Source organism: Neoarius graeffei, chromosome 23 (genome assembly GCF_027579695.1).
Source record: "Neoarius graeffei isolate fNeoGra1 chromosome 23, fNeoGra1.pri, whole genome shotgun sequence".
Classification (NCBI taxonomy): domain Eukaryota; kingdom Metazoa; phylum Chordata; class Actinopteri; order Siluriformes; family Ariidae; genus Neoarius; species Neoarius graeffei.
This window is the reverse complement of record NC_083591.1, coordinates 17,551,251-17,623,339: the sequence shown is the minus strand read 5'-3', so window position 1 is coordinate 17,623,339 and position 72,089 is coordinate 17,551,251. Positions and strand designations below refer to the sequence as shown.

The window sequence follows — 72,089 nt, the reverse complement described above, 5'->3', positions numbered from 1 at the left end:
CTCAGCTTCCCAAACCATTTCTAATGAAGAAACACTGTAGGTTTTGACACAGGACTTTGAAGGGTTTGCTCAAAGGAGCAACCAAAAAACCATTACACTCCATCTTGAATCATATTAAATATGTTTATATTGAAAAATGTGTTTAACACATGCTTAGTGATTCTGGTACTAATTTGTTGAGCAACATTTCAAGCGAAGTTACAGTTATAATTGTGTTTCCTAAAAGAAGAAAAATCATCTCATTATCTCTAGCCGCTTTATCCTGTTCTACAGGGTCGCAGGCAAGCTGGAGCCTGTCCCAGCTGACTACGGGCAAAAGGCAGGGTACACCCTGGACAAGTCGCCAGGTCATCACAGGGCTAACACATAGACAACCATTCACACCTACGGTCAATTTAGAGTCATCAGTTAACCTAACCTGCACGTCTTTGGACTGTGGGGGAAACCGGAGCAAACCCATGCGGACACGGGGAGAACATGCAAACTCCACAAAGAAAGGCCCCCACCGGCCACGAACCCAGACCTTCTTGCTGTGAGGCGACAGCGCTAACCACTACACCACCATGCCGCCCAAGAAAAATCATTTCAAGCATAATTGATAACGGTCAGGGTTTGTTGGTCACTCCTAAAGACAAAAGAACGACAGCTTCTTTTCTCACTCACCATTTTTTGCCAATGTTTAATGGCATATTCATGAGAAATCCAGTATGGTTGGAGTAGCTGGAGTAGACGAGATGTTGGTGCAAACATTTTGACTCAAATTTCAAGACTGCGACAAAACTATGGAGAGGTGACTCATATATCGGCTCGGCTAATTAGCGGTATAGGAGCTAATAAGCGTGCTAAAAGACTAAAGCACTGCTGCATCGATGAAAGAAGTTTAAACTAAAAAAAAGAGAATTTCATTACTATTTAAATCTCAGATGTCATTGGAGATCATGTGTTAATTACAGAGTTGCTAAGAGTGGATCTTTCCTTTGAGGGTTCTAGACTTCACCTCATTTCGTAAAGCATGGAGAGAAGCAGCAGTTCTGAACATGACCCTGACAACCATTTACAGAGACCAGGACTGGTTTTGTAGCTGCTGCTTTATCTGGAATTAAAACTGGTTCAATTCCAGCACACAAATACTGCGGGTCTACCAAGGAAGCTGTAATGTTAAGAACTCGGGGCTCATGTTTCACTGCCATGACATCCACTTGAGTAGGTTATTTACATGAGATGTTAAATATCTAAATGAACCCTTTTGTGCATAAATCATTTATATGCATATCTAGATTCTTTGATTTTTTTATATATTTGATATATCAAAATATATATACTGTATATTAGATTTGAATTTGGATTCTGTCTAAATAATACTTATATTAAAAAAGTAAATTGATTGTGTGTTTAAAAAAATGCAAAAACAATACGGCTGAAATAATACAACTCAATCAATATCCATTTATTTATTTATTTTTTAATCTTCAGGTCCGAAAATATAGTACGGTGCAAAAATCTTAGGCACATGTAAAGAAGTGCTGTCAACCCAAAATAGCTTAAAAAATAATGAAATCAAATGTTTCAACAATAAAAAAAATAGAACCAGTAAAAAAGTAAGCCATAATAAATTAAACAAATGTCAGTATTTGGTGTGAGATGACCCTTTGCTTTTGGTACAGCGAGTGCAGTTTTATAAGGAAATGAGCTGTAGGTTTTACTGAGCATCTTGCAGAACCAGCTGCAGTTCTTCTAGACACTTTGACCGTCACACTCGCGTCTTAATTTTGCACCAAAACCCAGTAGCCTTCATTATGTTTACCTCACCCGCAACGGAGTCCACCAGGGGGCAAGGTATTGTTTTCAGTGGGGTTTCTTTCTTTCTTTCTTTTTTTTAGCAACATTACGGGAAAACGGCTTGACCAATCTTCATGAAACTTTCAGGATAGATGGGCATTAGTCTCAAATAGAACCACCGACATTTTGAGGGTTATCCAGTCAAGGTCACCAAAAAGGTCAAAATCAGATTTTTTTTTTGTGATATTTTCCATCATATTCATCATATTTACTTCAAACCAATTCCAAAATGTTCATCTTTCAATTTTGCTTCCATTGATATGCTACATGATAGGATATCTCTCAGTTTTCTTAGCAGTTGGGGGTCAAATGTCAGGGAGGGTCAAGGTCATTGCTAAAATTTGCATATTTTCCATTATAATCCGAAAACAGTTAGAGATAAAGAGATGTTTATCATTATCAACATATAGTTAGTCATGTATGGGCTTTCATTTGGCACCATGGCCTTTGACCTTTGTTTGTTTGTGTCTGTCTGTCTGTTAACAATCTAGCGTCTAGACGGCTGCACTGATTGACTTCAAATTTTCAGGGTAGGTGGGCAATGGTCAGTAGATTACCTGATTAAATTTTGGGGGTAATTGGGTCAAGGTGAAGGTCAAGGTCATCAGAAAGGTCAGACTTTCAATCAAAATAACATTTTCCATGATAACTCAAAAACAGTTGCTGATAGACAAATGTTTACTATTATGAGCATGTAGGAACTCCCATATGGCCTTTCATTTGGCACCATGATCTTTGACCTTGAGTGACCCTGAAAGATCAAACTCAAGGTCATGGATTTTCAGAGGGCTGTAACTTGAAAACGGTTGATGGAAGACAGATGTTTACAATTACCAATTTATAGGAAGGGCCATATGGGCTTTCATTTGGCACCATGACCTTTGACTTTGAACGATTCTGAAATGTCAAACTCAAGGTCATGGATTTTCATAGGACTACAACCTAGCAGCTAGACCGGCGAGTGGACTAGTGGTTAGCGTGTCTGCTTCTCGATTGGGAGATCATGAGTTCGACCCACAGTTGGGTCATACCAAAGACCATCATAAAAATGGTACCTACTGCCGTCTGGCAAGGCACGCTGCAATACAGATGTGAGTGGGGAGTCAAACTCTTGCGGTTACCAGAGGACTTGTAACCCTAGCTACATAAGAGGCCGAGGGCTACGGAAACAGAGATCAGTGCCGCCCTATGCGCCACTTGGCATGGGAAGGACTTTGGCTTTTTTTTTTTGGATAACCTGGCAGCTGATGATTGAGAAATATTACCATTATCAACATATAGGTATAAAATAAGTGCTGCCGGGTGAGGTTTGTTTTGTCTGGCAACAGTTGTTTCTTTTTTAATCTGAAAAGTGGGCTCTTATGGAATATGCTGCTCAGATACAAACTTTTGTTTGGAACTCTAAAATGATTTTGTAATGCTGTGACTCAATAATGTAGAAGTCATAAAATAGAACTCTACAACAAAGTCTGTATGAAAAAAAATAGGGTGCCGAAGACTTTTGCACAGTACTGTGCAAGTGTGTCATTATGAAGTTATTGGGACACATCCTAATCCACTGTAACGTGTTCCCGCTCTCATTTATGTTATCTAATATCTTTTAAAAAAGAATTTTTCACTTTACAAATAAACTTCTTCCAGGAATAACATCAGCAAAACAATCAACAAATGAGAATAAATGAGGCATTAAATGACACTAATGTAGGGTGAAGTTTCATACCACAGTGTAGCACAAATTTAAAGGAAAGAAGAAAAGTGCACTTCTTAGGACAAATTAGGACACAACTATCGATATAATTATGCACACATAAACTTACATCATCTTTCAAAACTGATATGTTGAATATCTGAATATAACATGCAAAATATCACTAAAACAGCATGAATTTTATTTTTATATTGATTTTATAGCTTATAAAGTTTAGAGGACTTGGGTGGGGAAACTGTGAAACAATTAAATAATTTCTATCTTTTACATTACATATTTTATTTTTGCAGTCTATATCTACCTTTAGTGATGATCAGAACCTATTATTATGATAATGATGATGATGGGAGTTTTGCTCATCTGCTTGCTTTTTTTTCTTCAATTCACACTGTTCTTTAATTCATTATGTGTTTTTAAGTTGTAATACAACAAAAGGTGTGTGAGAGCCTTTCTACCGAAATATATGTCATCTTTCTCTGCTCAGAAAAAAAAAACTATAAACAATAAAAAATATTGTTTGTAATCAGTGATACACAAGTGGAAATTCCTTTTAAATGAAAATATGCCAAGACACAAAATAGAATTAGTTAGTTAGTTAGTTAGTTAATTAATTAATTAATTAATTAATTAATTAATTAATGATATCAGTCTGTATTGTTTAGTGCCCCCTGGAGGAGAGAACCGGAAACATCATCAACTGTGAGCTACTGCTCACTTACGTATCCCCCCACTCTTGCATATATCAGAACGCAAGCAATTGAAGGAATAGGACACTTATTATGAATGTTGACGTCAACAAATAATTAACCCAGAAACAAGTAAGTAAAGAGCAGTGTTCTCCCCAGGTATTTCAAATAGCATCCTGGTAAACTGTCATTTTGAAATAGCGTCAAAATCCACCCTATATGTTTCGTAAATACATTCAATCAGTAAACAGGAAGTCGATGTGCAACAGTCCTGAAAACGGTATACATGGTATAGAACCCCAAGCTGAAGCTCAATACCAAATATCAAGCAGTTGTGATTTGTAGTTGCTGAAGCAGGGGTATAATAATTACAGCACAGCATCACAAACGTTTCCAAGCGACACTGTTTTCCCTAAACAGCAGGATACATTTAATTTAACATGCTATGTTAGTTTGGAAGTAGATACATGATGAGAAGTCGCAGAAGCCTTGAAAACACCTAATCAACTCATTCAATATTGTAATTTTTTTAGTGCACACTGTATTCCAAGGTAGCATGATCGCTAGGTAAAGATCTTTTCAACTACTGGATAAGAAGGCAGAAGTTCTTGCATATATGTGTTACTTTCAGTCATTAACTGTTTTAAGTATCATATAACAGCCATATACTGTATATCAGCTGCTTAACAAATGTTAATTTAATAATACTGGCTGGTGTTGAGTATCAGATCTGTATCAGATATATTCCATTCAGCTAGCATGATATTGAACGAGTCGAAGACGAGTAGCTGAATGGAACATATCTGATAGACCATGAAAAAAAGCCAGTCAATATTATTATTATACATACACATTCCTTTCAGGTGTTCAATGCGTCTTTCTCTTTCAAAATTCTCTCAAAATCTCCCATATTTAATGAAGCAAACCTGGTGGCCATGTTTGTTTACAAATCGTCACAGTCGCTTGCTAGCACAGAAGTTTTACGTCTCCAACATGCGATGTCATGTTGTCTTGACAACCATGCAATATCATAAACTATATTCAATGCTCATTCTCCATTGGGTAGAGTGGCATAATACACGTAGGATAAGCGATATGCTAACAATATTGCATGCTATCAAACCAAATGAATGAAACCCGATAGAAAGGAATCGAATACATGTTTTTCTTCTATCGAAAAAGTCTCCTGTATGGATAATAATTTCTTATAACAGCATGTCGCAAAGTGTTTTATCCCTCTTATACCACACCGATTTGCCAACAATTGAAATTTTAGAACACGTTTTTATTCCATCAAAAAAGTGGAATAATGGATCATAATATTCAATACACAACTCCATGTTCCTTCACAACTCTGTACACTTTAAATTCCATTGAAATACAAACTAATTCTTTTGAGCAAGCAATGATTTTAAAAATGTTTCTATCTGATAGATAATCTGATGTTCTGTTGATTTGCTCACTTTTCTAGATGTTACACAGCCATGACGATCCATGCTCACTGGCCTATTTAGTGCCAAAGCAGTGGCGGCTGGTAGTCTTTCAAACAGGGGAGGCTGGTCGGTTACGATATTTCCAGATTTTAAAAGAAAAAAGAAAAAACACATAAATTTTGCCCATACTCTTGCCTCTGATCTGGCTGATTGTTGGCAGGGTCACAAACTGTGAAATAACAGGTTCTTTTGGCCCATTAGCCTACTGTCCAATATACATGATGGTGGTGTTGGGGGGTATATTTTAACATTTTATATTTTAAAATTGTGGCATGTTGTTTAAAAATTGATCATTATTGAAAGCAGCTCTTCGTCAGGAACCTCAGCAGTAACAGCAGAGTGTTCTGGAATAGGCACAAGCACTGACCTTGGGGAGCCAAACATAGAGCTGGGTGCCACACATTTCATTCAATGACACTTTCCCTATATTTTACTTATTTGACTGAGGAATGTTTTATTAACAATTTTGATAACCCTTCACTTTTAATCCAGGTCTGTAGTGTGAAATGTTCTTGGCTGTGTTTTTGTTTAAAAATGTTTTCCAAATTGTAGCTGTGTTTAATTCATATCCAGAAAAATATATATTCCAATATAATATACTCAGCATAAACATTTTAAGTAGATTCTATATTTTTTGGTCCATCCATGACATATTACTAAAGTAGCCTATTTACTGTTGTTGATGTGGGTCACTTGCTGTTAGCCAATTCACTTTCTCGTACCAGGAGAGCTGAAAGGAACGAGTATTATTCCCTACCTTTTTCACCAAGTCAATTTGAGGCGTTGGTCTACCCTGCTCTTTAATTTTAATTTTTTCCTCAAAAGGAAGACTGGCAAATGGCTTCACCAAAATTAAATCAGCAATGCTTGGCATCCGTGCGCAGCTTTCTTGCTTAGCTGACTAGCCCCCTCAAGTTCAAGTTCAGTCACTCAAATAAACGAAATTTCTGGAACTAAGATAGCAAACTTGACAACACTATATTTACACTTTATTTACAATGAAAATATATACAAACTAAAAAAGCTGGTAGAAACCATATGTAATGAATGAAATCGAAATGTAAGCTGATCTCTTACAATACACCACAGCACTTGCGAATCCGCATGGGACTGAACTGAAATTCACCGCTGCCTGTCTATATTTGAAACGAGCTGTCAATCAAAGAAAATATCTGGCCGCTTTCACCAATCACCAGTCTTCTCGCGGAAAGCTTTGCCATGTCCCTCCCACTGTGAGGCTGGGAGTCCGTGGGGTGGGCGTTTTCGCAGTATTTGTCCAATAACCGTCTTGCATTTTGATATTGAAAAGCGCATAGCTCCCAAATGCCATTGAAGTCCACTGAGGCTGGGAGCCCGTGGGACTCCGTGGGCGGGTGTTTTCGCAGTATTTGTCCAATAATCGTCTTGCATTTTGATATTGAAAAACGCATAGCTCCCAAATGCCATTGAAGTCCACTGAGGCTGGGCTGCATCGCGTTGTCACGAGGGAGAAAAACTCATGCACACATTAGGCGAACTGGGGAAAGTTATAACGGAATGATTTCGCACTGTAGTTGGGTTGAGCACATATATTTCTATGATTCTGGAACTGAAATAGCAATGTTATAAGGTATAACATAAGCCTAGCGCAATTCATCCTACACGATGTTCATCATTTTTAGAGAAGGCTGAGCCTCCCTCGTTGTCTTAGAGCAATCGCCCGTGTGCCATAGGTTTATAATTGATTGAACCTAGTGGTCAAAAATGGGAACTGCAACAAGCGCTAATAGAGGCCCAATGGGAGAGGAATGACGCTGCCCCACGCTCATTGTATGAACATTCAGTGGAGGAAGAGAAATGACAGTAGAACATTATTTGTCGTTTATAACAAATAATCAGAATTTAATCAAATATTGTAATATTTCCACAAACAAATGCAACATGTAAGTGGATACAGTAAAGATTGGGAAGGATTTAAAAAAAAAAAAACTGGACGGTATATAGCAAAGATTGGAAGACGGAAAGGAAAGGAAAGATGGAGGATGGGGCAGAAAATGGATGTACATCAGAAATGCAAGTGCGCCATGGCGATTATGCAAAGGTTGGGGAAACAAAGAAGAAAAAAAAAACGTGTTTCCAATGTGTGAATTATTTAGGCTAGTTTCAAGTGTGTTGTACCCGGTAGAGGTGTGATGATTCAGTTTTTTCACGATTTGATTCAAATCACGATTTTGACCTTCCGATTCGATTCAAATCACGATTCACATTTTTTGTCCTCTATTCTATAACTGATGCAAATCATTGCCAATATTCTGTTAACTGTCAGAAATGTAGAGCAATAAAAAAAAAAAGTTGTGTTGCCTTTGGAGTCTTTATTCAGACTCCAGTCATTTCACTGACTTTGAATGTATCACAGCTCAGTCATTTTTGGCACATTTTAATTTTCAAACTGCAAAATACTAAGAAACAAAAAAAGCAATGAAAACTTCATGACTTTTCTCTCAATCTTTTAAAACACAAAAATATAGTCACTTGTGTTAAAGTGAATCCCACCTCTTGAGACACAACATTCATTGTCCAGAGAGTACATAAGGCACTGAGATCGTAAGAAATGCCGCCAAACTGGGCTTTTAAAAGCTGGTGGATTCAGGAATTCCGAGTTGTCCACCATGTTGTTCACAAAGGAACGTGTAATTTCGTGAGATTGCTATAGCAACCACAAACATGGCTGCGACCATATACAGCTCTGGATACCAAATCGAATTTTTAATATCAAAATTATGCTGTTTGTTGAAATTTCTTATGCATCGAGGGTTATCAGAAGAGGTGTACAAAGTACCCAACTTCATTACTTAAGTCAAAGTACAGATCCCGCTGGTCTTACTCCAATACAAGTGAAAGTTGTACAGTCAAATTTTTACTTAAGTTAAAATACTGAAGTATTTGCTTTTAAAAATACTTAAGTATTAAAAGTATATTTTCTGTCAATGCATTGTTGTATTATTGCCACAACGCTTACAAAACCTAATGCCTCTGAAGTAACCAACTGGAGCTACTGACTAGCTTGTAGAACCTGTAGAATAAACACCTGGTAGAATGTTACAAAATGAAACACAACTGAACTGAAAAAGAACCATTGTCATTTTTTAAAAATTGTAACACTCCTCCCCACCCCCACAAAGCAGCATGGTAGTGTTCTGACCCAGCTCTGGCAGTGTGTACACATGTATGTGTACGTTAATCAGGAAGACAGTGGAATCTCATCTCATTATCTCTAGCCGCTTTATCCTGTCCTACAGGGTCGCAGGCAAGCTGGAGCCTATCCCAGCTGACTACGGGCGAAAGGTGGGGTACACCCTGGACAAGTCACCAGGTCATCACAGGGCTGACACATAGACACAGACAACCATTTACACTCACATTCACACCTACGGTCAATTTAGAGTCACCAGTTAACCTAACCTGCATGTCTTTGGACTGTGGGGGAAACCGGATCACCCGGAGAAAACCCACGCGGACACAGGGAGAACATGCAAACTCCGCACAGAAAGGCCCTCACCGGCCACAGGGCTCGAACCCAGGACCTTCTTGCTGTGAGGCGACAGCGCTAACCACTACATCACCATGCCGCCCCTACAGTGGAATAGCTGTAAAATAAAACTGACAATCCAACCTGATTAATACCCAGGTCCACACCTCAAGCTTAATAACTGCCCAACAGCAACACTGCTTTAAGCAAGACAAAAAAAATGCAAGACCATCATCTGACATCAAAACAAAAAATTCCCGAAATTTGTTGAGACTGATTAGTACAATACTGTCCATCTCACAGGTCAAGCGTGTGCGCAAGTGTATGTATTCATGGACGTATGAATCTGCCTGTGGAATCATGGTGGTTTAATGTTAAGCTAGCTAGTCAGTGAAGCACCACCTGACATGCTAGCAAAATCTTTTCAAACTCGAAACCTTGTTGGGTAGCTAACATCACTAGAAAAGAAAGATTTCTACATTTTGTTTATTTGGCAAGATTATGCCAAAACATTTCTGAAAGCACTTCAGATAAGTTAATGTTATTAATGTTAGCATAACTCCATTTTTACATGCTAACTAACAGCGTCCAAGTTAACTAGCCATGTGTAAGCGTTAGCTGTGGACAAGGCTATGGCAAATTGACGGGCAAATCCATAGAAAGTCATTTGACTAACCAGACTGCATAGCTACATTTGCAACGTTATTGCTAGCTCTAAAAGCACAGACAACTTCATTGCAAGTTTTCTCTTGGAATAAAATGTTTATATACCTCAATATGCTTACGCAGGTTGGATGGTGAGTTTTTGTAGGCCGTGATGTGCTCAGTTTTAGGCAAACAAAGCAAATATTTAAAACAAAATGACTCTTTATTCCTTTCAGAAAACTGAAACATAGGTTCTAACTATACCCATGAGCACATGCATTCCCCAGAAGAACTGCCTCCTTTCATTCTGCCATCAACTGATCATGTTCAAATAACGCTGCTGAGAAATCACTGAACTTGATTTTATCCAGTCGATGGATGTGACATGACCCTAGTGATTACTGATAGGCTGTCTCAGTGTCTCATCTCATTATCTCTAGCCGCTTTATCCTGTTCTACAGGGTCGCAGGCAAGCTGGAGCCTATCCCAGCTGACTACGGGCGAAAGGCGGGGTACACCCTGGACAAGTCGCCAGGTCATCACAGGGCTGACACATAGACACAGACAACCATTCACACTCACATTCACACCTACGGTCAATTTAGAGTCACCAGTTAACCTAACCTGCATGTCTTTGGACTGTGGGGGAAACCGGAGCACCTGGAGGAAACCCACGCGGACACGGGGAGAACATGCAAACGCCGCACAGAAAGGCCCTCGCTGGCCATGGGGCTCGAACCCGGACCTTCTTGCTGTGAGGCGACAGCGCTAACCACTACGCCACCGTGCCGCCCCTGTCTCAGTGTCACCTGTGAAAAAAAAATCATGTTTTAGAAACGAAAAGAAAAAAACATCCACTTTCAAATCCGCTTCATAGTAACAAGGACCTTGATAGTAATGTAGTGGAGTGAAAAGTACGATATTTGTCTTTCAAATGTAGTGAAGTTAAAGTCATAAGTTCCCCCCCCCAAAAAAAAATACTCAAGTAAAGTACAGGTACTCAAAAACTGTACTTAAATACAGTACTCAAGTTAATGTACTTCGTTACTGTTCACCTCTGGTTTATCGGGATAAAATTAGGTATTGTTGGTAAATCGTAAGTGAATCATAATTCATTAAATTTTAATCAAATTTTGAATCGCGGATTGAAATGGATCGATAGATCCGGGATCAATTAATCGTCACACCTCTTGTGTGTTTTGTGGTTTTTAGGATGTATTTGTGCTGAAAATTTTAAGGCATATATGCAGAGCCATGGCTTCACGTTTGTTTATAAATGCCTTGAAACCTCTAGAATGGCATAGGAATAGTTTTAAGCGTTAACAATAAATCTAATGTAGTAATTTTTATGATTAAAGTGATTCATATAGGTAGCGGTTTGAGTGAATAACCTTGACGTCCGTAACGTCACAACAGGAAGTCTATCGGTCTCATCGCCATTTCCGCTATACTAAAACACAGAGCTGACTGCAACTCCGATCCTCCATTTTGAGCTAATTTATCGGCATGCCATGTAGACGTGTTGCTGGCGGGTGCAGCAACATGACAGAAGGTGGATTTACATTACATTCATAGCCCAAGAATGTTCAAACTGCAAAGATTTGGACGCGTTTTGCGAGAAGTTCACAGGCACACTGGGCGCCTATGAAGTGGTCTCTCCTCTGCTCTGCACATTTTACTAAAGACTCGTATGAAACCTCTGATCTGTTGAGGTGCGCTGGCTATAAGCTCGTATTGAAAAAGGGTGCAGTATCAACAATGAAATAAAACTACAAGAAAAGGAAAGTATTTATTTATTTTTAAAAGGAAAGTGAGTTTAGTTGCACCAATTCTCCTGGAGTGAGCCAAGGGTTGTTGGTAAAACCCGGGACGGAACGGGACGTGATGTATCGCTTGGGCAGTGACCTCCCCACGGTTGTTGCTAAAACCGGCCACGTTCCATTCTGTCCCGGGTTTTAGTAATTGCCTGAGCCAACCAGTAATGGTGGAGTACTCAGTAATGGAGAGATTGGAGAAAGAGTGGAGCAGCCGTCTTATTTCTAAACTGGATATTGTTGCCATCTCGCCCTTACATGGAAGAAGCGAATGAACGGAGAACTGAACGAACAACTGAAAGTCGGATTGTTTCAAAACAATCGGCCACAAGACTGGCCTTCAAGAAGCGAGAACACAGACGGGTAAGCTCCGACTCTCATTTGGATAAAAAAAACAAACACGTTGTTTACCTGCATTTAGATTAATACATGTACAGTTAGGTCCATATATATTTGGACACTGACACAAATTTTGTTTTTTTACCTGTTTACTGAAACATATTCAAGTTATAGTTATATAATGGACATGGACATAAAGTCCAGACTTTCAGCTTTCATTTGAGCATATCCACATTAAAATTGGATGAAGGGTTTAGGAGTTTCAGCTCCTTAACATGTGCCACCCTGTTTTTAAAGGGACCAAAAGTAATTGGACAATTGACTCAAAGGCTATTTCATGGGCAGGTGTGGGAAATTCCTTCGTTATGTCATTTTCAATTAAGCAGATAAAAGGCCTGGAGTTGATTTGAGATGTGGTGCTTGCATTTGGAAGATTTTGCTGTGAAGAAAACATGCGGTCAAAGGAGCTCTCCATGCAGGTGAAACAAGCCATCCTTAAGCTGCGAAAACAGAAAAAACCCATCCGAGAAATTGCTACAATATTAGGAGTGGCAAAATCTACAGTTTCGTACATCCTGAGAAAGAAAGAAAGCACTGGTGAACTCATCAATGCAAAAAGACCTGGACGCCCACAGAAGACAATAGTAGTGGATGATCGCAGAATAATTTCCATGGTGAAGAGAAACCCCTTCACAACAGCCAACCAAGTGAACAACACTCTCCAGGAGGTAGGCGTATCAATATCCAAATCTACCATGAAGAGAAGACTGCATGAAAGTAAATACAGAGGGTTCACTGCACAGTGCAAGCCACTCATAAGCCTCAAGAATAAAAAGGCTAGATTGGACTTTGCTAAAAAACATCTAAAAAAGCCAGCACAGTTCTGGAAGAACATTCTTTGGACAGATGAAACCAAGATCAACCTCTACCAGAATGATGGAAAGAAAAAAGTATGGCGAAGGCGTGGTACAGCTCATGATCCAAAGCATACCACATCATCTGTAAAACATGGCGGAGGCAGTGTGATGGCTTGGGCATGCATGGCTGCCAGTGGCACTGGGTTACTAGTGTTTATTGATGATGTGACACAGGACAGAAGCAGCCGGATGAATTCTGAGGCATTCAGAGACATACTGTGTGCTCAAATCCAGCCAAACTGATTGGTCGGCGTTTCATAATACAGATGGACAATGACCCAAAACATAAAGCCAAAGCAACCCAGGAGTTTATTAAAGCAAAGAAGTGGGATATTCTTGAATGGCCAAGTCAGTCACCTGATCTCAACCCAATTGAGCATGCATTTCACTTGTTAAAGAGTAAACTTCAGACAGAAAGGCCCACAAACAAACAGCAACTGAAAACCACTGCAGTAAAGGACTGGCAGAGCATTAAAAAGGAGGAAACACAGCATCTGGTGATGTCCATGAGTTCAAGACTTCAGGCAGTCATTGCCAACAAAGGGTTTTCAACCAAGTATTAGAAATGAACATTTTATTTACAATTATTTAATTTGTCCAATTACTTTTGAGCCCCTGAAATGAAGGGATTGTGTTTAAAAAATGCTTTAGTTCCTCACATTTTTATGCAATCATTTTGTTCAAGCCACTGAATTAAAGCTGAAAGTCTGAACTTCAACTGCATCTGAATTGTTTTGTTCACAATTCATTGTGGTAATGTACAGAACCAAAATTAGAAAAATGCTGCCTCTGTCCAAATATTTATGGACCTAACTGTAACTTGTATTGTGTGTTTAACTTACTGGTATAAGATTATTTAATTTGCTTCAGAATGTGATTGTCTCAGTTCATCTGATTATTTAATTAGCCTTTTACGTTTTATCAGTGAAAATGCATGCATGTACATGTATGTTGTATAAGTTATAACACCTATCCTGTTTTAATGAGAGTCAACCCACAATCAGTGAAGTCAAATCAGTCTTAGTTGAGCAAGTCGGTAATGGTATTTCTTACTTTGACCATAAATTTTTATTTATATGACTTTGGTCTATAGCTGTAAAAGGCCTTGGCCTTAAAACCGGTTACCACTGTGACGTCATGCACTCAGGGATGGCTAGCTCAGCTCAAATGCCAACTTTGCGGTAGATTTTAACTCGCAAAATGTTTTTTTTTTTTAAATTCCCATTTATGCAGCATACAAGAGTCAAGGATGGAGATACTATCCACTCAGAAATTTATTTAAAAATAAAAGGTTCTGCATATCTCCTTTAAGCTCTTGTTTAAAAAGAGAGAGTTCACTTTGTGACTAGACTGTACAGTATGTTTTCGACTTTCTAAACTGCTACTCTAAAAATTCACTTGATACTAGCCTATAGCACAAGTCAAATGGGATAGCCTGTCACATTTATTGCGTTTTAGGCTATGTCATTATTAATGTCATCCTGTGCCAAAGACCAAAGTCTATGGTCACAAACCGCTACTGCATCAGCACATGTAGCGGGTCATCAAAACATCATCTCTTCCCCTGGAGGAACTCGCCGTTACTATTATGAAACCATTTCGGTTGCGCCTTTTAGTAAGGGGTCTCATCAGAAAACTATTACACGTACACAAAGGAACACAAACACTGAAAAGACAGATAGGCACCGCTATTCATGATTGCTATTTTGTTTTGTTTGTTGTTTTTTTTAAAAAGACGATTTTTTCTAATCTGTCATCATGCTGTGTCTCTATGGCAAACAGAAAAGCTAGCTCTTTCATTTCACACAAAAGCTACGATTCTGTCATTTATCCTTTCGTGTAATTTGTATTTTGATTGCCCGGTTTGCTTAGTGTATCGACTTGAAGTTCGTCCGAAGGCATTTTGAGAAATCGGAGACTGAGAAAGTAATCCATATTGTTCCTATTTATTGCACTCAGACAGACATACACAGTATCTCTTCTTCAATATAAGGCACTGACACACTGTTTTGCATTCAGCAGGAAATCAATGACCATATAAAGAACACACACACACACACACATATATATATATATATATATATATATACATACATACATACACACACGCACACACAATGTTGATGGCACGTGTTATCTCATAGCTTCAATAAATAATCCATCACACTTCATCTTCAATTCTTAGGAAACAAAACATAAATTAAACAATCAGTTTGAAACACACAGAGCTGAGTTTGAAACACAAACTGGAAGTCCAAGAGATAAATTTATTTCATTACTGATTAAACTTTTAATTTTCCTGTGAACCATTATTTTCAAAGAATTATTATCCATTGCTGTATTTTTGAGATGTCTAGTTTAGTATTTGTCCTGTTAGTGTTGCTGATAGTGTTTGTGGTGCAGGTCAGTCCTGATTGGATCCCATCAGTATTACAGTGTCGAATGAGCTATCAATAAAATATTTAGGTTTAAGTACGACAATGAAAGCTTCTTGGTGTAGGTTCCTTCATTTTTCAGTAAATACCTGGAGCCTGGTCTTGAAATCCACCAAAATGTCTGCTGACGACACGACTTTCATCTCATCTCATCTCATCTCATTATCTCTAGCCGCTTTATCCTGTTCTACAGGGTCGCAGGCAAGCTGGAGCCTATCCCAGCTGACTACGGGCGAAAGGCGGGGTACACCCTGGACAAGTCGCCAGGTCATCACAGGGCTGACACACAGACACAGAACCATTCACACTCACATTCACACCTACGGTCAATTTAGAGTCACCAGTTATCCTAACCTGCATGTCTTTGGACTGTGGGGGAAACCGGAGTACCCGGAGGAAACCCACGCAGACACGGGGAGAACATGCAAACTCCGCACAGAAAGGCCCTCGCCGGCCACGGGGCTCGAACCCAGACCTTCTTGCTGTGAGGCGACAGCGCTAACCACTACACCACCGTGCCGCCACACGACTTTCAAATTTTCAGAATTGCAAATTCCATCCATCCATCCATTATCCATAACCGTTTATCCTGTATAGGGTTGCGGGCAAGCTGGAGGCTATCCCAGCTGACTATGGGTGAGAGGCGGGGTACACCCTGGACAAGTCGCCAGGTCATCACAGGGCTGACACATACAAACAACAATTCACATTCACACCTACAGTCAATTTAGAGCCACCAATTAGCCTAACCTGCATGTCTTTGGACTGTGGGGGAAACCAGAGCACCCGGAGGAAACCCACGCAGACACGGGGTGAACAAGTAAACTCCACACAGAAAGGCCCCCGTCAGCCACTGGGCTCGAACCGAGAACCTTCTTGCTGTGAGGTGACAGTGCTAACCACTACAGCACCGTGCCACCCATTTTGCCACTATTATGTAAGAAAAACAAGAAAAAAGGTAACTTTTTATAGTCAGGATTCATGTCATGCTTCTTTTTATTTTTATAACCTAACAAATATTATTAAGTTTTAGTATAAATACACAGGCAATTACAGGAAATTGTGCACTGATTGGTAGAGAAATTCAGATTATTTTTTGATAATCGCCTCGAGTGACTCAGCAAAATGGCTTTGTCGCCTGTCACCATAAGTGAGGAAGAATTACAAATGATCAAAGAAAATGCTGTTCCTAAAAGCACTAAAGATGCTACAAAGTTTGGTCTAAAACTTTTCAAAAGGTAAGGTGGAACTGTGATTTATTTTATCTGTTTCAAAACAAAGTATTTTATGTGACTCGGTGTAGATAAGTGACACAAGTCTGCGCCGTGCCGCCTTTATTACATTTGCATGCTGCATTTGAAGTTTTAAATAAATGATTTTTTAATACTTTTTTTTTTTAAATAAATCACTTGTGTATTTATACTAAAACAATTATCCACCTCAGGCTCAGTGAATATCGGTGAATAATAACCCTGACGCGGTATTCAGTTTGCCTTTGGCGATTAATTGTGAATTATTATCGCGCTTCCATTTTGCTCTCTCACTCCTACACAAACAAAGAGATAATAAACTGGATTCGGGGATCTGCTGCACATTATAGTAGATGAATCTGATTTCCTCTCAGGCTCTCATTGGCCGTTTCTCATCGTTGTACTTGCAGCTAGGCGCAGAGGGGTTCACACGAGTTAATTCATCAATTCAAACATGCTTGGGGAAAAAAAACAAATGGGAGCCTTGGTGATCATTTGCAGAATGAGAAAATTGTACTACTGAACAGTCACCGAGCGCCAAAATTAGTTGTTGACTGGTTAAAACTAAGTAGTTTGCACTAGGATTTGGGTCCGATTTATAATTCTGCATCTTCATATCTGTGAGGATTTGCAGGTACCGTGAGCAGGAATTCAGACATAATGCAAATGTGTCCACTAGGGGGCAGAGTTACATGTAGCAAACCATAAAAAGAAAACATTTAACGATAATGTGGAAAATTGTGAGAAAAAAAAGGGGGGAAAAAAGAGTAGTACTGATTTGTGCATGCTTAATCTTTTTATCTTCACCTCCACCCACTTGAGACATGACCTTTAAAAGGAAACGATCGGAGTGTTAAAATGACTTCGGATTGTTAGTGAAGCACACGCCGCTGCTCGAGCAATCGGCAAGTAACGCTTACTCTGCATTGCGAGGTAGATATGGACAACTTATTATAGTTGCTGCTCTCGACCAATCAGAACGCAACAGTTTAAAAAAAAACTAAGATTAAAGCAGTGGATAAAAGAGCACTGATTTAGGATTTTTGAATATGGCTGGAAGGATTTTTAATTGGGATTATCCGTAAATGATAAAGGCAAAATTAAAAAAAAAAACCTGAGATTCAAAATTTTTAGAAATTTGAAACAAACAAAAAATAGTGTGTAAATCAGGTCAAAGGTCATGGTTGATTTCAAATAAACACAATAGATAAGAGGGTGCTGAGCTCCTGAGTGCTGGGTGTGTGTGTGTGTTCAAGCATCTCCTTTGACCCACTACATCATGGAGTTCCAGGTTCTTGTTTGTGCTCATTGTGGTGTCCACCTTGTGAGCACCAGACCACGGGGTCCTAGTGTCCATTGAGTAGAATGTCATCAAAGTGAGTTGAATTAAAGGTTGGGGTCACTGGGTGAAACTCTTTTTGATGGAGACTTTTGGGAAAAGTGCGCTGAGCTCATGTACGGTCCGTGTATCAATCTGCGAGCAGAAGGAAACGTCGAGCAGACGAAGGCGGGGACACGACTGGAGCAGCTTGCGTAAAGCAGCCGGACTCACCAACCGTGTACCTGCATGCGTGCACGCACACACACACACACACACACACACACACACACACACACACACACACACACACAATGACTACACTGTTCTTCTCAGAGAAGGAAATCCCATAATTCTGTGCATCTGAAACAGTGAGTGTACTATACTGATATGGAAAAGGTAGGTGTGTGTGTGTTAGTGCGTCTCCTCACCCAGTATATCGAGGTGCTCCAGGACAGGACAGTGTGTTGCAATGTGTTCCAGATCTGCATCACAGATATTGCGGTTAGCGGTGAGGTAAAGTCTGCGCAGGCGGCTCAGTCTGCGTGCTGCATGTCTAAATGAGGCAGATCCGCCGTGGAGGGTGGAGCCACTGTGGAAGGCGGAGCTCCATCCCAGGTCGAGTTCCTCTAAAGTGCTGCAGCCCGATACCAACTCAGCAAGGCCGCGCTCACTCAGACTCCTGCAGCGCCACAAATCCAGAGACACGAGGGAACGACAACGGGCACTCAACACACTCACCACTACATCATAGTCCTCAATCTGGAGACAAAGGACAGAACAGCACCACCTTCAGTTAATTCAGCATAATACAACATAAACAGAATATAACAGTCAGGACTGATCATGAATACGGTTAATTAAAAAAAAAATCCAGACTCTGGTGTAACTCCTACCTGTCAATCAGAGCAACACAGGCCAATCTGTGATTTTATGTATGTAGAAGAGGGTAGATGGCAATTTCTTGTGAGTGTCATGTGATAAGGGTAAAGCTAGCTTAAAGGGAGAAGTCATCTAATAACCAAAATGTGGAGAAAATGTGGGAGATGTGACAGTGGCACTAAACTGACACATGTTGAGGTAAATGTTCACAGTATCTACATGATGTAGATACTGTGATGTATTTTTTTGTACTTTTTATTTATTTATTTAATTAGAAACTAATTGGAAAAAGCAACTAATGTGATGTTAACATTTTATACAACCCCGATTCCAAAAAAGTTGGGACAAAGTACAAATTGTAAATAAAAACAGAATGCAATGATGTGGAAGTTTCAAAATTCCATATTTTATTCAGAACAGAACATAGATGACATATCAAATGTTTAAACTGAGAAAATGTATCATTTAAAGAGAAAAATTAGGTGATTTTAAATTTTATGACAACAACACATCTCAAAAAAGTTGGGACAAGGCCATGTTTACCACTGTGAGACATCCCCTTTTCTCTTTACAACAGTCTGTAAACGTCTGGGGACTGAGGAGACAAGTTGCTCAAGTTTAGGGATAGGAATGTTAACCCATTCTTGTCTAATGTAGGATTCTAGTTGCTCAACTGTCTTAGGTCTTTTTTGTCGTATCTTCCGTTTTATGATGCGCCAAATGTTTTCTATGGGTGAAAGATCTGGACTGCAGGCTGGCCAGTTCAGTACCCGGACCCTTCTTCTACGCAACCATGATGCTGTAATTGATGCAGTATGTGGTTTGGCATTGTCATGTTGGAAAATGCAACGTTTTCCCTGAAAGAGATGTCGTCTGGATGGGAGCATATGTTGCTCTAGAACCTGGATATACCTTTCAGCACTGATGGTGTCTTTCCAGATGTGTAAGCTGCCCATGCCACACGCACTAATGCAACCCCATACCATCAGAGATGCAGGCTTCTGAACTGAGCGCTGATAACAACTTGGGTCGTCCTTCTCCTCTTTAGTCCGAATGACATGGCGTCCCTGATTTCCATAAAAAACTTCAAATTTTGATTCGTCTGACCACAGAACAGTTTTCCACTTTGCAACAGTCCATTTTAAATGAGCCTTGGCCCAGAGAAGACATCTGCGCTTCTGGATCATGTTTAGATGCGGCTTCTTCTTTGAACTATAGAGTTTTAGCTGGCAACGGTGGATGGCACGGTGAATTGTGTTCACAGATAATGTTCTCTGGAAATATTCCTGAGCCCATTTTGTGATTTCCAATACAGAAGCATGCCTGTATGTGATGCAGTGCCGTCTAAGGGCCCGAAGATCATGGGCACCCAGTATGGTTTTTCGGCCTTGACCCTTACGCACAGAGATTCTTCCAGATTCTCTAAATCTTTTGATGATATTATGCACACTGTAGAGGATGATATGTTCAAACTCTTTGCAATTTTACACTGTCGAACTCCTTTCTGATATTGCTCCACTATTTGTCGGCACAGAATTAGGGGGATTGGTGATCCTCTTCCCATCTTTACTTCTGAGAGCCGCTGCCACTCCAAGATGCTCTTTTTATACCCAGTCATGTTAATGACCTATTGCCAATTGACCTAATGAGTTGCAATTTAGTCCTCCAACTGTTCCTTTTTTGTACCTTTAACTTTTCCAGCCTCTTATTGCCCCTGTCCCAACTTTTTTGAGATGTGTTGCTGTCATGAAATTTCAAATGAGCCAATATTTGGCATGAAATTTCAAAATGTCTCACTTTCAACATTTGATATGTTGTCTATGTTCCATTGTGAATACAATATCAGTTTTTGAGATTTGTAAAATTATCGCATTCCGTTTTTATTTACAATTTGTACTTTTGTCCCAACTTTTTTGGAATCGGGGTTGTACTTGACCTTAAAAGTAGAAAATGGTCCAGCATCGTATAGATTATCATTTTTAGTGTTAAATAAATTAATTATCAGACTTAAAAAAAAGCAGGATGACTTTATTGCTGGAAAATGATTAGCAAATACAGTATATTTTATATATGTCATTAGGCGTATCAGACACTCGCTTTCACACCCGTGCTGTGCATGCAGACACTCATCAAAGTTTCCAAATCTGTCATTGCTTATCTCTTGAATATTTTCTATCGTGAATACTGTCATTCTATCATTAAAAAGCTTATAATTACTGCTTTCCAAAGAAATGTGTCTCATTAAGATCTGTTCAGTACTTTGGGAGTAACGGCAGGTTGAAGTTGGTACAACAGAGTAAAAACACTCTGCTCGCGTGACGTCAGGAAACTGCCGGTGCTTTTCTTTGAGTCACAGGAAAGTGGTCAGACTCTCTCTCTTCTTGGTTTCCGACTGGATTACTCGTGAATGTCAATCAGATAACTTTTATAGGGATGTTCTCTCACTCTCACCGTTTCTGATGAAGGATTCAGCAAAATTTTCAGTCAATTAGTTTTGATGTTATGGTTCACGGGAGACTTTGAAGTGAGTTTTCATAGCTTTACCTACTTATTTTTTCAAATCAAACTGATTCCTGTAAATAAATAACTATTTTAGAATATAACTAGTATTGTTTTGATGAAAAATATTGAGATCTTAGTGGTCGGAATGATAAAAAAACGGAAGTCAGAAACACAAGTGTCAATTTCAGTTCAGTTAATGTGAATTGTTTCTTGGATGTGGCTCACAGTTTTTTCAAGGTTCGCCTTGAAAGCTGTGAATATTAATCGAAATAATAATTTATATTCTTTTATATAAACACTAGTAGGCTCTACTTCTGAGAAATACAAAGACCTACAGAGCACAAAGAGGGTATTAGAAATAATCATTTATTACTGAGTGTATTTACTGAATATTTAATGCTTTTTACCTAATTAGCATAACTAATACTAATTAAATACTAATTTGCATAATTTATTATTATTATTATTATTTTTACAAATTTTGTATTCAGCATACAACCATCTATGTACCTGCCAATTTCCATGTAAATATCTTGAAAAATAGAAAAGTTATTAAGAAAAAAATATTTGATCTCATTGGTTAATGAGGCCCCATTTTGGAACATGTGATCCTCATACAGAATATTACGGCAGTTTAACAAAAATTAAGCCCTTTTTTTTTTTTCAATCTTTGATTTGTAATATCTGAAGAACAGATCAACATATTTTAATTCTGTAAAAAGTATGTTGTTCTGCATTCAATTCTGAATTCAATGAGAGCCGTTTCAAACAATTTGGACTGAATTTTCACCTGATATGTCTAATATCATGATATGCATCTTGCACTGAAGAAATGTTTCTGAAAATCAGGATAGAATATTTCTGTCACCATTAAAATGGACCCTTGCAGCACAAATAGACTTTATCCACCGAACCCAAAGACGTGTCATGAGAGATATGTTCTCGCTGAAAAAAATGGACCTTTTTCAACAGAAATTGGTCTCTGCAAAAAAAAAGCAGACTCATACTAAAGGAAATGGCTTTTTGTTCAGGCAGGACAAAAAAAATAGGTACATTAGACAATTTTGAGAAATCTGAGGGACAAATAGTGACTTTTCGAAGTCATTTAGGCTCAGAAAAGGACTCTTCGTACTAACGCTGTGACACGTCATATGCTTTCATTTCCAAATGTTAAATTAATTCCCCCCCAAAAAAAGTGTGAACGTCATCACATATGTGCATCAGAATATTCTGAAGTGGAAGAACAAAATGATTTCATCAAAAAATGCCAAATAACTAAGAGAACTCACCATCACACAGCTTCCTAAGTTGAGGTGTCGCAGCTCAGTACAGAAAGTCAGGATGCTCAATATGGCTGTTTGCTATAGTGATGGACACACACACACACACAAAAGAGAGAGCATTGGTACGGATCACTATTATATAACCTGTTTCATTACCAACAGCTGAGTAAAAGCTCATTATTTCCTATTTATATCCAACTTGGCACTTGGAATAAAGCCCTTTACATTTAACTTACAGCAATAATACACTGACAAGTAATGAATAACACTTATGTATCGGAAAATAAGTTCTCACAGTTAAGTTATAACATCATCTATAAACAGTCTTTCTGTCATAAGATTTAAAAAAAATACATTTCTTGTGGTGGAAACCGTACTGGGGCAGGTTTCCCAATAACGCTTCCCTTTAGGGCTAAAGAGCAAGATGAGAAACTCTCTTAAGCAACGAGCATCGTCTCTGTATGTGGTTTTCCGGAACTCGTTTATAAGTAGGAGTCTTAAGGGCAACATTACGAAGAGCTTCTTTGCAGTGCGCATCAGTCGATGAGGTCACATGGCATTCTTTTTTTTTTTTTTAACCAAAAAACAATTAAATATAAAGTGTTTAAAATATCTTAATATATTGTATCATCATTAAGCATTACATATAATAATGTGGAAATTAATAATTAAATCTATTTTACATTTTTGGGCTTTTTTTTATTATTCCAAGCATGTTTTTTTTTTTTTAGATTTTTTGGGGGCTTTTTTTTTCACCTTTATTGGATAGGACCGTGTAGAGACAGGAAATGAGTGGGAGAGAGAGACGGGGATGGATCGGGAAATGAGCTTGGGTCAGAATCGAACCCGGGACCCCAGATTTATGGTATGGCGCCTTATCCACCTGAGCCACGACGCCCCCAAGCATGTTTTTTTTTTTAATGAAATGAATAAACGTTCGCATGAAAGAATGAGCAAATGGTAAACTAAATAATGAAGTAAATGTGTGCCCCTGTGCGCGCTCATTTCACTGTTATCCCCTGATCATACAGTCAAGGATTGTGCATAATAGCTGAAATAATGACAAGTTGGCAATGCTCTCCCTTATAGGTGCACATGCAGAGAGAAAGAGAGAGAGAGAGAGAGAGAGAGAGAGAGCATGGGAAAGAGAAAGAAAGAGAGAGACAGAGAATAGAGATTAAGGGAGAGAGCGCGAGAGAGACAAAGAAAGAGAGACAGAGTAGAGCGAGACAGTAGAGAGAGAGACAGAGTAGAGAGACAGACAGAGAGAGTAGAAAGAGAAAGACAAAAGAGAGAAAGAAAAAAAGAGACGGAGTAGAGAAAGGGAGAGAGAGACTTGACTTGAGAAAATCTTTATTCAACAAAGTGTGAAGTCTAAGGGTATCAATTAACTTTCATCATTACTCAAGTAGAAAAACACACACACACACAACTCCACAAAATCAAAATGAAAGCAGCAACTCTCCCTCAATTCTGAGAGTACACAGTTCACCTCCCACAGCCCACAGGTCACTGAAGGTTGTAAGTTCATCCACCAAAGTATAAAAAGCATGTTCTACTCAGATCTGTGCTTTAAGAAATCCTCTGAAGATCTGCTCAGCGTCCACAGAGCCCACACCCTGACGCCCATTCTTACGGCTCAACCAAATCGACAGCTTTAGGGTCAAATGAGAAATTTCTGCACCTCTAACATTGTGTTTGTGTGTGTGCACGCGAGTGTGAGACAGAGACAGAGATAGGAGGGGATTTGATCTGTGTGTATTGAAGGATATATATGAGAGAGAGACAGAGATATAGGAGGTCAGGTACACAGAGATCAAAACCTCTCTCTCTCTCGTGCACACACACTGTTAGAGGTACAGAAATTTGTCTCATTTGACCCTAAATGATAATCACTCGTCTAATTTAGCTAAATTTGATTAAAATGTGGCGATATCAGTGTGACATTCCGATATCCATACGTGATTCCATAACGTACTGAAATATATTCATAACATTTTGCATATATTTATTTAATAATTAACTCGATGTACTTGCAATGTACAAGAAAATAATTGAAGATTCAACAGCAGATTCAACCCCAGTTTCCCCCATTGACTGTGAGAGTCCCTCAGAGGCGCATGCACAGTCTCTGTGTTTGGCTGTGAGCGAGTCACTCTTTGTTGTGAAAGAGTGGTCCAGGTCTCTTGTAAATTCAGAGCAAACTAAAGGACTACTTGGGCGACAGTGTTGTTAAGGAAAACCACATTAGCTTGACGATGGATCTTAGGAGGTAATTAAAGACACTCTTGACTTTAAGAGGCTTTCAGGAAACCCAGCTCTGACTGTTAACAAATCCCTGACACTGGAGACTCCTTCCTTTATCTCCTTACAGATACAGCTTCAGCGTATCAACCATAATACATTTAATCTTATTCAAACGACGGCATTAATATAAACACAAATCTTGCAGCTGGTACTCCTGTCAGAGCTGCTGTTCCAGAAAACGAATAAAAACCAGATTAATTCTGACCAGATTAATAACGAAATATTACATCCAGGACTAATTTAGATGAGCTGAACAGAATGTCGGATTAGTGTTTACGGACACTGATGAAATGAAAGCTAGTGCACTCTGATTGTATTTATGAACCCTGAAGAAGTCAAGAAGGCATGACAGAACAAACACTTCTTCTGAAATAATTAAAGAAAACAGATCCAGGAACCACAAAAGACTGAGAAACCCTCGTTCTGAGGAATAGAGATGTCTAAATAAAACTATTACATGACTTCATGGTCTGGCACGTATCGCTAAAACTGGTATTGAAAACACAAGGGTTTAAATTTCAGGGGGGAAAAAAAACATCTTATTTTTCACACAGACTAGTGAAGTTAAAAACACGTCTCTGTTAAAGCGGAGAGAACAGAGCTATTGTTCTGAGCTCGGGTTAAAACACGCCTTGGTGAAGAGTGTGTGTGTGTGTTGATGTTTCTTTGACTGTACATCTCTTATTTTGCTGATGATGAAAAAAGAAATGTGTTAATTATATCAGTGACAGTATAATAACATGATTTGAGAGTGGAATAGATATAGCTAACACAGATACAGTGTGTGTGTGTGTGTGTGTGTGTGTGCTTGTATAAGTATATAACGCCCCAAAACACTATGCGAAAAGGCAGTCAGATCAGTTGTGTACTACAAAAAGGGGCATTAAAGCTACACAGCCTTTTGATTTCATAAATTCAGTGAAATTTAGTTCCCTCTGAAATTTGGTCATTGTGATATGTTTATTTCTGTAATATCTCACAAAATATCAGGCCATTCTGTGGCTGGGAAGTTATTTAATTTGAAGGGATTCCCGAGCAAATAATGTGCATGAAATCGCTCGCTTCGCACAGTCAAGCAAACAGAGGAAGCCTGTGTGCGCATGCACAGGTTTACTTTTGACCGTGCACTGACAGTTACATCATTCTGTCGCTAAATGAACAGCTGATCTCACCGAGGTGCTTGCTGACCGCTGATATTTATTAGTTTGGGCCTGCATTTCCTTTCCTTCACAACATAACGTCTTTTCTTCTCGCTTTCCATTACTGTAGTCGGTCTTTCGTGTTTCAAATCGCACACTCACATCCTTCATTTTTCGCTCCTGTTTCAAATTTGTATCCCACAATGCCTTGCGCAAATGGGGAAAGCCCACCATGTGATGCATGATGTAGTATCTTGAATTGAGTCATGGTGAAGCAGGAAAAAACAGCAGAGAATTTAGGGCCATGTGGCCCTAAATTCATTAATTGTTCTATTTTAAAAAACGAATAAAATTGGAAGTCTGTGATTCAAATTCAGTAGCTTTCAGTCCACTAAACAAAAATTACTGGGTGTTGGGGAAATTTCTTTTTATGACCTACAGTACATTTGAAAAATCTGAAAGGCAGTACAGCTTTAAAAGGCCACAACAGCCCTGTATCTTATTGCAGCAAAATATTTATCAATATAATTTATATAATCGTTAATATCCCAGATGTGGGATGAATAAAGTGAATATAATAATCTCATCTCATTATCTCTAGCTGCTTTATCCTTCTACAGGGTCGCAGGCAAGCTGGAGCCTATCCCAGCTGACTACGGGCGAAAGGCGGGGTACACCCTGGACAAGTCGCCAGGTCATCACAGGGCGAATATAATAATAATAATAATAATAATAATAATTATTATTATTATTCTATCCACATTCACTGGATATGAGCAATCATGTGCTCTGATTGGCTACTCTACTACTAGGCTATCAGCTCATACTGTGAGTAGAGGAAAACAAAATGGCGGAGCACATCAAGTCAGATATATCACGTTGTTAAGTATTTAAAAGAAACAGAAATAGCTAAAAGAATATAGTTTTTCTCTCCCCCCCCCAAATATCTCCTGTCCCACACTCCAGCCCAGTTGGTGGCAGTAATGCACCTTTCAGTTGGTTTGTAAACTGCCAAAAAAACCTAAAGAAGAAGAAAATGGTGGCACGTGTTGCTGAACCAACCAAAGACGAAATAAAAACTCTACTCGAAAACAAAACCCCAAAAAATAAAAAAGCAACAAAATATAGAATAAAACTATTTGATGGTAAGAACAAATCTTTTTTATTTTTTTCAAGAATTATTATTATCGCATTTTTCACAAATTGCTACTGTCATTTCACCAGTTTGTTTAAATCCTAAGTGGAAATGATTTTGTCGGACGTTTTGTATAAAGTTTTTATTTATCAAATTTGCAAAAAATAACAATAAAAATGCTCTGTTTCTCAAAATCTAGTGAATGTGGATAGAATAAAACAGTTATTCCACTTAATCTCATTATACACGGCTTATAGCCAACGAGGCGTGTACGACTCGATTTTGTGGAATAACTGTTAAATAAAAATGCACTTAAGCTGAAAGTCAGAATAACAGATAACGGAGATTTTTTTTAAAATGTCTCAGCAGTGCTGAAAATCTCAAGTTAATTCTGCCCAGAATAAGTAATCAAATGCCTATTTCTAAAGGTTTAGGAAAAAAAACGTAAAGAAAAGTGTTGCTCTTGGAGACTGTAATCCCATAACAGGGCTCCCCCCCCCCCCCCACAAAAAATAAATAAATAAATAATTAAAATTAGAGTGGCGCTACTGATGCAGAGCCCGTAAGGGCTGGCCTGGAGGGCCCTGAAGGCTGCTAGGGGGGTCTGGGGGCATGTTCCCCCAGAAAATCTTGAAATTAGAGACTTCAAATGGTGCATGATTTAGGCACAATTCAACATGATTAAATTTGCTGTTTTTTACCTTGTTAAATACGTAAGGGGCAAAATTTAAAGGGCAAAATCAGATTTGAAATAAAAACACTTCATAGCACGCCTCTTCATTTTCCAATTCCAGTATGCCAGGAACAGAATCGAGGTCATATCGTGCAACAGCGACTAGAATGTGGTTTTATGTCTGGTTGCGAATGGCAGTCAGCGCACGCAGTGAAACCCTTTATTTTCACTTCTGGGTGGAGTACCAGGACAGTCTAGACCTATATATTACAACCCCGATTCCAAAAAAGTTGGGACAAAGTACAAATTGTAAATAAAAATGGAATGCAATAATTTATAAATCTCAAAACCTCATATTGTATTCACAATATAACATAGACAACATATCAAATGTCGAAAGTGAGACATTTTGAAATTTCATGCCAAATATTGGCTCATTTGAAATTTCATGACAGCAACACAAAAAAGTTGGGACAGGGGCAATAAGAGGCTGGAAAAGTTAAAGGTACAAAAAAGGAATAGCTGGAGGACCAAATTGCAACTCATTAGGTCAATTGGCAATAGGTCATTAACATGACTGGGTATAAAAAGAGCATCTTGGAGTGGCAGCGGCTCTCAGAAGCAAAGATAGGAAAAGGATCACCAATCCCCCTAATTCTGCGCTGACAAATAGTGGAGCAATATCAGAAAGGAGTTCGACAGTGTAAAATTGCAAAAAGAGTTTGAACATATCATCATCATCTACAGTGCATAATATGATCAAAAGATTCAGAGAATCTGGAAGAATCTCTGTGCATAAGGGTCAAAGCTGGAAAACCATACTGGGTGCCCGTGATCTTCGGGCCCTTAGACGGCACTGCATCACATACAGGCATGCTTCTGTATTGGAAATCACAAAATGGGCTCAGGAATATTTCCAGAGAACATTATCTGTGAACACAATTCACTGTGCCATCCGCCGTTGCCAGCTAAAACTCTACAGTTCAAAGAAGAAGCCATATCTAAACATGATCCATGATCGCAGACGTCTTCTCTGGGCCAAGGCTCATTTAAAATGGACTGTGGCAAAGTGGAAAACTGTTCTGTGGTCAGACGAATCAAAATTTGAAACTTCTTTATGGAAATCAGGGACGCCGTGTCATTCGGACTAAAGAGGAGAAGGACGACCCAAGTTGTTATCAGCGCTCAGTTCAGAAGCCTGCATCTCTGATGGTATGGGGTTGCATTAGTGCGTGTGGCATGGGCAGCTTACACATCTGGAAAGACACCATCAGTGCTGAAAGCTATATCCAGGTTCTAGAGCAACATATGCTCCCATCCAGACGACGTCTCTTTCAGGGAAGACCTTACATTTTCCAACATGACAATGTCAAACCACATACTACATCAATTACAGCATCATGGCTGCGTAGAAGAAGGGTCCGGGTACTGAACTGGCCAGCCTGCAGTCCAGATCTTTCACCCATAGAAAACATTTGGCGCATCATAAAACGGAAGATACGACTAAAAAAGACCTAAGACAGTTGAGCAACTAGAATCCTACATTAGACAAGAATGGGTTAACATTCCTATCCCTAAACTTGAGCAACTTGTCTCCTCAGTCCCCAGACGTTTACAGACTGTTGTAAAGAGAAAAGGGGATGTCTCACAGTGGTAAACATGGCCTTGTCCCAACTTTTTTGAGATGTGTTGTCATGAAATTTAAAAATCACCTAATTTTTCTCTTTAAATGATACATTTTCTCAGTTTAAAGATTTGATATGTCATGGTAGCGGTTCACTCTTGGTGGGTGGAGCACAGAGGACGGCAGGACAGAGATCAGGTTCACAATAGCGTTTATTGCTCGACTTTTCAGTTTCGCAAACACACTCTCCCAGCCACACGCATACACACACACGCAAGTCATCTGGTGCGGGAGAGAGCCCCCTCTGCTCTCGCTCTCCCTCCTCATATAGGGCGCGGTCACTGGGAAGACACACAAACACAGGTTAATTGCTCTCAGGTGTAGTGATTCTTGCCACTTACCTTCCCTGACTCCGCCCTCCTGTCACAGACCGGCGCTTGACCACGCCCCCACTGCCACATACCCCCACCGCCCGACTCAGGCCGGGCGGCCGTCCGGCCTGCAGCCGACTCCCCCCCCCCTTGACGGGAGAGGAAGTCCGCCACGACCATCTGCGCCCCCGGCCTGTGGACCACCTTGAAATTAAAGGGTTGGAGCACCAGATACCAACGGGTGATCCGCGCGTTGGCATCTTTCATGCGGTGGAGCCACTGGAGGGGCACGTGGTCCGAACAGAGGGTGAAAGGGCGCCCCAGCAGGTAGTACCGGAGGGCGAGAACCGCCCACTTGATGGCCAAACACTCTTTCTCTATGGTGCTGTAGCGCCCCTCACGCACCAACAGCTTCCTGCTGATATACAGGACAGGGCGGTCCTCCCCATCCACCTCCTGGGACAAAACCGCCCCCAGCCCTCTGTCCGACGCATCGGTCTGTCACATAAAGGGAAGAGAAATGTCAGGGGAGTGTAGAAGTGGCCCCCCACACAGTGCAGCCTTTACCTCCGAGAAAGCCCGCTGGCACTGCTCCGTCCACTGGACCGGATCTGGTGCCCCCTTTTTAGTGAGATCAGTCAGCGGGCTGGTGACGTCCGAATAATTAGGTATAAACCTACGATAATAGCCAGCCAGCCCCAGGAACTGTCTCACCCCCTTTTTGGTCTTGGGCCTCGGGCAGGCCGCAATTGCTGCTGTCTTATTAATTTGGGGACGCACCTGCCCGTTGCCCAAGTGGAAGCCCAGATACCGTACTTCCACCCGCCCAATCGCACACTTCTTTGGGTTGGCTGTGAGCCCCGCTCGCCTCAGCGACCTAAGGACGGCCCTCAGATGTTCGAGGTGCCACTGCCAGTCATTACTATAGATGATGATGTCGTCTAAATACGCGGCTGCGTAAGTGGCGTGAGGGCGGAGGACTCTGTCCATCAGCCGCTGAAACGTAGCGGGCGCCCCAAACAGCCCAAACGGAAGGGTGACGAATTGGTGTAAACCAAACGGTGTGGAAAAGGCCGTTTTTTCTCGGGATAGTGGAGTCAAGGGGATCTGCCAATATCCCTTCGTCAAATCCAGTGTCGAATAAAAGCGAGCAGTGCCGAGTCGATCAAGCAACTCATCAATACGAGGCATTGGGTACGCATCGAATTTAGACACCGCGTTGACTTTTCTATAGTCCACACAGAACCGGACTGACCCGTCGGCCTTGGGTACCAAGACCACCGGGCTGCTCCAGTCACTGTGGGACTCCTCGACGATGCCCATTTCGAGCATGGTCTGAAGTTCTTCCCGAACCACCTTTTTTTGTGTTCGGGTAGCCTGTAAGGGCGGCTACGCACTACCACCCCCGGGGGCGTCTCTATGTGGTGCTCTATGAGGTTAGTGCGACCGGGCAGGGGCGAGAACACATCCGAAAACTCGGTCTGCAACTGGGCGACCTCCGTGAGTTGGGTCGGGGAGAGGTGGTCTCCACAGGGGACCGGAGAGGTACGTGATGCCAATGTCCCTTTTTGAACCTCCGGCCCCAGCTCCGCCTTCTCCGGAACCACCGACACCAACACCACGGGGACCTCCTCGTTCCAGAGTTTAATCAGATTGAGGTGGTAAATCTGTAGCGCCCCACCCCTGTCCGTTCGCCTCACCTCATAGTTGACGTCCCCGACTCGCTGTGTGACCTCAAAGGGTCCTTGCCACTTAGCGATCAATTTGGAGCTTGACGTGGGCAACAGTACGAGTACCTTATCTCCCGGTGTGAACTCTCTAAGGCGCGTACCCTTGTTGTACAGGCGGGCTTGCCGTTCCTGGGCCTGCCGCATATTCTCCTGAGTTAGGTGGGTGAGCGTGTGGAGTTTTGCGCGCAGGTCCATAACGTACTGAATTTCATTCTTACTTTGTGAAGGTCCCTCCTCCCAATTTTCCCGCAGCACGTCCAGGATGCCGCGCGGCTTACGCCCATATAATAATTCGAACGGGGAGAACCCCGTGGAGGCTTGGGGGACCTCTCGCACTGAGAACAGCAAGGGTTCGAGCCACTTATCCCAATTACGTGCGTCCTCACTTACGAATTTCTTAATAATATTTTTGAGGGTGCGGTTGAACCGTTCCACTAAACCGTCCGTTTGTGGGTGACACACGCTGGTGCGGATCGGCTTAATCCCCAATAACCCATACAGTTCGCGCAGTGTTCGTGACATAAACATAGTGCCTTGATCAGTCAGAATCTCTTTCGGGATTCCAACTCGGGAGATAACGCGGAAGAGTGCCTCTGCAATACTGCGTGCTGAGATATTGCGCAGAGGCACTGCTTCCGGGTATCCCGTTGCATAGTCCACTAGAACTAATATAAAGCGGTACCCTCGTGCTGACCGATCTAATGGCCCGACGAGATCCATCACAATTCTCTCAAACGGGGTCTTGATTAACGGTAGAGGGCGCAAAGGCGCTTTTGGAATGGCCGCTGGATTTACTAACTGGCATTCGCGGCATGCCGTACACCACCTACGGACATCGCCGCGAATCCCCGGCCAATAGAATCGGGCCATTATTCAGGCTAGTGTTTTATCCTGCCCCAAGTGTCCAGCCATGGGATTAAAGTGAGCCGCCTGGAATACCAATTCCCGGCGGCTCTTCGGAATTAAAAGCTGTGTGACTCGCTCCTTAGTTTGAGTGTCCTGCGTCACTCGGTATAATCTATCCTTCATAATCGCGAAGTAGGGGAAGGATGGGGTGGCGTTCGGCTGGAGCGTTTGACCATCGATTACTCTCACTTGGTCAAACGCATGCCGCAGAGTCTCGTCTCGCGACTGCTCTAATGGGAAATCCGCGAGGGATTCCCCAAGAGAGAGAGGAGGAGCCGGCGGCTCCTCACTCTGACGCGGAGATGACGTAGACGGCTCTGTGACAGCTGCTCCCGCCAAAGCGACACCGGGACCTCCCCCTGTCAAATGGCAGGACCCACTCTCTACTAGGCACGTCATTAAACCCCGAAATCCCGGCCAATTAGTCCCCAAAATTAAAAAGTGGGTAAGGCGAGGATTAACCGCCGCCTTCCCTATAAATTTTTCCCCTCTGAAAATAATGTGGACCGACACCAAAGGGTAGCGGTGAACATCCCCGTGCACACACAACACTTTCACCCCTTGTGCTCCCCCCAATGCCTCGTTTTGAACCAGGCTTTGGCGAATTGAGGTCTGATTACAACCAGAATCCACCAACGCCTGATATGTAGCCCCTTGGATACTCACCGGTATGCGATACGCTCTGGCCCGATCGAGGGCGGCCTCTGGCGCGTCGGGGATCCGAACCACCGCGCCCACTTCCATTGCTGTGCACTGCTGTTGAAGGTGGCCCGGCTCCCCGCAGCGCCAGCAAACCGGCCCGGGCTTTCCCTCTGCACCGGTGATCTGGGGCTCACTCACCTGAGGTGGGGGAGAGACAGACACAGAAGGGAGAAACGGGAGGGCACCGCGGGTGCGGCAGGCCGGCTGGGGTGGAGCCGGCCCCCGCCTCCGCGGTGGGGAAATGGGGCGAGGACGGGACACAGGAGGAGGGGGAGAGAGAGAGAGGAGAGAGGAGATGATGCCATCTGCTGTCCTGCCGCCGGGACAGCCGCCAGATGATCCTCCGCCAGCTCGACTGCCTGATCCAGCGACGCCGGGCGGTGGCACTGGACCCACTCCGCGGTTCCTGCTGGTAAGCGGGCGATGAACTGTTCCAGTACCACCTGGTCGACGATTCCCTCGGCGTCGCGATCGTTGGCCCTCAACCACCGCCAGCAGGCGTCCCGGAGCTGCTGGCCGAACGCGAACGGCCGGCCGACTTCCTCCAACCGCAGCGCGCGGAAGCGCTGGCGCTGTTGATCCGGTGTGCGCCCCACGCGCTGGAGGACGGCCCGGCGGAGGTCCGTGTAGGCCAGCCGGCGGTCGGCGGGGAGCTGTAGCGCGGCCAGCTGTGCCTCTCCCGTTAGCAGGGGGAGAAGGCGCGCCGCGCGCTGCTCCATCGGCCACCCCGAGGCTTCAGCAACCTGTTCAAATAACGTGAGGAACGCCTCGGGGTCGTCCTGTGGGCCCATCTTGGTGACAGTGAGGGGAGACGGGCCCGCGGTAGGAGCGCTGGTGGACCCCGCCGATGCGAGGAGGTGCCGGAACGCCTGTCGATCTTCTTGTTGGGCCAACACCAGGGCCTCGAACCGCTCTTCTTGCTCCTTTCGGAGGGTGAGTAGCGCCTGGTGCTGGCTTTGCTGGGCCGTGGCGAGGGCGTGGACCAGTTCAGCAAACGGGGAGGACTCTATGGGGCTGTGAGGCTGCTGTGCTCCAGATCCCGGGTTTCGGCACCACTGTAGCGGTTCACTATTGGTGGGTGGAGCACAGAGGACGGCAGGACAGAGATCAGGTTCACAATAGCGTTTATTGCTCGACTTTTCAGTTTCGCAAACACACTCTCCCAGCCACACGCATACACACACACGCAAGTCATCTGGTGCGGGAGAGAGCCCCCTCTGCTCTCGCTCTCCCTCCTCATATAGGGCGCGGTCACTGGGAAGACACACAAACACAGGTTAATTGCTCTCAGGTGTAGTGATTCTTGCCACTTACCTTCCCTGACTCCGCCCTCCTGTCACAGACCGGCGCTTGACCACGCCCCCGCTGCCACAGTCATCTATGTTCTATTCTGAATAAAATATGGAATTTTGAAACTTCCACATCATTGCATTCCGTTTTTATTTACAATTTGTACTTTGTCCCAACTTTTTTGGAATCGGCGTTGTACAATAGCTTCCTATTTCTATAGTTATTATGCATTTTCAGAGGGGGAACAGGAGATATTTAGGTGCAGAAAATACTCTGCAATGTTCAATTTATCATATCGATTTTTTTTTTTAGTGACAGTGCAGTGGAGCGCCACGTATCTGCACTTTGAGGAAAGCCCTGCATAATAAACATAGCAGTGAAAAATGTCTAAGATGGATGTTTTGTGTTCAGAGCTTCACTGTCACTGACGCAACAGCACAAGGGCCGCTTACTTCAATCTTGGTGCGGTACAGGACGAGTCGGCGCAGATGTGTGAGTTTAGCGATGTGGTTGAAGGCCTGAGGTTCGAGACGGTCACAGGATGCAAGCTCGAGTTCCTGAAGGCTCACGCATGTCTGTGCGATCAACTCCAAACACACTTCATTCAGGAAGTGGCAACAGGACAGCTCCAAACACACCAGGCTCGCGCCGCATGCTCTGATAAAACTAAGAGTGAGCAAGCGAGAGAGAGAGAGAGAAACAGAAAAGGTGACTATAATGATTTAATAGACACACTGCTGCTAGTTTGTATCCTCATGGGCTACATCCTAAACCAGCTCACCTGCAGAATCCGCTGGCCGTGACAGCTCCTCTGTTTCCAGTCCAGGACATATTGAGGCGCTGCAGGAGTGCGCAGCGGGATTGTAAGTGTGCCAGAGACAGATCGCTCAAGCGGAACCAATATGGCTGCAGGCTGAGTTGAACGTACTGCAGCGGGTCATAACAGTGGCGCTGTAGGAGCTTACAGCTCTGAGCCAGACGACACAGATCTGGCACGGCCAGGTGACTCACAATCAACTGGGTCAGCTGAGGAAAAAAAGACAACAGGTTTATTATTATGGCAGCACAGGTCCAGCCTAATTTGTAGGTCAAAAGCAGCATTTTGCTATTTTAGGCCACAAGCCAAGTTTTTGCACTGGTCAAAAATCAATTTCTGAGCTGACACAGGTGGAGCGGCGACGATTCGAAATTCAATGGTGCAGTGAAGTGAAATTTTTGAGCCTATTGTGGTCGTGTTTCACCACCTCAAGCACCAGAGGTGGGTACAGTAATTAAAAAACTGTAGTCAAATAAAAGTATTGTTACTTTGTAAGAAGAAGAAGAAGAAGAAGAAGAAGAAGAAGAAGAATGACTCTGGTAGAAGTAAAAGTACCCATCAAAATAATCACTTAAGTATGAGTAAAAAAAGAATTTAGTAAAATGACTAGTCATTACTACTTATTAACCTCACTTGCTCGGTCTTTTTGGGAAAACATCAGACCGCTTACGGCTCGGTCCGTGATGTCAAGACCTTGGTCTGATATTTCCCCGTAAAGACTGAGCAAGTGAGGTTGATAAGGAATATATGATATGGCTTTTTTTATTTCTAAGATTAAAATAGACCGTCATTATAACGAGGCGTGACATTGCTTTCAGTCACATCATATTTGTAATGTAGTTGAGTCACGCATGCAGAATAAACGGCTAGCTGTTTCAAAACTGAATTTCTGTTAGCGATTAGCAGTCTCTGAATTCTCTTCGTTGCTCATTTCTTGAATAACTCAGTGACTCTTGTTTGTCTTTTGTGTTTCAGTCGTTTTTGATTCTGTTTTGATTTCCAATGAATCTTTTTTTGTCACTTCGTCATTTTGTTCTTGTTTGTTTTTTGCAACATTGAAAGCTGGTGCCTTGGAAAGCAAGTCTGTAATCAGAAAGTCCCACGAGCATTATGGGAAAATACTGCCCGCCAAGGAACCAATCAATCAGAGTGCACGATTTTACTAAAAGTAGCTCGCTCCATATAATAATACCAAGTATTCAAATGTATCAGAATATCAGTTATGTCCAATCAGTTATAGAAGATGGATTTGTGTTAGTGTTCTGAAAAAGTGGTCGAAAAATCATTGAAAAGTGAAAGTGAACAAAAATAAGGGACACCATTGAGTCGTAGCAAGGCTGCCTCCCTTCTCATTTTCCCCTTGTAACAAGTGTTACATATCTCTTTAATTTTTTTTCTTAATATAAATCTTTTGAAATGAATAACCGTTTCATCTCTTACACCTTAGCACAGTCCCTCCCCGTGTCCGAAATCACTCATTACTCATTGAATAGTGGACTATATAGTTCGCCATTTTGTAGTGCTGTCCGAATGTATAGTGAGAATTATTCAGAGGTGGAAAGAGTACTAAAATATTATACTCAAGTACAAGTACTGTTACTCTGATGAAATTTTACTTAATTACAAGTAAAGTTACCAGACAAAAAATCTACTCAAGTAAAAGTAAAAAGTAGATCATTTAAAAGGTACTTTGAGTAAAAGTAAAACGTTACTTTTAACAATGGGTGTTTTCTGCCTCCATTGTGTTGTGCAAAAATGAAAAAGAAGAGGAAACAAGGATATATGTACATCTCAACCCAGATGTTTTATTTAAAGGAAGTGTATCAAATTGAATGCTTAGGATAATGCTGCATTAAAACTGAGACAAACAAAAAAGGTCAATACACACAGTCATGTCGTTTACATCGCCCTGGCCACACACAAAGCATTGTACACGAAATATGAAAGTGAAATGTTGCACCGAAATCTCGTAGCTTGCCTGTGTGCACTGTGTGTTATTGAACAATTCAATTCAAACATTATTTGTTTTGCTTAGTATTCCTTTCTGGCCTGTTGGATGTAGAATGGTAGGAGGACTGATCACGTCAGGTTGGCGAGGTAACTTGCTTGCATGATTAGCCAACCGAATAACAGACTAGTTACCGTTATGTTACAGTACCAACAGGTTGCTACTTCAACATTAGCAATGCCATCCACTATTTTTGGAATATAACCAGCCTATTGTCGGTTTTACTATGGAAAGGAAACATTATGATCAGGGGCGCAGATACGTTTTTTGAACTGGGGGGGGGGGACAAAGCTGCCAGCAAACCAACCCCAACCCCGATATGCCTGTCAAACTTGTTGTGGGTAACCATAGCAACCAAGCTCAAGCTCGCAACCTGTGCAGTCTGCACAGCTCAACCAACCGAATATCAGTCTTTGTTTTGTTTTATGTGAGTTGTTGCAACTATGTATACACTGCTGTGCACCTCAATAAACCGAATGGTAATTAGTCTTTTGATTTTTCCGTGAGGTTTGCTTTATGCAAAGAAAGACAGCATAGACGTTTTTTCCTCCCTATAAGTGGGGGGGACCGAACGAGGTGAATTTAAATCTGGGTGGGACGAATCCCACCCGTCCCACCCTCTATCTGCACCCGTGATTATGATGCCAATGACAATACTTACCTCAACATGCTTGCGCAGATTAGACGTCGAATTTTTGTATGCCGCAATGGTTGTCTTCTTGGGCACACATAATCTGCATTGCATAATGAAACTGTCACCCCTTTTCTCTACGAAGCTGAAGTGATCACGTATGTAGGGCCAGGGGTGCACTTCATTACTGGAAGCAATTGCGTTTTCTGCAGGGTCGTCCACCACAGGTTCCTCGGTCTCCTCCATGTCTGCAGGGGCGCTTTATCAACACCCGTGGCCCAGGGGCTAGGCCCCTCATAGGCTACCTGTCAACCCTACCCTTACCGTTGGCCAGGAAAACACTCTTATTTTATTTGCAATACGTGTCAAGCATTTACAGTGTAAGCGCGTAATTAGCCTAGAAGCCTACGATAGGTTACGTTTGGCTCAGCGTAGCTGCGCAAGGCCCACGCTCACATCGCTCAACACATCTGACCACAGAGGAAGAGAAGAACACGCGCATTATCATTACAGAGCCGGTTGTGATTATTACCACGGACAGGACAGTGATACTGCGTAACTTTCACACAGGGGCATGGTCAGAGATAACCACACAAGCGCGCATGCGCTATAATGTAGACCTATGTGTTGTAAACATAAAACACACACACCTACAGACAAGTCCTTTTAAAAAATAAAATACATAAAAATAGCTCGGCGGCATGAAGACAAACATTCACTGCAAGTCAAGGTACTTGGCTCGGCGGCCACATGAAACGTAAACACCATGGACAGCGGCCAAACTCCTAAGTCTACAGACCAAAATACACGAAACCAAGTCCTACTAGGGTCTATTTTACCGATCTATGTTCAAGCATCATGCAAGTCTTCCTTCTCCTTGAATAAGACCGTGCATTCAACTGCCTTTTTGACATGAAATACCACTTGCAACAATATTTCACGCACTCCATCAAGAAAAAAGTTAAACATGATGAACACGGGCATACTGTTTTGAGCATACGATTTTTAAAAAAGAAACTAGCTACATCAAAGTCCTTCAATAAACCCATCCTTTAGCGCAAATGAGCTTAACCTAGTTCAAAGCATGACGCTAGCAGTAGGTGCATAAGGCAAAATCATGTGGGCCTTTCGTCAACAACAAGCCATGGCAGGCAAACATTAATACTCAAGTGTCCTTACCTTAAAACGTTGTCTTGACCACAGAACTGCTCAAGTATTTCACTTAAATCCACACGGGTTAACAACACACCCAACACAGCTAGTGAGAAATGTGGATCTGCGCTAGCTTTGTATTGCTATTCCCCTCAGTATGCTTACTCTGTCTGCTGCCCGAACTGTGACAATTATAGGCTACAATCTTTTCATCAATTTCTTCAGTAGATGCCGTTTTAGACATTTTATTATCCCCATCGAAATATGCTATTATACTAACAGGATTATAACTCAAATCACACGACACGTATTCAAATCACAACTGATTTATTTTACTGTTGGACAGATCATAGCAATCTAGCCTAGCTGCACATAGCCTAGCTGCTGGTAGGCTGATAACTGATAAGTAGCTGATATTCTGAACAGATTGGTGATCTTTACCTTAAAAAAGTCTGTGACTTTAGGCAACGATTCTATCATTACCTGCATCTCTCTTTTTTTCCTTTTATGCGCCCCGCTAACATGTGAACGCTTCATCTTTCAAAGCCTCTAAATTTGTGTCTCAGTAGTCTGCAGTCTTTGGCGCGCTTTCGTGCGTGACGTTACATTTTGTTCCATTTTATTCTGGTACAGTTGTGGGTGTTCGTTTCGCGAACCACATCCACCATGTCTCTTACAGCAGGCTACTGTGCGCTCATTTATTTCTAACCTTATTTCTATCCGTACATTAATGTAGGCCCACGATTCCGACAGTTTATTATTTTATTAATATTACAAGGCCCCTGATTGGCTGTGGCCCAGGGGCTTGAGCCCCCCCCTTAAAGCGCTGGTGCATGTCCGCCATCGTCTTTGTGAGAATCGCGCGCGCGACAACTGTCCTTCCCGTGATTCATTTCCAGAACGCATTTCCCCTTCTCCGTTTTAGCCTTTTTTTATTTTTTATTTATTTACTCAGTAACGGTTGTGATGTAAAATGTACCGAAGTACACTGCTTAAAAGAAAACATACTTAAGTAAAAGTAAAAGTACACTCTTTAAAAATTACTTGAAAAAGTACACAAAAAGCTACTCAAGTACAGTAACGTGAGTAATGTAATTTGTTACTTTCCACCTCTGGAATTATTACACCCTATATAGTGGACTCATACACTCACCGGCCACTTTATTAGGTACACCTGTCCAACTGCTCGTTAACACTTAATTTCTAATCAGCCAATCACATGGCGGCAACTCAGTGCATTTAGGCATGTAGACATGGTCAAGACAATCTCCTGCAGTTCAAACCGAGCATCAGTATGGGGAAGAAAGGTGATTTGAGTGACTTTGAACGTGGCATGGTTGTTGGTGCCAGAAGGGCTGGTCTGAGTATTTCAGAAACTGCTGATCTACTGGGATTTTCACGCACAACCATCTCTAGGGTTTACAGAGAATGGTCCGAAAAAGAAAAAATATCCAGTGAGCGGCAGTTCTGTGGGCGGAAATGCCTTGTTGATGCCAGAGGTCAGAGGAGAATGGCCAGACTGGTTCGAGCTGATAGAAAGGCAACAGTGACTCAAATAACCACCCGTTACAACCAAGGTAGGCAGAAGAGCATCTCTGAACGCACAGTACGTCGAACTTTGAGGCAGATGGGCTACAGCAGCAGAAGACCACGCCGGGTGCCACTCCTTTCAGCTAAGAACAGGAAACTGAGGCTACAATTTGCACAAGCTCATCGAAATTGGACAATAGAAGATTGGAAAAACGTTGCCTGGTCTGATGAGTCTCGATTTCTGCTGCGACATTCGAATGGTAGGGTCAGAATTTGGCATCAACAACATGAAAGCATGGATCCATCCTGCCTTGTATCAACGGTTCAGGCTGGTGGTGGTGGTGTAATGGTGTGGGGAATATTTTCTTGGCACTCTTTGGGCCCCTTGGTACCAACTGAGCATCGTTGCAACGCCACAGCCTACCTGAGTATTGTTGCTGACCATGTCCATCCCTTTATGACCACAATGTACCCAACTTCTGATGGCTACTTTCAGCAGGATAATGCGCCATGTCATAAAGCTGGAATCATCTCAGACTGGTTTCTTGAACATGACAATGAGTTCACTGTACTCAAATGGCCTCCACAGTCACCAGATCTCAATCCAATAGAGCATCTTTGGGATGTGGTGGAACGGGAGATTCGCATCATGGATGTGCAGCCGACAAATCTGCGCCAACTGTGTGATGCCATCATGTCAATATGGACCAAACTCTCTGAGGAATGCTTCCAGCACCTTGTTGAATCTATGCCATGAAGAATTGAGGCAGTTCTGAAGGCAAAAGGGGGTCCAACCCGTTACTAGCATGGTGTACCTAATAAAGTGGCCGGTGAGTGTAGTATCTCACAATGCATCATGAGAAGTAGTGTACAACCAATGGTCACTAACCAAGCAATATATACACCCTCATCCATTGCGGTCGTGCTGGGGGGGGGGGGGGGGGGGGGGGGGGGGGGGAGTGTGTTGGGGTGAATGGACGGAAGAAGAAACATTATAAATGGACATTCAAGTACAATTAAAAATAGTAAGAGAATAGAAAATGAGTTAAAATAGAATAAGATAAAATATGAGAATAAACGTTACAGTGCAGAACGAGGAATTAATCAAAAGCCTCAAATTTGATTTAATAAAAGGCAGCGGTGAAGAAGAAAGTATTCAGTCTTGATTTAAAAGAACTGAAAGATGCAGCAGACACAAAGTACTTTGTATTTATTAATGTGGGAAATACACTCAGTATAATATGTATTTATTACAAATCTATTTATTAATTTGAAAACCCACCAGCCGACTGATCTGACATTTTAATTGTGCGACAGTAATTACGTAAATAATGGCACGGCGGAGTAGTGTCTGAAAGTGTTTTTTCTTTTTACCAATAAGCTCATGATATAGTCCTCTATATAGAATTCCCTAGATAGTGAGTAGGGAGTAGTGAACGAGTGAATGATTTCGGACACAGCCCTGGTCTTTATTTATTTTTGTCCATTTGGTATTCAGACTCCATGTATCGAAGCAGTCGATGTCGCAGAAGCTGTGCATGTGTGAATAAAAATAATTGAACAAATTAAATTAAAGTAGTGAGAAGTGTGTAGGGTAATGTAAGAGTATAAGTACATTTTTTAAATAGTAAATGTACTCGAATAAGAGTGAAAAGCATTATGCATTAGAACTACTCCTATAAGTACAATTTATTGGGAAAAAGTTACTTAAGTACATGTAACGGAGTAAACGTAACACATTACTATCCATCTCTTTCAAGCACATTGTTATACATTACATTAGAGGCATTTAGCAGACGCTCTTATCCGGAGCGACGTACAACAGGACCCTGATACACCCACTGCAGTGGGCAGCCTGGGGAGCAGTTGGGGTTAGGTGCCTTGCTCAAGGGCACTTCAGCCATTCCTGCTGGTCCAGGGAATCAAACCAGCAACCTCTTGGTCCCAAAGCTGCTTCTCTAACCATTAGGCCATGGCTTCCCATGTGATGGATTTGTGTTAACGAGTGTTCTGAAACACATTATAAGATCCGACAACCTGCTTTTGTGATTGATCACGATTTATGTCACACCACTTAAACATAAATAGTCTACTTCGCCCAAATACTACAGAATTCATTATTTTATTAGTAACAAATAACTCACTAGTGGTCATTAAAGATCAATTCAGACACAAAGACTTTATAACATGTCTTTTAGTTGCATATAAATTTCAATTTCAACCAGTTGTGAAGTTTATGTACATGGACATTTATGTAAACTCCATAAAAATCCATCCAAATATAGAAAATAAATTGCACAACTTTATTAAAATCAACCAATTACAGGCTGCCATGCTCTCAAGGTGGGTGGGATCTCATACTCTCCTTCTCCTGTCAATCACAATGATGCTAGCTAATCATAAGTATCCGTGAGGTCATGTATGTAGAAGAAGGTAGATAACGCTCTCCTCAAAGTATGTTACGCTGTCTTTTGCCTAAAAGTGTATTATATTAATATATTTATTTAATTCTGAAAATAATGCTCTGAGAGTTTAGTACAAAGATGCATATTTACAACCGAGACAGCTGGTGATGTCATTCTGCCCAGACAATTAAAATCATATGAATAATATAATGTGAATTATTCTATCCACATTCACTGGATATGAGCAATCACACGCTCTGACTGGCTCCTCTACTACTAGGCTATCAGCTCATATACCATGAATAGAGAAAAACAAAATGGTGGAGTGTGTTGCTGAACCAACCGAGGATGAAAAAAAGTCTACTCAAAAACAAAACCCCAAAAGATAAAAAAAGGCAACAAAATATAGAATGAAAAGTGGTTGATGGTAAGAATGCATCTTTTTTTATTTTTCAATAATTATTATTAATCACATTTTTCATAAATTGCTCCTGTCATTTCGCCGGTTTGTTTACATCCTTCATCTTTAAGTATTAATATTTGTTGATTTTTTTCGACTGGTTCAAAAGCTTAAATAAGTTTGAAAATTACAGAAATGAAATGTCCAAGGAAGAATTAAATGTCTAAAGCTATTTTATACCTCGGCACAACAGCAAGACGGCACTTTCTACAAAAAAAAACAAACAACAACACTAAAGTCAATTCATGCAGCTATCGATAGGTTTTTAAGAAGTCCGCCAAAGCGGAAATGATTTTGTCAGACGTTTTGTATAAAGTTTTTATTTACTGAATTTGCAAAAAAAAAAAAGTGCTCCATTTCTCAAAATCCAGGGAATGTGGATAGAAAAAAAAAAACATTTATTCCACTCAATCTCGTCGTACATGGCTTATAGCCAACTCAGTGCTACACGCCTCGTCAGCTATCAGCTCATGTATGACTTGATTTCGTGGAATAACTGTTAAGTCAAGTCAAGTCAAATATAATTAGACTGTTGTAAAATATAACACGCAGGCCTCGACATTAGCACTTGCCCGATGGCCCGGCGGTGTTTATGTCTTTCGGGCCAGTTCGGGCCACTAAATTTGGCCAAACAGTGGCCCAGGCGGGCCAGTACGTTTTCGATACAAATTAACAATTTTATTACTCCTATTTTACCCAGAATTGTGAAGAAATTGTTCGTAAAATGCACCTTTTCAATACGAGGTCCGCCATCTTTGTTTTCGTCACCCTCCGCTCCGCGGCAGGAGCGTGTCGTCTTCGTGCATCTTCGGAGATGTTCGGCGCTGTTTGGAAGCGTCATTTTGGCAGGAAAATAGCATCTCGTAGACGAAGACGGTTGCGGCAACGAGACCATCAGAACGGTGAAATGCAAATAGAAATATGTTCAAACTCCACGCTCCCCAACCTGGCCAAAGGCCAGGTAATCAGTTTGAGCTAAAAACAAAAACTTCTCATTGTCCAATCGTCGCCATCTTTATACCACTTTCTGCCTCTTCCGCTAGAGAGTTCAGTGGTGTCATTCATTCATAAATACGATCGTGCATAAATTAACTAATCGGGTGTTAACGAACGGCTTCATTTTGAACTCGGCAGCCAATCAGAGCGCGTGACGTCACGCTCAGTTTACAACTCGCCGAATATGGCGCCAAATCGTAAAACAGCATTTCAACACATGCGCTTTAGCTTCAGATGGTGTAAAATTGTTCAGACTTTGTATATTAATATAAAAATTTCAGGATACACTGCCAAGAAATATGGCTACACGTGTATCAACTTTTAGTGATTAAAGAATGAAGTATAAATGTTGGTTACTATGACTGAAATAGAAGAACAGATAAAATAATGTGGTAAATTAGATCTGATCCCATATATTATGGTTATTCAAATATCCAAAGATGATGAAATCTATCAAAATAGCCAAACTAGGTCTACATTAGTTCATTACAACAAAAATAATAACTATTCTGACCCTCTCTGGTACAACCAGACCATGCTAAACCCAGTATATCCCCAGTTGCTAGGGTATTTGCTGTTGCCATGGCAACGGTTTATGCAAATGAGCTGAATTTGCAAAAATTTACTACTAGTTCCCCCAAGGACATATCCTGAAAATTTGGTGTTTATATCTTGTCTTATTTAAAAAAATACAACATTTCACCCCTTTTTGGCTCACCTGAGCATACCTGCTCATTAGCGAATTAAACAGGTAATTAGGGTTATAAATCACCCCCGAGCAGGTAAGGCTTTGCAAAAATCTCACTAGATTATTCCCCAAAGTCCACCCTTTCAGGAAATGTATGGTTTGTCAATGATTCTCATGATATTTTATTAATTAAGAAATAAAACTTCTTCATGGGCAATAAAAATGCCCATTTAAATCCAGCATGATAAGGGTTAGTATGCCACCCTCACCTTTCATCCAGACTTGGGACTGGCCTGTGTGTGTCTTGTGGCTATTATCTCATCTCATCTCATTATCTCTAGCCGCTTTATCCTTCTACAGGGTCGCAGGCAAGCTGGAGCCTATCCCAGCTGACTACGGGCGAAAGGCAGGGTACACCCTGGACAAGTCGCCAGGTCATCACAGGGCTGACACATAGACACAGACAACCATTCACACTCACATTCACACCTACGGTCAATTTAGAGTCACCAGTTAACCTAACCTGCATGTCTTTGGACTGTGGGGGAAACCGGAGCACCCGGAGGAAACCCACGCGGACACGGGGAGAACATGCAAACTCCACACAGAAAGGCCCTCGCCGGCCCTGGGGCTCGAACCCAGGACCTTCTTGCTGTGAGGCGACAGCGCTAACCACTACACCACCGTGCCGCCCAGAATGCAGAAATATGAATTGAAAAATCAAAATTTTCCGGGGGAGGGCCCCTGGACCCCCCTCTTTGTGCAAGCATCTGTGGTGCTTGCAGCAGCTACCTGCGGTAGCCATGGTTCGGGTACCGCACGCATTCAGGCCACCACATTTTCCATTTGGGACAGTAACTTTTCAATTCCACTGGCCCAATGGGCCACCAGTGGTAAATGCTTAATGTCTAGGCCTGACATGGCTTCAATCATGTGCTGTAAGACTGCTGTTAGTGTATCTTTGTAATAGTGCATGCTCAATTTGTTCCTTATAAAACAGAAACAAAACTTTGCAGACACAACTAAATACATATTTCTGTCTGTGGTGTTAAAAACACACAGGGAAGAATAAATAATGATGCCACACGTGTATGTTCTGGGATTAAACCAGTGGTGTGATGTTACTGAAAAATAAGAAGCCCTGGGAAACAATACACTCAAGAATTCTGTAGGTAATATCTAAACAAGCGGGAACGTGTCAAACACGGTGTCAGCTGGCACATAATCGCCATATAGCATTACAGACATAATACAGTGCTAGCGGTTTGGCTATAAGATCTGAGCAGGGCTAGCAGAACACATCATGCTGTCATTTTGAAAGTGATGTCCTAATTATCCAGAAATGATGACAAACATGCTATAATGAGGAGGTGAGTCAAGACTTGTGTTGGGTGTTGTGTTGAAAGCATCCAACAAAGAAGCACAACGATTTTGGATCTTGTTCCTAAAGCGCTGATATATTAAAAATGAACTGAACTGACCTCACCTGCATGGCATGAAGCCAGTGAGAGGCCTAGATAAAATTTAATGTGAGCGTCAGTGAACTGAAAAGTGATCGTCCACTTTTTCAGCACAGAACTTATAACTGAAATTATAAATGCTATTTAATAATAATAATAATAATAATAATAATACCATGTCTTGCAAAAGTATTCATCCCCCTTGGTGTTTGTCCTGTTTTGTTACATTACAAGCTGGAATGCAAATGGATTTTTGGGGAGTTAGCACCATTTGATTTACACAACATGCCTACAACTTTAAAGGTGCAAATTGTTGTTTTATTGTGACACACAATAATTAAGATGAAAAAACAGAAATCTGGAGTGTGCACAGGTAGAGCCACTTTTAACTGCAATTACAGCTGCAAGTCTCTTGGGGTATGTCTCTATTAGCTTAACACACCTAGCCACTGGGATTTTTGCCCATTCCTCAAGGCAAAACTGCTCCAACTCCTTCAAGTTAGATGGGTTGCGTTGGTGTACAGCAATCTTCAAGTTATGCCACAGATTCTCAATGGGATTGAGGTCTGGGCTTTGACTAGGCAATTCCAAGACATTTAAAATGTTTCCCTTTAAACCACTTCAGTGTTGCTTCAGCAGTATGTTTAAGGTCATTGTCCTGCTGGAACATGAACCTTCATCCCAGTCTCAAACCTCTGGCTGACTCAAACAGGTTTTCCTCCAGAATTGCCCTGTATTTCGTGCCATCCATCTTTCCTTCGGTCTTGACCAGCTTTCCTGTCCCTGCAGATGAAAAATATCCCACAGCATGATGCTGCCACCACCATGCTTCACTGTAGGAATGGTGTTCTCAGGGTGTTGGGTTTGCGCCACACATGGCATTTACCATGATGGCCAAAAATATCAATTTTAGTCTCATTTGACCAGAGAATCTTCTTTCATGTGTTTGGGGAGTCTGCCACATGCTGTTGGGCAAACTCCAAATGTGTTTTCTTAAGCAATTACTTTTTTCTGGCCACTCTTCCATAAAGCCCTGCTCTATGGAGTGTACAGCTTAAGAAGTGGTCCTATGGACAGATACTCCCATCTCCACTGTGGATCTTTGCAGCTCCTTAATTGTTATCTTTTGTGTCTTTGTTGCATCTCTGATTAATGCCCTCCTTGCCCAGTCTGAGTTTTGATGGGCAGTCTTCTCGTCAGGTTTGTAGTGGTGACAAGGCCAGGGAGCAGACGAACAGGCCAAACCGACTGTCTGCTAGCTGCACAGAGTCGTCAATCAGGGTCCACTACATCGAGACTGTGTCTGTTCCCTGAGCTCAACAAAAAAGTAGAAATACTCAGAGTTTGTTCCAGTAACCTAATCAATATAAAATTAGATCATACTGACTGTACAACCGCTGCCAGCACCTTTGATCTAAAGGTGGGGCTATTAAATATTAGATCTTTTACATCTAAAGCGCTAATGGTTAATGAACTTATTACTGATCAGGAGTTTAATGTATTGTGTTTAACAGAAACATGGATTAAACCAAATGAATATACAGCATTAAATGGCTTAAAGTGGTCCTATGGACTATGGACAGATACTCCCATTTCCGCTGTGGATCTTTGCAGCTCCTTCAGTGTTATCTTTGGTGTCTTTGTTGCATCTCTGATTAATGCCCTCCTTGCCTGGTCTGTGAGTTTTGCTGGCTGCCTTCTCTTGTCAGGTTGGTAGTGATGACATATTCTTTCCATTTTGCTATAATGGATTTAATGGTGCTCCCTGGGATATTCAAAGTTTGGGATATTTTTTATAACCCAACCCTGATCTATACTTTTCCACAACTTTGTCTCTGACCTGTTTGGAGCGCTCCTTGATTTTTATGTTGCTTGCTTAGTAGTGTTGCAGAGTCAGGGTCCTTCCAGAACAGGTTGATTTATACAGACATCATGTGACAGATTACGTGACACTTTGATTGCACACAGGTGGATCTTAATCAACTAATTATGTGACTTATTAAGCGAATTGGTTGGACCAGCTCTTATTTAGGGGTTTCATACGAAAGGGGGTGAATACCTACACACACTCCAGATTTCTCATCTTAAATATTGTTTATGTCACAATAAAACAACAATTTGCACCTTTAAAGTGGTAGGCATGTTGTGTAAATCAAATGGTGCTAACCCTCCAAAAATCCATTTTAAAATTCCAGCTTGTAGTGCGACAAAACAGGACAAACACCAAGGGGGATGAATACTTTTGCAAGACACTGTAGTGTATAATAATAATTTCATACTTATTTCGTGTAAATTAACATTTAAATATGATCAAATGCATGTTACAGACATTAATAAATAGATAAATCACAAAACACTATTGTACAAAAAAATATATAAAAATTCCTATATAAAATATCTAAAGCAAAACAAATTTATATTGCTTCTTGTCTAAAAATGGTTTATCTTCGTATAAATCTTGCAGTTGCAAAATCAGTTAATAAAATGTTTCCATCAAAGAAAATCAGAATATGATTGAAATCTCATAATAAAATATAATATAATAATGATACATTAATATGATCAGTTGTAATATGTAAAATTTAGCCACAAGCAGCCTGAAACAAAAACATTTTAACCAAAGACTAGAAATTATCAAATTTCTTCTCGTGTCTGATTTCACAAGGAAGAGCATTAAAAAGTTTAGGCGCTGCAACAGTGAAGGCCCTGTCTCCAAGAGTCTTCTTGGCTCTTGTATTAAAAGATTTAAGAATGATATCGCTATTTCTTCATAAAGAGTATACACTAGGATGCACTACCTCAACTAGGCTACGTATATAAACTGGTGCAAGACAATTCATAGTCTTAAAAGTTAGAATAGCTTAAAAATATATTCTCACTACTTTTATTGACAAGAGTGCTCTGAGAGCACAATATCCCCCGCTGGCAACTATGCCATAACTCTGGAAAAATGCGACTGAATTGAATGAAATTGAAATGCGCGTATTATCGACATATAGCAAAGAATCTTGTCAAGTTTCATGAAATTTCTCCAAAAATTGTGAGAGGAGTTGATTTCAGAAGGTGAGTACCCTTCCCAGGATGGACAGATGTCACCACGACATAATCCCCCTTTGGGCCTTTCAGCCAGCGGGCATTAAACAATTGTGAGGGAAGTTGATTTCAAAAAGCAAGCACACCTTGATGAAATTGCCAAAGTACAAGTTTGTTAATAATCAAGGGCATAACTCTAGTAAAATCTGCCCAAATTAAACGAAATTTCAATATGCGTATAACTGTCATATAACAAAGCATTTTGCCAAGTTTGGTGAAATTCCTCCACAAATTGTGAGAGGAGTTGATTTCAGAAGAATGTACACCTTCATGAAATTGTCAAAGTACAAGTTATTTAATCAAGGGTCAAAACTCTGGTGAGATTTTCACAAACAAAATTAAATCACAATATGTGTATTACCGTCATATAACAAGGCCTTTTGCCAAGCTTCGATAAATTCGTCCAAAAATTGTGAGAGGAGTTGATGTTAGAAGGCAAACGCACCTTCATGAAATTGTGAAAGTACAAGGTTGTTAATCAAGGGCCACAACTCCGGTAAAATGTGACCGAATTTAATGAAATTACAATATGCATACTACCAACATACAACAATGCCTTTTGCCAAGTTTCATGAAATTCCTCCAAAAACTGTGAGAGGAGTTGATTTCAGAAGGAAAACACACTCTCATGAAATTGTCAAATTATAAATTTTGTTAATCAAGGCCTGTAACTCTGGTAAAATGTGACCCAATTGAACGAAATTAGAATATGCATATTACCGACATATAACAAAAAATCCTGCTAAGTTTTGTGAAATTCCACCAAAAATTGTGAGAGGAGTTGATTTCAGAAGGTGAGTACCCTTCCCGGGACGGACGGACGGACGGACGGACATCACCACAACATAATGCCCCTTCGGGCCTTTCGGCCAGCAGGGGATAAAAATAACATTGAGGAATGACATCTTTACTTCCAGTAGTCTACCAAGGTAGCATTGGAAAAGACATGTGGTCTAACTACCATGTATTTTTTTTTTATTTTTTATTTTGGACAAATCTGAATGCATCGTGGAAGTGTCCTTCACGAAGAAGGAATATCAGCTCCTATAATCCCTAGAAATCACTTTGCACAAGAAAGTCACAATAATATGATTTACTATGATGCAGTGTCAGTGATCATCACCTCATATGGTAGTTTGTCGAAGTAGCCGTTGCACATGTTGACATCGTTGCTAGGCTTGTCGCTGTCCTTGTTGGGTGTGGTGTTGGTGATGATGGGCGTGGTGATGCTGCTGACATGGCTGCGCACACCGCGTAGCACAATGGCATCCAACTCGGTGTAATAATCCAGTAGAGTGCTGTTTACTTCCAAACGCAGTAAATTAGTGGCAAAGTTAATTTGACGGATGGGGGGGCAAAACTGACGCGCCTGAGGACTGGTGACTTTGGTGGGTTCCCCTGCCCACAGCACCTCCCATCTGCACACACCGACACATAAGATAAGATGACATCATCAAAACTTTGCCAGTTACACACGCAGTCATGGAAAGACTGAAAAACACATTTCATTAACTTGACTTCATTCTCATCACTATTCTCAGCTACATATGATGCTGCACTGAATAGTCTGTCAAAAGAGTAACAGGATACCATAGTTGGTGTACAACTTGAACACAGTAATATGTTATTTAGAACACTGTTACTGTGATTTGAAAGACACCATATTGGCAGCTAAAATCTTCACTAGCGCTATGATTTTCAAGGAAACGGCACAGTATGGTATTGTATGGTTAGTGATCCGAATCTAGAACCATCAATACACTGGGTGAGAACCCATGTCCACCAGATGTGCATGATGCTAATCAGTTGTCCATGCCAGTTGGCTATTAAGCATGTGATACTGAGATGGTGGGCCTGCAGTAACTGTAACAACTGATCCACATTAATTCAAGGGAGCCAATACTTTAATCTTGTTAAAATCAAAGAGAAGTCTGCATGATTGAAGATCGCATGATTGGAATCAAATGGCATTCTATCATATAGTGCATTACATACACAGATCAGCCATAACATTATGACCACCGACAGATGACATGAATAACATTGTTTATCTCATTACAATGACAACTGTCAAGGGGATATATTAGGCAGCAAGAGAACAGTCAGTTCTTGAACTTGATGTGTTGGAAGCAGGAAAAATGGGCAAGCGTAAGGATCTGAGTGACTTTGACAAGGGCCAAATTATGATGGCTAGATGACTGGGTCTGAGCATCAACAAAATGGCATATCTTGTGGGGTGTTCCCAGTATGCAGTGGTTAGTACCTACCAAAAGTGGTCCAAGGAAGGACAACCAGTGAACTGGTGACAGGGTCATGGGTATTGAAGGCTCATTGATTCACATGGGGCATGAAGGCTCACCCATATGGTCCAATCCCACAGAAGAGCTACTGTAGCACAAACTGCTGAAAAAGCTAATGCTGGCCAAAACAGAAAGGTGCCATTTTGGAGATGCTCAGACCCAGTCATCTAGTCATCACAATTTGAACCAGTGTTGTAGCTGAGTCACTAAACCTCAAGTCTGAGTCCAATCTCGAGTCCCCAGTGTTCAAGTCCGAGTCAAGTCCAAGTCATTAAAGAAAATTTCGAGTCAAGTCCAAGTTGATCCAAGTCGAGAACAAGACTCCAACCGCACCATTTGACGGTAGTTGTTTTAGCGCCATTAACATTAATTTGTTCCTGAACATGACGTATGAACAGGTGAATGTGCATTCTTTTTGTCAGGGAGCGTGAAGTATTCTGTCAGAGATGGTTGGGAGATGGATGTAAGTGTAGAAGGTGTGTTATTAATACAAGTGAAGACAGGTAAACAATCCAGAATGGTAGGCAAAACTGTAAAATGGTGAAACAGACAATAGGTCAAGCGAGGCACAAACAGGCTATTGTAGACTAGGCAGAATCTGCATCCTGTGCAGGTGCAAATCAGCATGGGCGCAAGAGTCCGCATGGCACGCACACTGTCCAGAGCACATCTGAGAGTCTATCTGATGCACGCGCCAAGGCGCGCAGGTGTGACACTCTTGCACAAAATTAGTACAAAATTAATGTAGATATAAATATCTTATGCCAAATTATTATGGCATGTTGCAAAAAAAATTAAGAAAAAAAAAATTAGTCCTTGTCTCCAATTTACGAGTCCGAATGCAGTTAATGTACGAGTCCGAGTCATCAGTGCTCGAGTCCAAGTCAAGTCACGAGTCCTTAAAATTAGGGCACGAGTCGGACTTGAGTACTACAAGCCTGATTTGGCCCTTGTCAAAGTTGCTCAGATCCTTATGCTTGCCCATTTTTCCTGCTTCCAACACATCAACTTCAAGAATGGACTGTTCTCTTGCTCCCTTATATATCCCACCCCTTGACTGGTGCCACTGTAATGAGATAATCAGTGTTATTCACGTCACCTCTCAGTGGTCATAATGTTATGGCTGATGGATGTGCGTTCAGAATGTTATATTACATCAGTCTTAGCTGCCTTAAAATCAGATGATAATGGAAACACTACTAAAATGCAGGTTCATAAATTTGTTACCGTTTTGCAATCTTCAGTGGAAACGTGCTACATGTATAACAGATAGCTTTTCATTTTATATATAACTGAGTATTTAGTGCAGTGGTTCTCAAATATCCCTTTGTCACCAAGGCAGTTCAAGGGCTGGTTTGGAGCTGGTGCCTAATCTCAAACCAGTCTCTGCATTTCCACAGCCAAAGAATCAGCTCTTGGCCAGGAAAACTGGCTCGAGAGCAGCACCAAGACTTTTCTGGTCAAGAACCAAGAACCGCTTATGTTCTTCACTGGGGGTGGGATTATCATGACCAACAAGATTGACTACAACTTTGTGACTGCCAAAAAAACAGTGTCTAATCCGCTCCGTATAGCATCCATTGGGTAGAGTGACGTAATACATGTAGGACAAGCGAGATGCCTGATATCACCTGTGTATTTATACTAATTATAGTGATTAACCTGTTTGAATTGGTTTCATCCAAACCTCAATAACTCAAACAATTCAGCCAAAAAACAAATTGCGTCAACTTGGATCCAACATGTTCTGTCTGTGGAAAGTTCAGGAATAAAAAGCTTGAGAGGTATGAGAGGAATATGTTGATATTGGATATTATTACAGTGGTGCTTGAAAGTTTGTAAACCCTTTAGAATTTTCTATATTTCTGCATAAATATGACCTAAAACATCACAAGATTTTCACACAAGTCCTAAAAGTAGATAAAGAGAACCCAGTTAAACAAATGAGACAAAAATATTATACTTGGTCATTTATTTATTGAGGAAAATTATCCAATATTACATATCTTTGAGTGGCAAAAGTATGTGAACCTTTGCTTTCAGTATCTGGTGTGAACCCCTTGTGCAGCAATAACTGCAACTAAACATTTCCGGTAACTGTTGATCAGTCCTGCACACCGGCTTGGGGGAATTTTAGCCCATTCCTCCATACAGAACAGCTGTACAGCTGTATGTTGGTGGGTTTCCTCACATGAACTGCTCGCTTCAGGCCCTTCCACAACATTTCGATTGGATTAAGGTCAGGACTTTGACTTGGCCATTCCAAAACATTAACTTTATTCTTCTTTAACCATTCTTTGGTAGAATGACTTGTGTGCTTAGGGTTATTTTCTTGCTGCATAACCCACCTTCTCTTGAGATTCAGTTCATGGACAGATATCCTGAAATTTTCCTTTAGAATTTGCTGTTATAATTCAGAATTTATTGTTCCATCAATGATGGCAAGCCGTCCTGGCCCAGATGCAGCAAAACGCCCAAACCGTGATACTACCACCACCATGTTTCACAGATGGGATAAGGTTCTTATGCTGGAATGCAGCGTTTTCATTTCTCCAAACATAACGCTTCTCATTTAAACCAAAAAGTTCTATTTTGGTCTCATCTGTCCACAAAACATTTTTTCCAATAGCCTCCTGGCTTGTCCACGTGATCTTTAGCAAACTGCACACGAGCAGCAATTTTCTTTTTGGAGAGCAGTGGCTTTCTCCTTGCAACCCTGCCATGCACACCATTATTGTTCAGTGTTCTCATGAACATTAGCCAGTGTGAGAGAGGCCTTCAGGTGCTTAGAAGTTACCCTGGGGTCCTTTGTGACTTTGGCGACTATTACACACCTTGCTCTTGGAGTGATCTTTGCTGGTCGACCACTCCTGGGGAGGGTAACAATGGTCTTGAATTTCCTCCATTTGTACACAATCTCTCTGACTGTGGATTGGTGGAGTCCAAACTCTTTAGAGATGGTTTTGTACAGTAACCTTTTCCAGGCTGATGAGCATCAACAATGCTTTTTCTGAGGTCCTCAGAAATCTCCTTAGTTCGTGCCATGATACACTTCCACAAACGTGTTGTGAAGATCAGACTTTGATAGATCCCTGTTCTTTAAATAAAACAGGGTGCCCACTCACACCTGATTGTCATCCCATTGATTGAAAACACCTGACTCTAATTTCACTTTCAAATTAACTGCTAATCCTAGAGGTTCACATACTTTTGCCACTCTCAGATATGTAATCTTGAATCATTTTCCTCAATAAATAAATGACCAAGTATAATATTTTTGTCTATTATATTTTGAACTATGGGCGGCACGGTGGTGTAGTGGTTAGCGCTGTCGCCTCACAGCAAGAAGGTCCTGGGTTCGAGCCCCGGAGCCGGCGAGGGCCTTTCTGTGTGGAGTTTGCATGTTCTCCCCGTGTCCGCGTGGGTTTCCTCCGGGTGCTCCGGTTTCCCCCACAGTCCAAAGACATGCAGGTTAGGTTAACTGGTGACTCTAAATTGACTGTAGGTGTGAATGTGAGTGTGAATGGTTGTCTGTGTCTATGTGTCAGCCCTGTGATGACCTGGTGACTTGTCCAGGGTGTACCCCGCCTTTCGCCCGTAGTCAGCTGGGATAGGCTCCAGCTTGCCTGCGACCCTGTAGAACAGGATAAAGCGGCTAGAGATAATGAGATGAGATGAGATATTTTGAACTGGGTTCTCTTTATCTACTTTTAGGACCTGTGTGAAAATCTGATGATGTTTTAGGTCATATTTATACAGAAATGTAGAAAATTCTAAAGGGTTCACAAACTTTCAAGCACCACTGTATACATATGGGCCACTTTTTCCATGGAATAAAAACATGTATTCTATTGCCTTCTGGTGGGTTTATTGATGGCATGCAATACTGTTATCATATCGCTTACACTCCATATATTACACCACTTTCCCCAATGGAGAATGAGCGTACGATATTGTTATAATATTGCACGTTGTTAAGACAAGACGACATCACATGTCGGAGCTCATGCGAAGAGCTGATGGCAAAACTTGTTCTGCTGTGCATGTGCACAATTAATTCAGTGCTTGGATTAAGCACTAAATAAATAAGCTGAAAACTGAAACTAAAAGATGCGCTGAATATCCAAAAGGCTACCAAAACTTAATTAGATATCCTTCACGCATATTTACAAGAGAAAAACATACCATCGGACATCGAAGAACTGGAAAAAGAGAGGAATAGTGGAAATATTGTCAAAGTTCTACTTGGACGTCAAGAAAAGCGACGGAGACTTTTACAAGAGGACTTCACTTGTGGATTTCACTCAGCAAAGCCCTTTTGTTTTCAATAACTGCAATTAACTCCTACCAAAAGTAACTTTGAACTTGAACTGTCTACCTGGATATCACTTGTATACAAGTTGAGTTGTTGTTCAGGCTTTTTGAACTTGTACAATTTTTATTGTTAGAACTTTGACTTTGGACATGTACATTGGATTGACAGAATACTGAACTGTATATCAGATATAATTCATTCAGCTACTCGTCTTTGAATCATTCAGTATCATGCTAGCTGAATGGACTATATCTGATATACCACTCAACACCAGCCAATGTTATTTAATTAGTATAAATACACAGGTGATTAGTCGAGAAATTCAGACTATTTCTCGATAATCAGCTCGAGTGACTCGGCAAAATGGCGGCCAATCGCTTTGTCACCGTAAGTGAGGAAGAATTACAAATGATCAAAGAAAATGGTGTTCATAAAAGCACTAAAGACGCTACAAAGTTTGGTCTAAAACCATTCAAAGGTAAGGTGATTTATTTTATCGATTTCAAAGAAAAGTATTTTATGTGACTCGGCATAGATAAGTGACACAAGTCTGCGTTGCACCGTTATTACATTTGCATGCCGCTTTTGAAGATTGAAATAATTTTTTTAATATGATTTTTTTAAAATAATCACCTGTATTAAAGTTGGTTATATTAAAACAATTACCCACCTCAGGCTCAGTGAATATCAGTGAATAATTGTTAATTATGGCTCTAACAAGTGGCGATAATATTATGGTACACAATTTACTGTATTATTGTCAACAATGAGCCTAATGTTTGAACAGTTGGATTATATGAATAAGAAACCTGTACTGATAGAGTATTATAAAATTTATTTTCCAATCAAAGGAGTCCCTGGTGGCAAAAAGCTGGAGAACTCCTGCTCTAGTAAGCTTTAAAAGCTTCACCTCCAAGGTATCTTCTTCTTAGCTGCATTGATGTGTGTAAAGCTGCTTTGAGACAGTATTGTATGGGTGGGGAAAATCATTGTGAAATATTTGTATTCTACATATTCTCTTTCATTCACCTGACATCAGTAGTGTGGTTTTCTGCGTAGGGATTAAGTGAGCAGGCGAGGATTTGGACTATGGCTCCAGGGTGGTACGTCTCCAGAACGGTGATGGTGGTGGGGAAAACCTGCTCCTCGAATGCCACCTCAAGGAAATCTCGGCTGTGGAAGGAGCGTGGCATGCGGGTGAAACTTTGCTCGACTCGCTCGTCCTCCCACCAGCGTCCGTACGTGCGGAACACAGCCGTGTGCGTGAAGTCCCCTGAGCTCGGGAACACACTGGGGGCTCCGGCTGCGTTCCACATCGTGTACGACATGCTTCCTTCGCCACCATAATGCGAGCTGAAGTCCAGCACTTCCTTGGCGTACTGATCCAACTCGGCCTCCATCGCCATGGCGATGGGAAGAGCCGCACGTCCACATTGAAACGCGGCATCTTCACGTGAGCCGCTCCTGCACCGACGCCAATGCACAAACACGAAGGAAGACACGGCCAGAAGAGTGAGCATACAGAAGATAGGGCGCACAGCCAATACACGGGGGACTAAATGAACAGGGATCTATACATTACATAAATAACTACGCTATATACAGTATGTATATATAGCTACATTAAACTACATTCTAGGAAACACTGGCACCTTGATGATCTTGCTGTTAGACAATATATACACTATTATTTATTATAAAATATCTATGTCACAAGCTAGCTCCATGCTGAGAAGCGTAACAGAGTCTGGGGAACACACAGGGGACACTGGATGGTGTGGTGGTGGTGGTGGGAAGACGTCTATATTCCTACAGGCTGAGCTGCATGCATGACCTACGAGACACACACACACACACAGAGTGAGAAGAGTTAGAGCAACAACACTACAGCACACCAAGCCTTTCTATATAGCAGCAGACTTTACAATTTGTCAAACAAGGTCCTCATCAAATCTTCATGTACTCTCTTTCAAAATAGTTTTATTAGATTTTATTTCCTCGTGTCGGAAATGTGTGAATATATTTCTAACAGTCTTTACATAGCTTTACACAAACCGCCAACAAGACTCATGCATAAATGCGCCAAGCATGGTTACCTACAACACTCTTTCAGACAACTTCAGAATTATTGGCACTCTTCGGGAACCCAAAAAATATTTCATAAATTTAATTTCAATATAATATATTATTATACATACAGGACACTTTTTCGATGGAATAAAAACGTGTTCTATTCCCTTCTAGTGCGTTTCATTCATTTGGTTCGATAGCATGCAATATTGTTAGCATATCGCTTATCCTACATGTATTACGTCACTCTACCCAATGGAGAATGAGCATTGAATATGGTTTACGATATTGCATGTTGTGAAGACAAGATGATGTCACACGTCGGAGCTGATGTGAATATCCAACGAGAAACTTTTCTGCTGCACATGCACACATTCATTTCTGTGTTTGCCGGGAAAGAGAAAGACGCGTTGAACACCCAAAAGGCTACCAAAACTTCATTAGATATTCTTTGCGCATGTTTACAAGAGAAAAATAAACTAATGGACATCAAAAAACTGGAAAAGAGACACATCGGAGACGTAAAACTTCCACGATAGTGAGCGACTGTGACAATCTGTAAACAAACATAGCTGCCAGATTTGCATCGTTAAAAACCGAAGATTTTGAGCTGCCAGGTAGCTCTGTTGTGTGCAGTTGTTGATGTTTTTAAAAGTAACTAAGTAAATTACAGAGGGAAATGAATACTTAAGTATGCGTGACAAATACTGTAGCGAGCGTGCGTGGAAGAAGAGTCTGGAGACAGAAATCTTAGTTTCATGGTCATTAGCCTGTGCTACTTGCTCTCGAGAGCACTGTCTTGACTGCTTTATTAGCATTCGCTAACACTTCTTGTGAACACTACACCGGCTGGAAGGTGACTTCACTGCTGCGCTGACGGCGCCAACTTGTGGTTAAGCTTGCGCTGGCCTTTGAGAATGCTGATATGTATTGAGGTATTTCACTCACGTGACCAAGTCATGTGAGGCTGCCATTTTGGACGGCACGGCTCGAATCAGTTTGAATGCGAGGAAGGCGACAAACGAAAAACAAAAGAAAAAGGAGCGAGATGCAGAAAACACCTTCACTATCCAGCGACGTAGGGCATTTACAGGGCGAGCAGAGGGAGAGGTATTTGCAAAAATTGAGGTTAGCAGGCTTAGAGAACGATGTTTACCTGCTTCCACCAGGATTGTTCACTGACGTACGGAAGTACACGAAGCCCTCGTCTTTACCTGACTTCAGCCCACATGATCTGTATACCTATGTCGTTAAAAACCCATCGCCATACACAGGTATTGATCTGAAAGCGTATAAGAGTTTGGATGCCTACAAATATTTTGTGTCAGGCTGGGTAACATGCCTACATCAGCGGGTCGTCCCTGGAGCCGGTGGTCGCCATCTGATTACAGCTAAGGTTTGTTCACATTTTCATTTACTTTCGGTCCTCAGGATAAAGAAAATGTTATTAAATGTCATTGAAATAACTTCTTAGTCTGTTGAGACATGGCCCGTTATAAATTTGCTGTTACCAGGCAATGACCAAGAACTGTATTATTAGGGTCGGTGTCTGTGTTGTAGCAGTGTACTAGCAACTAGCTGTTAGCACTAGCTAATGTCAACAACATAGTAGCTGGTATGTTACTGTAGCAATGTTTACGTTCAGTCATTTGGATGACTGTTAAAACCTTTCAGTCTCAAGTTTTTCCTTTACTGGATTTACTAGTTTACTGAGCTAGCGCGCTCGGCCAAACCGGGAGCCATCGCGCGCTCTCCGGCCGGGCCGGGAGCCATCGCGCGCTCTCCGGCCGGGCCGGGAGCCATCGCGCGCTCTCCGGCCGGGCCGGGAGCCATCGCGCGCTCTCCGGCCGGGCCGGGAGCCATCGCGCGCTCTCCGGCCGGGCCGGGAGCCATCGCGCGCTCTCCGGCCGGGCCGGGAGCCATCGCGCGCTCTCCGGCCGGGCCGGGAGCCATCGCGCGCTCTCCGGCCGGCCCGCGAGCCATCGCGCGCTCTCCGGCCGGCCCGCGAGCCATCGCGCGCTCTCCGGCCGGCCCGCGAGCCATCGCGCGCTCTCCGGCCGGCCCGCGAGCCATCGCGCGCTCTCCGGCCGGGCCGCGAGCCATCGCGCGCTCTCCGGCCGGGCCGCGAGCCATCGCGCGCTCTCCGGCCGGGCCGGGAGCCATCGCGCGCTCTCCGGCCGGGCCGGGAGCCATCGCGCGCTCTCCGGCCGGGCCGCGAGCCATCGCGCGCTCTCCGGCCGGGCCGGGAGCCATCGCGCGCTCTCCGGCCGGGCCGGGAGCCATCGCGCGCTCTCCGGCCGGGCCGGGAGCCATCGCGCGCTCTCCGGCCGGGCCGGGAGCCATCGCGCGCTCTCCGGCCGGGCCGGGAGCCATCGCGCGCTCTCCGGCCGGGCCGGGAGCCATCGCGCGCTCTCCGGCCGGGCCGGGAGCCATCGCGCGCTCTCCGGCCGGGCCGGGAGCCATCGCGCGCTAGCTCAGTAAACTAGTAAATCCAGTAAAGGAAAAACTTGAGACTGAAAGGTTTTAACAGTCATCCAAATGACTGAACGTAAATATTGCTACAGTAACATACTAGCTACTGTTGTTGACATTAGCTAGCTTGCCGTCCAAAATGGTGGACACCGGGGCGTCACGTGACCCTGTGACGTCAGGTGAAATACCTCAATAGAGTGTGTATGTATGTATGTATGTATAATAATAATAATAATAATAATAATAATAATAATATTGGCTGGCTTTTTTTCGTGGTCTATCAGATATATTCCATTCAGCTACTTGTCTTCGACTCATACAATATCATGCTAGCTGAATGGAATATATCTGAGATAACACTCAACGTCAGGCAATATTATTTAACTATTATATACAACATTTCAAAATTTCCCCTCAAACAACATTAAAATTATTACGTATTGTAATATTTTAATATAATATACAATATATATTGTATATAATTACAATATATTGTAGTATTGTGGCTAAAAGCCACACCCCCTTTGTAAAATTGCCTCCAGACACTAAATATGACACTACAAACAAGAAAAATCAAAACATAAGAAACGGATGGTTGTTGACCTGATAAGAAGGAGGTAAGAATTAGCTAACTTCAGTGTCTGTATTTGAGATGTATTAAAGACGTGTGGTCTGAATTAAACATCCACAAATCAAAGAATCTAATCGAGCTGGAAGAAAGAGTGTTCAAGATCCTCTAAATTTTCCCAATCTTTCCAGTAAAACATTACAGGAACAGGCTCAGTGCTGTTACTCTCTGTCAGAGAATTCTCCAGATTATTCAAAAGAATTGTTATTAATTTAGAAAGCAGAATTTTTTTTTATTACAATACTATAAAAGTCTTTCATATGTTCAGGCTTTAAGGAGGGTGCCAATATTTTTAAGTTGGCTGTAACTACATTTAGCTTGGGTAAGGTTAGGTGGTTTAACAAGCAATTCAATAAGTAAGGAATGAAACATAATATCATATCCTCATATCGTCTGAGGGAGTTTTTCCTTGCCACCGTCGCCACAGGCTTGCTCATTGGGGATAGATTAGGGATAAAATTAGCTCATGTTTTAAGTCGCTCAAATTCTGTGAAGCTGCTTTGTGGCAATATTTATTGTTAAAAGTGCTATATAAATAAACTTGGCTTGACGTAATAGAGCGTGGTGTTATTAGGAAATAACCAATAAACATATCCTGAAGCTTATTTTTTTTTAATTCCTCTTCAACAACACAAATTTCCCAACAATTACAGTCTTATGAAACTTCCATGAGGCTTGTGATTTCCTATTGCCAGTTACAGTGGTGCTTGAAAGTTTGTGAACCCTTTAGAATGTTCTACATTTCTGCATAAATATGACCTAAAACATCATCAGATTTTCACACAAGTCCTAAAAATAGATAAAAAGAACCCAGTTAAACAAATGAGACAAAAATATTATACTTGGTCATTTATTTATTGAGGAAAATGATCCAATATTACATATCTGTGAGTGGCAAAAGTATGTGAACCTCTAGGATTAGCAGTTAATTTGAAGGTGAAATTAGAGTCAGGTGTTTTCAATCAATGGGATGACAATCAGGTGTGAATGGGCACCCTGTTTTATTTAAAGAACAGGGATCTATCAAAGTCTGATCTTCACAACACATGTTTGTGGAAGTGTATCATGGCACGAACAAAGGAGATTTCTGAGGACCTCAGAAAAAGCGTTGTTGATGCTCATCAGCCTGGAAAAGGTTATAAAACCATCTCTAAAGAGTTTGGACTCCACCAATCCACAGTCAGAGAGATTGTGTACAAATGGAGGAAATTCAAGACCATTGTTACCCTCCCCAAGAGTGGTTGACCAACAAAGATCACTCTGAGAGCAAGGCGTGTAATAGTCGGCGAAGTCACAAAGGACCCCAGGGTAACTTCTAAGCAACTGAAGGCCTCTCTCACACTGGCTAATGTTCATGAGTCCACCATCAGGAGAACCCTGAACAACAATGGTGTGCATGGCAGAGTTGCAAGGAGAAAGCCACTACTCGACAAAAGAACATTCTCCAAAAGAACATTGGTCCTCATCTGCAGTTTGCTAAAGATCACATGGAGAAGCCAGGAGGCTACTGGAAAAATGTTTTGTGGATGGATGAGACCAAAATAGAACTTTTGGTATAAATGAGAAGCGTTATGTTTGGAGAAAGGAAAACACTGCATTCCAGCATAAGAACCTTATCCCATCTGTGAAACATGGTGGTGGTAGTATCATGGTTTGGGCCTGTTTTGCTGCATCTGGGCCAGGGCGGCTTGGCATCATTGATGGAACAATAAATTCTGAATTATACCAGCGAATTCTAAAGGAAAATGTCAGGACATCTGTCCATGAACTGAATCTCAAGAGAAGGTGGGTCATGCAGCAAGAAAACGACCCTAAGCACACAAGTCATTCTACCAAAGAATGGTTAAAGAAGAATAAAGTTATTGTTTTGGAATGGCCAAGTCAAAGTCCTGACCTTAATCCAATCGAAATGTTGTGGAAGGACCTGAAGAAAGCAGTTCATGTGAGGAAACCCACAAACATCCCAGAGTTGAAGCTGTTCTGTATGGAGGAATGGGCTAAAATTCCTCCAAGCCGGTGTGCAGGACTGATCAACAGTTAACGGAAACGTTTAGTTGCAGTTATTGCTGCACAAGGGGGTCACACCAGATACTGAAAGCAAAGGTTCACATACTTTTGGATCATTTTCCTCAATAAATAAATGACCAAGTATAATATTTTTGTCTCATTTCTTTAACTGGGTTCTCTTTGTCTACTTTTAGGACTTGTGTGAAAATCTGATGTTGTTTTAGGTCATATTTATGCAGAAATATAGAAAATTCTAAAGGGTTCACAAACTTTCAAGTACCACTGTATGTTATATTATCAGCTATAAACAGTCGTTCACTCGCCAGCCAAACTTTTTTTCTCACTCTTGAAGATAAAAAATATATATACACAGTACTGTGTAAAAGTCTTAGGCACCCTTTTTTTTCCTCATACAAACTTTGTTATAGATTTCTATTTAAGGACTTCTACATTATCGAGTCAGCACAAAAACATTTTAGAGTTGCAAACGTTCGTGGGTTTTTTTCCAGCACAAAATTAACTGTTACAGAAAAAAAAAAGTTTGTATCTGAGCAGCATAGTCCATAAGAGAGCACATTTCAGATTAAAAAAGAAAAAAAAACATAATGAAGGCTGCTGGGTTTTGGTGCAAAATTAAGACGCAAGTGTGACAGTCAAAGTGTTCAGAAGAACTGTGGCTGGTTCTGTAATGCCGCTTTTCCACTACAAACGCGGCTGAGTCGGGCTGAGCCGTGCCGTGCTGAGTCGAGCTGAGCGGGGCTGTTGGAGTTGCATTTTGACTACAACCGCGCTGAACCGTGCTGGCTGGAAGTGGGTGGACACTTTGGGTGGAGTTAGCGAAAGTGGGTGGACGTCACGTGATGTCGTTAAGCAGCGCAAACAGTGACATCAGTGAGCTTTTAAGCGGTAGTCTCACGACCCGAATAGTAAACAATAAACATGGAGGACATGGAGTCGTTAGTGTTGCTGGTCTTGGTGCTGTGGCTTGTTGTCACCGACAACGCCAACAGATACTGGCAAGAGTGTATAGATGAGGCGAGGCGCATAAGGCTTCAGAAATTCTCGTAATTCGTAATTCTTCTTCTTCCGGGTTTACGGTGTTTACAGATCCCAGCGCGCTCGCGGGGCATGTGTGGGCATGTGAGGACACTCCTCCTCACCAATCAGTGCACAGGGGAGTGTCTGCTCACGCCCCCAGCCTCACTCGGCTCGGTTTGGCTCGCTTCAGCCCCACTCCAAAACGGTGCGAGTTTTAGGGGCTAAGCAGGGCTGAAGCGAGCTGAGTCGTGCTGTTTTTTGGTAGTCGAAACGCGAGCCGTGTCGGGCTGAAGTGAGCTGAAGCGAGCTGAAGTGAGCTGAAAAAGGGTAGTGGAAAAGGGCCATAAGATGCTCAGTAAAACCTACAGCTCATTTCCTTATAAAACTGCACTCACTGTACCTGAGACTACTTTTTTTTTAAGCAAAGGGTAGTCTCACACCAAATACTAACTTTTTTTCATTTATTATGGTTTACTGATTATTGTGGGTTTTTTTTAATGTTGAAATATTTTATTTCGTTGTTTTTAAGCCATTTTTGGTCGACAGCATTTCTTTACATGTGCCTAAGACTTTTGCACAGTACTGTATTTATGCAGCCGAGAATCCAGAAAGCATAAAGTCCTTTCTCCTAAAATCTTACTGACTGTTACAAAGCGTTTAGAACAAAGACGACTTCTATTAATCTTAACTAAATGTCCCCTAAAAAACATTAACGATTATTTACGATGATTCATTTTATTAAATAACACTTCTTTAATCTCTTTATTATTCCTATGTGTAGCATCCAGCATAAGAGTCCCTGTGTATGACCTGTTACCATAGAAACAATGACAGGATCAGATGACACGGTATTTTTGTCTTTCATTGCTCTCATGGACACCATGTCAGATTACGCAAACACAGTGCCATAAATTCTTGCAGTGTTTTGATCTGGAGACTGGCAACACTATAAGTTTGACCCTGACCAATCACCTTCCATGTCTTTGCATGTCGTCAGGGAGGAGGGTCAAGAAACTGTCAGTGACTGCTGAAAAGGAAAACGTCGTAAGGGTTGTCAACGTAGGCAAGAAAATGCAAAAAATTATGACATGGTAGCTTTTTTGTCGGCGTGATTGTCACACTACATTCCTGATGTTTATATACTGTATGGACCCTGAACATTTGCCTGCCATGGCAAAATCAAGTCAAAACTGAGCTGAATGCATGTCATCTGATCTCAGCATTAGAACAAGCACATTAATATTAACCTAGCGTTCATGTTACAGCCGGAACTACTTTCCAAGCCACATTTGTTACACAAAAACAACACACATCTAATGATGACCAATCAGCTTCAAGCATTTACCTGCACTGTGGTACAAGTTTTTTTTTAAATATACATTTATTATTAACCTTAGATTATGCAGTATATTTACCACACAAGTTACTGTGAATGAGTTGTTACTAAATTAGTTGAAATGATAATGTATTAGAAGGAGCGCATTAATATAAGCCTGTGATGTGCCTTACTGCTGGAACTACTTTCAGAGCTGCTGTGATAGAAAATAAACTAACTGACCAATCAGAATCGAGAATTCAACAGTTTTGAGAAAGTGGGTAATTTAAAGAATCGTGCACATGGTGATTACACAACATGTACAGATTAAACAATACAGAAATTAGATGTTGTTGTTTGTTTTTTTTTAATCTTGTGATCATTAGAAAGCGCTTAGGTCCATATTTATCATTAGCGCTGAGGCTTTATTTTTATTTTATTTTTTTTACTTGTGTCTAGTTTGTTAACTAAACAACGTATTTGTTATTTTTTTCCGAGCAAGATTACCAAACCAAAAAGAAAAAAAACCACAAGATGCAATTAAAAACAGTTTGTGTGACCAAAATAGTGCCAGAACCCGGCTGTAAAAGAAGAGAGTAGTTCATCTCTGCAGTGTCAAATCAGCAGAATTAATTTTAGAAGCAAAGTTGTTTTCAGGAAGCTAAAGGCTAAATGAAGCTGAACCTCAGCTAATAACTTACAGCGAATCAAACTCCGGAAGCCGGAAGTCCATCTGTACTTCCCTCTGTCCCTCCACACATACAACTATATTCAAAACGTGAATTTATGACTCTTTTTAGATATATTATTTATACTCACTTGTCTCTGTAGGTGCTCGAATTGTTTACTTCCTGTTTCAACATTCGGGGAAGCCGTTACGCGCTAAGCATTGTGGGATTTGTAGTTCATGTCGCAATTCTGCACTGCAATGGATTTCTGTAATGCAGCACCGTGTAGAAATGAAAGAATGGATATGGACCACAAGTTTAAAAATATATATATATTAGACTATATATGCAATCATCATAATATGTTGATTTAAAATTATGATTAAATACATTAAACACATAACAAAGCTATTAAAATGAATAGTGTGTAATAATATGTTTATTATATTAAAAGTAATAATAAAAATATCTAATTGATGGGTGTATAGTGCTGTGCAAAAGTCTTAGGCACATGTAAAGAAATGCTGTAGACCAAAAATGGCTTAAAAATAATGAAATTAAATGTTTCAACATTGAAAAAAATACTATAGTAAGCAGTAAGTCATAATAAATGAAACAAAATCAGTATTTGGTGTGATACGACCCTTTGCTTTAAAAAAAAAGTAGGCTCAGGTACAGTGAGTGCAGTTTTATAAGGCAATGAGCTGTAGGTTTTACTGAGCATCTTACAGAACCAGCCACAGTTCTTCTGGACACTTTGACTGTCACACTCGCTTCTTAATTTTGCACCAAAACCCAGTAGCCTTCATTATGTTTTCTGTTTTAATCTGAAAAGTGCTCTCTTGTGTAAAATGCTGCTCAAACATTTCTTTCTGTAACATGTAATTTTGTGCTGGAAAAACACGAACATTTGGAACTCTAAAATGTTTTTGTACTGACTCGGTAATGTAGAAATCTTAAAATAGAAACCTATAACAAAGTTTGTATGAAAAAATAGGGGGCTAAGACTTTTGCACAGTACTGTATATTGGAATCTGTAATTATAAAAACAAGATTATAAAAATTATATTTTAAAAAGAAGACAACTTTTCTTTAATGATGTGCGGTCACATTCTACTGAGTCTATATATATATATATATATATATATATATATATATATATATATATATATATATATATATATGAGTGATTCCACGCTTATGGGTACTGAAATGGGGACATGAACTTATTTTTAAAAATTCACCTAAAACCATTTCTTTTTTTTTACCATCAGGTCACAAAACATGTAATCTTTAATGAATGATATGTTAAAAGATAACTTTAATTTTCTGAGATGTAATAAAAACATATTTATATGCCAAAGTCAGAATGTAACAGAAGTGTTGTGGACATATATATTCTCAATTTTAACAATGTAGAATTACTTTTTGAAACATAGGAAGGTGATGTTTTAGCAAATATAATTAATAAACATGTGTAGTAGAATAAACATACACATTCTTTCAATAAGATTAACATGGTATATAGCTAGATTGTAATTAATTTGTAACAGACGCGAGATGGACAATCGTAACAGAAGTAATGTAACAGACATCATTTTGGAACTCATAGGCTTGACTTTGGCATATAAATGTTTTTATTACATCTCAGAAAATTAAAGTTATCTTTTAACATATCATTCATTAAAGATTATATGTTTTGTGACCTGATGGTAAAAAAAGAAATGGCTTTAGGTGAATAAGTTCATGTCCCCATTTCAGTACCCATAAGCGTGGAATCACTCATATATCTCTCTCATTATCTCTAGCCGCTTTATCCTTCTACAGGGTCGCAGGCAAGCTGGAGCCTATCCCAGCTGACTATGGGCGAAAGGCGGGGTACACCCTGGACAAGTCGCCAGGTCATCACAGGGCTGACATATAGACACAGACAACCATTCACACTCACATTCACACCTACGGTCAATTTAGAGTCACCAGTTAACCTAACCTGCATGTCTTTGGACTGTGGGGGAAACCGGAGCACCCGGAGGAAACCCACGCGGACACGGGGAGAACATGCAAACTCCGCACAGAAGGGCCCTCGCCGGCCCCGGGGCTCGAACCCAGGACCTTCTTGCTGTGAGGCGACAGCGCTAACCACTACACCACCGTGCCGCCCTCACTCATATATATATATATATATATATAATTTATTTAATATAGGAACAAATAGCAATTCATGTGAGAGAGAGAGAGAGAGAGAGAGAGAGAGAGAGAGAGAGAGAGAGAGAGACTATATTTCACCACAAATGTCCAGTCTAAAATGCCTAACAGCTTCATATGTCTGGTGGATGTGCTGAATAAAACATTCTCACAACACAAATGAACAGACAATGTGTTAATTGTGACATTTAGCTATTTTTCCCCATAAATGCCCGTTCCCTCATGACATGGCCAGCTGCCTCTCTTGTGGGCTGTGGCTCTGAGCCGAGTGGCATACACAGAGTCACCCGCGTCCATCATGCATCATGGGCCTCTTTTTGAGAAAGACGGGATTTTTTTTGGCATGACATTTACATTTAGAGGGATGAATGGTTCATGCGGTCTCAGAGGAATTGAGCCACAAAGAGCAGGAGAATAACAGAAGAGTCAGTGAAATAAGAGGAGCTTTCTTTCAGTCCTTCTCTGTTCTCACTACAAAGGGTTTTTGTTTTTTTTTGTTTGTTTGTTTGTTTTTTTAGTGCACCATGAATGTCTAATATTCAGTAAATACTAGAATATTTGGGCTTTTGTTTTTAATTCCACAACCTTTATATGGGATGTTATTTTACATGCACAGTTGGGCTGGCCAGAAAATATATATTGTATACAGTCCTGTGCAATAGTCTCATCTTGGGCGGCACGGTGGTGTAGTGGTTAGCACGGTCGCCTCACAGCAAGAAGGTTCCGGGTTCGAACCCAGCAGCCAGCGAGGGCCTTTCTGTGTGGAGTTTGCGTGTTCTCCCTGTGTCTGCGTGGGTTTCCTCCGGGTGCTCCGGTTTCCCCCACAATCCAAAGACATGCAGTTAGGTTGACGTGGGGCGGCCTTGGGCTGAGGTGCCCTTGAGCAAGGTACCTGACCCCTGACTGCTCCCCGGGTGCTTTGGTGTGGCTGCCCACTGCTCTGAGTGTGTGCGTGTGTTCACTGCTTCAGATGGGTTAAATGCAGAGGATGAATTTCACTGTACTTGAAGTGTGCATGTGACGAATAAAGGTTTCTTCTTCTTCTTTCTTCTTGTAGAAGGACACATGGTGCCTTCAAAAATAATGAAATTAAATGTTTCAATATTTAAAAAATACTATAAAGTGCAGTAAACAGTCATAACTGAAGCAAAGTCAATATTTGTGTACATTACCGGATAATACCGGATCCCCCCAAAGCTGTGTCCTTTGTCCTCTACACCAGGGGTTCTCAGCCTTTGCTACTTTAAGGCCCACTTATTCATACTCGTAACAAGTCGGGGCCCATTAAAAAAGATCTCCAATTATTTTGGCTCATCTATTCTATTCGAGTCTAATAATTTATTATAAAGTGTATTAATGGGATGCAGCATCACTCCCTGCTACAGATGGAAATTTATATAAATGCAATCTAAACAAATTTTTAGATTGTAGGTATTGTATTTAAAACTGTATGTGTGCTAGAAGCCAAACCATGCATGCAGGGCATTCTCAGTCAAAAGGGATTAATGATCCAAAAGTGGAGTCTGGTCCATTAACACAAGAACTTATTGCCATGTTTGTGTTCAGCAAACAAGCAAGTTATTAAAACCAAGAAGTACACTCAAAAGAAGTGGATATAGAAACCACTCAATGGGATAGATCCTTACACGCTAACAAAGAAGGATTTTTCCTAGGAAAGAAAAATTTACTCACTAAATTTGACATTAGTAGAATAAAATTTGATCCTATTGTAGCCGTAACTAAATACAGAGACAAAAGTTATGCATACTATTAATTAACTTAATGTGAAGATAATTAACAGATAATCAACAGATTTTAAGTTTTTTTTAAAGATTGTGTCTATTTTTAGTCTTTTGTATTTATAATTATTTGTATATGTACATGCACAACCCCACCAGCTCTGCTGATCAACTTCTCATCTAATCTCATTATCTCTAGCCGCTTTATCCTGTTCTACAGGGTCGCAGGCAAGCTGGAGCCTATCCCAGCTGACTACGGGCGAAAGGCGGGGTACACCCTGGACAAGTCGCCAGGTCATCACAGGGCTGACACATAGACACAGACAACCATTCACACTCACATTCACACCTACAGTCAATTTAGAGTCACCAGTTAACCTAACCTGCATGTCTTTGGACTGTGGGGGAAACCGGAGCACCCGGAGGAAACCCACGCGGACACAGGGACAGCGCTCGAAACTAACGGTGTCCCGATGTCCCGGGGACCATAAAAAATGTCATCGGGACACAAAATTATCATATCTGGGACAATCCCGGGACAATGGAAAAAAATAGATCTAGAAAAAAAGTTCTACATTAATATTATTTGCAAAGCCGTAACACATACGTAGACATTCACCTAATTTGTCAATTTTAATTTTAAAACGTTAACAGCGAAAAATACATAGTAGCTACACTTTCGATGCACCTGCATCCGTAGGCTACAGAGCAGCGCATTCTGTTCTAGAATCTTCGGCCGGTGTCCGCATTATATGGACTTGGAATAGAATTGCTACCGCACACGCTGCGCCGACTCTTGCCAGAACAAAAATGCTGAAGTGGTTGAAGCGGACCGACCGCGGGGAAGAAACTGAAAGCCCAGACATAACGTCTCCGGGACCTTCAGGATCCAAAGTGTCATCGCCTGGTCTGCAGGCAACGCTAGCAACTGAATGAACTTAATGAACACTGTTAGACACGTTATAAAATACAACAGGAATGATGTGGATGATATTGACGGAAGATACCGTTCAACAGAATAAGTGAGTTTTCTTGGTGTCTTTCTAGTTCAGAAAGTTTAGTCAGTCAGCAGCACAACTAGGCTCGGACCTGCCACTATGTTGATGTTGCTAACATTTGCACCCGGCAGCGAAAGTTCATAAAATGGATAACGGAAAGTTCATAAAAATGGATAACGGTAATGGTGAAAATTATAAGTTGGCCTTATAAGTGCCAACAGATATTCAAGGTATAAGTAGATGAAATGAACATAAAAGGGGTCTTATTTTCAGCTAAAGTGTACTGCAGATGTAGGGAGTTGAAACATTTTCTGAATGAGCTAGTTGGCCCCTTTAAATAAACGGGTATCTATTCATACAGTGAGATCGCCAAAGTTTAATAAACTGAAAATGCAATAACTGTAATTTTGAAGTAGATGATGTATAGGACATGTGTCGCTTGTGTCTTGTGACTTATTGTAAAAATGATATAAAGGGTTCAAAATCGCATAGTTACAAATATAATAGTAACTTCATATGATATTAACCACTGGTTATTTCAGAGAGGAAAAAAATGGGGACACTATTGCTTCCATTCGGGACAATACAACACAGAATT

At 41.3% G+C, this 72,089-nt stretch overlaps 1 protein-coding gene across 2 annotated transcripts; it reads right to left on the bottom strand.

The window, feature by feature from the left end:
* Positions 1 to 14,879: 14,879 nt before the first annotated feature.
* fbxl4 (F-box and leucine-rich repeat protein 4) lies at positions 14,880 to 66,773 on the bottom strand. 2 transcript variants are annotated; one of them, XM_060905872.1, is made up of 8 exons: positions 66,701 to 66,773; positions 57,381 to 58,185; positions 50,860 to 51,154; positions 35,278 to 35,522; positions 34,949 to 35,162; positions 22,626 to 22,697; positions 18,384 to 18,714; positions 14,880 to 18,197 (listed from the first exon to the last, which is right to left on the bottom strand). In XM_060905872.1, exons 2-8 carry the CDS (start codon positions 57,869 to 57,871, stop codon positions 18,034 to 18,036), a joined length of 1,812 nt encoding a protein of 603 aa, XP_060761855.1. In that variant the 5' UTR covers positions 57,872 to 58,185; positions 66,701 to 66,773; the 3' UTR covers positions 14,880 to 18,033. The 2 variants fall into 2 exon arrangements, with proteins under 2 accessions (XP_060761855.1, XP_060761856.1); XM_060905873.1 differs by lacking the exon at positions 66,701 to 66,773 and adding an exon at positions 66,583 to 66,647.
* Positions 66,774 to 72,089: the final 5,316 nt, after the last annotated feature.

Excerpts from the sequence above, each read along its gene's own strand:
- fbxl4 (XM_060905872.1), bottom strand. The coding sequence starts at position 57,871 with ATGCTCACTCTTCTGGCCGTGTCTTCCTTCGTGTTTGTGCATTGGCGT. Across the intron at positions 35,163-35,277 it reads ACGGCCAGCGGATTCTGCAG|TTTTATCAGAGCATGCGGCG; the intron begins GTGAGCTGGTTT and ends GCTCACTCTTAG. Across the intron at positions 18,715-22,625 it reads ACTTAGGAAGCTGTGTGATG|ATTGAGGACTATGATGTAGT; the intron begins GTGAGTTCTCTT and ends CTTTGTCTCCAG.